Raw genomic sequence first — 72,089 nt, forward strand, 5'->3', positions numbered from 1 at the left:
ATCATGTAGCCACTGTAGCTACCTCCTGTGGTGGTTGAGCAGAATCAGAGACAAGCCATCCCTCCAAGGATCTTTTTCTCTGACCGAGATCTTCTCTTCCATTTTTGGTATGGAGAGGCCAAGATCTTTTCACAAAATCTTACCACAAGTGAATGAGAATCTTAGCCACAGCATACTTTTAGTTTTTTTTTTCTTGCCATCATTGTGATGGTCTTGTAGCGTGCATCTCCTTCTCTTCGGTGGCTAGCTTTAGCTTCCATGATTTGCTGTGTAATGACCGAAAAGATAAGAGAGTTGAGAGAGAAGATAGAGTTTGAAAGAAAAGCAATTAAATGAAATAAAACAAATTAATTAAAATGAGTTACTTTTTACTTCCCTCTATGCTGAGTAGCGTGTAGCATTAATGCAATCAATCATGTCAATCACACTTTCTCTCTCATGGTTCCCAATGTAAGTCAAATTCAAATTAATTGAATTTGAGATCCATCACTTAGTGAAAGGTGGGATCCGTTGGAAGCAAAACAATTTGCTTTCTTTCTCAATTAGATTCGGACCAAGCATAGGATCACTTAGCAAGGATTATAATTGGGCTTGTAGTAACACAATTCAATCTGGCCCAATTTCCTTTTGATTTCGGACCAACTTCAATGGTCTAGTAACAAGTATTTAAATTGGGCCTGTATCACAAATTCTGACCCAGATACCACAACAAATATTCAGCCATAGAATCAATTTAATTTTTGTATCAATGCTGAATATGTTTTCAATAGAATTGGACTTGCACCATTTTTCTTTTATTTTCGGCCCAAATATACCTGCATAGCAAAAATTAATTAATCAACATATATGAATTAATATTTTTGTAATTAATCAAATTAATAATGTTTAGTCATCACAAATATTAGCTTAGAGTTTTCCAAACTCATCACCATCTTTGGCAGAACCTTGCGGCAACCGTCGAGTTCCAAGAAACCACCACACCGGGAAATCGGATACCGGATATTAATCACGTTGTCATCAAGCTTAGAACCAACATACTTCACTACGCAATCCGTACAATATGAGTGGCTGCAATCGGTTATAGAGAAATTTTCTGCTTCGGTTTTAGTGTCAATGCAGATTTCGCATACGAACGAGGAAATCGAGGATGACTCGCCTCTTCCCTCCTCTTTGTTGATCTTCCTTTGTTTTGTGGCGATGTCGCTGTTTCTGTGATTCTTTACGTCGTTAGAATTCATGTGTGAGGGTGGTGATAGTGATAGTGACAGCTAAAGAGAGTAGTAGTGCCTCAAGAAAAACTCTTTGATCGTCCTCATGTTTTTCAAAAATTTCTAGGGTTTGAAGAATACCTAATTGAATTACTCCCTAAAAAACAGAGGAAGAACTTTTATTAATTGTTGATTGATTGAATTGAATTGAATTGTGAAGGTAAAACTAAATATATATAAAGCCTACGAAAGATAAAAGTAAAGATAAGATAAAATAAGAAGATAATATAAAGATAAGATAAGATAATAAACACTAAAATTGTAACTGAATTTGTGTATTCTGTTGGGTTGAATTTGTGAGGTACAAAACTTTTTTATTGTTGTCATGGGTTAAGGTAGAAGAATAGTTTAATATGGATCATTAAATAATTTAATATGTTTGACTAAATATATTTAATTAACTATTTAAAAATTTATAATGTCATCTTCATATAAAGATGTCATTATGTGAGTATTCCCTATTAATTAATTATTGTTGCTCTAAGCTATTCTTTAAGCTATTATAAATAGCTTAAGCTCACTTGTCGAAGGCCAGAGCAAAACCCAAACACAAATCAGTTTAAGAGGCAACCAATTAAGCATTCCAAACTCCAAAAGTTGTTGTAATTTGCAAGTGAGATTTCTTTTATAATTTTGAGTATCGTGGGTAACATACATTACAATTTGATTATATCTTCAGTACTAGAAATTATAATAGGAGAGTGTCTTATTATGATATATTATATTATAATGGAGTAAATATTTTTAAAAATATTAGCCCGTAGTTTTTTGTTCTCATTAATTTAAAGATTTTTCTACTTTAAAACTTTTTAAAAATTATAAATTTAAATTTGTCTCTTTGATTTTTATTTTTTACGAATTAAAAAAATAATGTTAAAACAATAAATCAAACCTGGCATTTTCTCTTTCAAAACATTAAAAATTCTCATAAATTAAAATTGGATCCTTCAATTTGTTAAATTTTGAATTAAAAAAAATTACTCTCCGTATTCTAAAAAAAAAAAACAAAAATAATACCAATATATTTGAAATAATGCATTCTAATCCCATATTAAAATTTTTTAGCTTAAAAAATTTGGTGTTGCCCATGATATATTTGAGGTAAAAATTCAGGTGCAGTCGACTTCACGTGAAGTTAATAGTTGAGAGCCGTTAGATAAAAAATTAGTCAAATCAGTCAAAGTGAAAAAATAATATGAAAATTAAAAAATAGGTGCCAATAAACTTATGATAGTGTATTTGTGCCACAAGGCAGCTTATGATTATTTATTTTCATAAAATTTTATCACTGCTTAATCAAGATATGAACGTACACAGAAAGGGGCGAGGAAAATAAGGAAATTGTTGCTGTCTTAATCATACTATATCAATAGGAAAGGCAGAGAGTATAGGAAGAAGTAAGAACCACATACTTGATAATGTTAGAAAGTTGAGTCTCGATTTACCAAAAGCCACTTATAATGCTTAGTTGACCATTATCTTAATATGTAGTTTATTCACTCTTAATGCTTGAAGCCTTGGTTTTCGTCATAAAATAATAATAAAAAAATATTTTTGTTTGAGAACTATATTTTGATCTAAATTTCTCTCAAATTTGTCGTAAAATTATTTAATTATTTAATAGTATATAAATCAAATTTTTAAATTAGAAAAAATGTTAATTCGATGTTAATAAAGAAATAGAATGAACAACCTTCTATGTAGATGAAATTAATGCACTCTATAAGGATCACAATACATTTGAATTATATTATGGTAACTAAAATTACAAAATAAATGAATGTTTTTCTAAGTCTAAAATAGTTATATTTTAATTAGATGATTAAAATATGATGAAATAAAATATTTGAAACAAAAATAAATATTTTAAATATTAGTGATAAAATTTAAAAAATCAGTCTAAATTTTAAAAATTATAAAATTATGAAGTATGGATTGCTTATGAAAATCACTCTTTACAACAAGTTCAGTATATATATATATTTGGGTTTTAATCAGTGACTAGATAAAGGTTTCAGTGAATAGGGTGGGGTGTGTATAGGAGGTGGAGGAGGAAAGAGGAGAAGGGGGAAATTAAAGAGCTTAACTGCTTAAGTAACTTTCAATCTTTCCATTCAGATTTCAGTGTTCACACCAAAGGTTAAAAATAAAATCTTGACCATTGACTTCAATGCATTGATTATTACTACACCTCATGCCACATTCATTACATAAAGAACAACGAATAATGCTAACTTTCGACCAAAAAAAAAAAAAACCGAATGATGCTATTATTAAATGAAATTCAGAAATTGGGGTGTGTGTATATATATATATGAGTATGGTACCAACGCAAGTTGGCACAGATGGACGAGGGTCTGTGTCCCTTAACCATCTCTCCTGTGGGTTCGATACTCACTGGAGGATGGGAATAGAGTTTGTTTGCTTGGGAGGGTCGCCCACTTTGTCTCTGCAGTACCCGAGGAATTAGTCATTGGGCTACCGGCCTGATGGATACTCTGGTGTAAACCAAATATATATATATATATATATATAATTAATGATTTTTTGAACCATTTTGTCATGACCTCTGAATTGAATATTTGAACCCTCGAAATAGTAATGTATTTATTTCCAAAGTTAACACAAACAAGGTTGGTTCCGTTAAATTGAAGGAAGGAGAATGAAATCTTTCCATTTTTTTCATCACTAAAACTTTGACTGAAATCTAAGAAGGCAACAATTGTCGTTTTATTACCATGAAAGAATATCAATCTATTCATGAATATCATCTTAAATTAGAGCTCATCATACCCAAGACCAAGAGAAGCATATTCTAGCCGAATCCATATGAAGAGAAAATAACTAAGGAAGTAAACAAATAAATTAAATAAAGAATAAACTTTGGATTTTGATTTTCTAGATTTTAAATTTTATTTTAAAAAATAAAATAAAATTTTTTATTATTTATTTTATAGATAAAATTAAAAAATATTAAAAAATATTAAAAATAAAATATTATATTTTATTCTCTCAAATAAAAATTCAAAGTTTAGAAAATTAAAAGTTAAAAGTTTTGCAGTATGCCGGAAGCACCTGACGCATGCTCCAAGCTCCAACATATGGTCTTCTACATCCATATGCTGACGTCATTTATCCGGTCATTGCATTGTTCCGAAATTAAACTATGGGCCTCCAGCCCAAAAACTTACGTGGGCCATTTATTACAGTCAGCTTGAAATTGATCCAATAATGGAAGAAAATCCTCTGGTCTTGTGTACCGAAAAAAAAACTCCTCTGGTCTTGTCATGAGTCCAAGACCCCGAAAACACTGTGGGTTGCAGGTTTTTCATGTTAATCAATAATCATGCACCGAAGTGATGGAACGGAGATCAATATCAATCCAAGATAAATAATGCTTCATGCAACTCCTCAATATTCTTTACCATGAAAACTCAAATAATGTATGTGATTACAGAGAGTTGACAGTTGAGAATTGTTAAATAATAATTTAATTAAATTTATTAGATTATTTAATAATTTTTAACTATTAATTTTACGTGAAAATAATTATATATAAAAAAATATAAAGAGACAATAATTTTAATGTATAATGTGTACAATAAAAATAAAAAAAAAAGTATATGAAACCAAAAGGTTATCAGCAAAAAATAAATAAAACTATATTAATTTTAAATTTTTTAAATTTAAAATTTAAAAAATTTAAATTTAATTAAGTAAACCTAATTAAAACCTATAAAAACCTTCATCTTCTCTCTCATATTAACCTACCCACCTCCAACAATCACATACACATACCTCTCTCTCACTGTCAGTCCCTCTCCACCTCCCCACCGCGACCCACTCCTCTTCTATCACCGACATCTGACAATACTGGTGATCGTTATTATGAGGATTGTAATTCGAAGAGATTAAGTGCAGATGAAGGGTGTAACAATGGTTTTCAAGTGGAAGCTGAAGGTTCTTGTAGATCTACAGAAGTTGCTTCTGAATAGTCTGGAATATGCACGACTGGAGGCTCTCCCTTGCAAATGGTGAGGGTTTGGCAAGGTCATGTTCACTGTATAGTCGGTCATTGGATGGCACAGGAAGTGATAAATTGGAGAATCTTTCGGTGGAAACTGGCCACAATTTTGAAAATGGTTTTTCTACCATTAATGTGTGTTCTCAGCCTCAAAATATCCTTCTACTCATGTCAAACTAGAATATGCAATTTCCAATGTTCCAAGGTCCTATAACAATGAGTTACTTCCATCAAAATCCAGTTTCATGGCCGGCAGCTCCTACAAATGGCTTGATGCCCTACCCACACCCGAATCATTATTTATATGCTGACCCTCTTGGATATGGTTTGAATGAGGATTAAAGAGACTCCAAACTACACAATTACAGAAATATAAAAAAAAAATATTCATTTAATATGAAAAAAATATCTTAATACTTAACAAAAGAAATATCCAGTTATATTTTAGTAAAAATAATTAAATATCTATAAAATTTAAAAAAAATATGAAATTCTTAAAGAAATAGAGACATTCATATTTGCAATACAAAAAAATTCAAAAAAGTATATAAAAGAACATCCATTTAGTATGAAAAAGAAACATTCTGATACTTAGCAGAAGAAACATCCATATATATTAACTCGTAGAGATTTTGAATTCACCCAAAAATATTTGGCTGGTTTTTGGCTAATACCCTTTTGGTTCCCTAGCATTGTTCAAATAAAAAAGAAATTAAGATGATATGATAATTAATTTAATTAATTTTTAATAATTATCCATTTTGAATTCGAATATTAGGATTAGTTTTTTTAACATTAACTCTAATTCTAATTCTCTCTCAACACCGTTCTCCTTCTTCTTTCCTCTCAGCGGCGGCGTCCCCTCTTCCTCCCTCGCGTTGCCATCCTCCACTGCACCAAGCCCCCCCCCCTCGCGTAGCCCTCCTTAATAGTGCCTCAACGGGCGCGTCCTCTCTCATGTCGCCCTCCACCATGCTGCTACGAGCGCGGCCGTTGAAACTCGCCACCCCATGCTGCCCGATGGCCTCCCCCTGCTCGCCACCGGGCTTGTTGCGATCCTGCTCTCCCCGACTGACGCCCACCAACATGGTAATCCCCTCTTTGTAGTGCTGTTTCAATTTTTATGTTTCTCGTGTCATTAATTTTTTATGTTTGAATAAAAGTGTGTTGGATATTTTGTGTTTTTTTTTTCTATGTTTTGGAGTTTCTTTTTTATGAGGTTGGATGTTTAGTTTACTCATATTGAATTTTTTTTCATGGATGAGACTTACAAAAACTATTATTTTGTGGCTTTCAGAAGACCAAAGCTTTGGGATGATATTGAAGAAGAGCCAAGGTCTTTGGGTCCTCTTGGTCTCCAACAGGTATCGAATCAGGATTGTTTGCTTATTTTGTGGATGAATATTCATTGACGAAGTGATTAACTAATCTAAAAATACCTATTGCAAACTAGACAAGAATTGATGTTTTATATAAAAATATGGTCGGTTGAGTTTTTTATGGCAATTCTTGTATAGTTGTATCACCTAATGATAAAGTTCTTGCCTTCTATTCTAAACTAGTGCTATCATCAGAAAAATATTTTTAACTACCATATTCTTTCATTGAACTAAACTACACTAGCCAATAGCAACTATGGAATATATCGAAATTAACCAAATTCAATGGTTGAAAATTAGCTGCAATAGAATGAGAACGATTCATTACTGCTCGTTATATGCCGCTTTTGTTTCAAGGCTATTTTATTGTCGTAAAGAATGTACATTGAGCTGTGCACTTATTTTCTGACATTGAACATCTGGCGTGTTTTAATTGTATTTACTTAAATCCAATCCAGTCAAATAAACATCCACTTAAGAATAGAAATAACCATTCGCATACCTACTGAATTGAACATCCGGCATATTTTAATTGTATCTACTTAAAATTCAATCCAATCAACTAAACATCCACTTAAAAATGAAAATAAGCATCCGTATACCTAGTAAAATAAACATCCAGCATATTATTGATTGATCACAATTTCTAATATGTACATTAAATTTCTCATTCAGAGACTCAGAATAATAGTGCCATATGTTTTCTCTGTAAACAGGAGCATTCCCATTTTAAGAACAATCACGAATAGAAGAGACATTGCAATAAGTAACAAATGTGTAGTTAATTCGTCATTGACCAAAATTATTCACTGACAAACTAAAATGCACTTGTCTCATTGAATTAATGAACAAGTATGGGATTAGGATCATGAACATGAAAAACACACTAGGTAGAAAGTATTGTCTAAACTTGTGGAATCTGGAATCTTTAATAACTTTTATAAAGTTGGCAAAGTAATCAACCAACATTTCTTGAGCTCCTTGTCAATTGTTGTTTAAGCTTTTAAATATGTATAAGTGTCTGATTTCTGTATCCTCTCTTGGAAACTATTTGTGGGATGATCTCCTCAGAAATTCTAAAACCAACTTTGAGAAAGATGAAGTATTGAGAAAGATGAAGTATTATTCTACAGCAACTGATCTGGTTCATCATACTCCGTGATTGTCCTTGTAAACATCATTACTGTTATGAGATATATGCTTTCCTAAGTTTGATTATCATTGATATTATGATCTCATATATTGAGGTGCATAATGAATGTTCATATACATACATGAAGAACCAAAACCAAGTCATTATCAATAAATGTAGGGATTCTATGTGCTACAGTAATCACTATGCATTCACTAGTTTCTTTTCTAATAGTCTTTTGAATAAAATTGTGCAAAATTTTCTGTGCTAAAATAAAATCCAATGCAGCCATCAACAACAACAACTTGTTCGATACGTTTCAATACATTCAAATAACACAGCAAGATTCATTGCATAAACATCTAGTTGCAAGTAAAATCGTTATTATCAACTAACCATATTATTCAACTAACCTATGGTAGCAGGTCAACAACAGCTGGTGGTGGTGCCGTAACAGCAAGGAGGTGACCTGTTCAGCTGTCATGGCTTCAATGGGATGGGAGGCTAGGGCAGCGGAGGCAGTACGCGACCCCTAGGCTAGGTACCGGCACGGAAGAGAGCGGTGACCCAGGCCCCAGCGACGTGCGACTGGAACGACAAAGAGGCATCTGGCGGATGTCACGAGAGACCCACGACGCAAAGCAGGCACCGTTTGAGCTGTTGGCTGCTGATGACAGGATAGACGCGCGCGCGAGAGGGGGTGCACTGCGGTTGAAGCTGGTGGACGGTTAGGGTATCTTCGGCGCTGCTGATGTAGGATGCTTAGTGAAGAATGTACCAGGGGGAAAACTATTTTCAATTAGGATTTGGATTGTTGTTTTGGTAAAATATCAGAATGGGGGGTTTTTAAAATTAGGATAATTTGTGGGGTAGTTTTAATTTTTTACTCCTATTTGACTAAATAATCAGCCTATTATACACATTATCAAGATTTCTCATTGTCTTCCTAGCGGAGTTGTACATATAATTATGTAAGTCTTCACCATTCTTCGCATGCACATACAATATTCAGTTCTATGCATACCGATTTACGTAGGCCTCAATACCTTATATAGCAAGAGCAAGAATGTTAGTAAAAATTAAATCAACTTGCACCATACTAAAATTATCATGAAATTAAAAACTTCAAGAATTACAAGTGATGAAACTAAAAGCTACAAGAATCACAAGTCAAACTTTATCTCCTAGTCAAAATTGGAGGCTACAAATCAAGTTGAAAGAATCATGAAGCATTTATATATATAACAAGTTTCACTCATCACCTCCATACAAGAAGAATCATGAATTGCATTGGAAGCTTCAAGTTGATGACTATGCTTGAAGAATTTTTAAGATGGTTATAGTAGTTGTACTAGAAATTACAAGATGTCAATTAATAAAGATGTAAAAGTTACTTATTTAAATAGTAAAAGTTAAAAGCAAAGTTGGATAATTATGTGTATCAGGAAGCTAGTAGAGTCATGAATTATTAGTATGAAGCATTGCCTATATAAAGGCATCTATGCCTTATATATTTTGTGTTTCAAACAATGAAAAATGTGTTATGAGAATTGAGAGGTGTTCATTGGTTTTTTATTTTATGAGTGTTAGTGAGTCTGAGAGATAAAAAATATAATAGCGTTATTTATGTGAGTGAGTGATTGTGGGGCCAATATAGTGTGGGTAACATACTTACATTTAGTATCAGAGCTGCTTAATCCAGCTCCTGGTGTTTGAGAGTTTGTGAGGTGTGGGAGAGTTCTCACATAGTTGTTTGTTCATAGAGTCAGTATGACAAATACTTTTAATATTGTGTAGTCCGGTCCCAAGTTAGATGAAAAACTTGATTATAGTTATTGGAAGACTTTGATGTCTACCCATTTGAAGGCCCAGAACCTGTGAAATTTCATTGAGCTGGGTTTGCAAGATGGAGCAGCTGCTGCCTAAAGGAGAGATTAATTTGCACTATCTCAAATTCATCAAGGTGTAGATTATACGATGTTTGCCAAAATAGCAAATGCCAAAAGTGCAAAACAAACATGGAACACGTTGAAACCGTCGTACAATGGTATAGATAAATTCCAGAAAGCAAAGTTGCAATCCTTGCGAAGAGATTATGAAAGGTACGAGATGTCTAGTTCAGAAACTGTTGAGAAATATTTTACTCGTGTTACAGATCTTGTTAAGATGAGAGTCTATGGAAAAAATATGCTTGATAGTAAAGTGGTGGAGAAAATTCTTCGCACCATGTCGATGAAGTATGACCATGTGGTGACTACAATACTAGAGTCCCACGATATGGATACCATGACAATTGCAGAGTTGCAAGGAATCATGAAATGCCACATCAGAAGAATATTGAAGAAGTCAGGAAAATCAACCGAAGAAGCTCTGAAGAGCCGGGTGAATTTAAACAATGTTACAGAATCAAGCCGTATATAAGAAGGACGAGGTCGTAGTTTCAATTTTCAAAGTAGAGCCAGATAAAGTTTCAGAGGAAGAGGTCGCAAAAATTACAACCAAGGAAGTTATAATAATTTTACACCACCTAATGTAATCAACGAAGAGGTGGAACAAATTTCAGACATGCCAATTGAGGAAGAGGTCGAGACAATTTTTATCAAGAAAGAACCAACTTCAAATTCAACTGTTTTTATTGTGGAAAGTATGGACACAAAGCAACAAATTGCAGATTCAAAATGGTGAATAACAATCAAGCACACATTGCAGAAAATTAACATCTAAGTACTGATGATAATCCGGATACTCAAACTTTATTTTTTACAAGTAATTCATGTGCTGAAGATGAAAATATATGGTACTTGGATAATGCCTGTAGTAATCATATGTCTGGTAGAAATGAGTTATTTTCTTCATTAGATGATTCGGTTAAACTATTATTGAAATTTGGTAATAGTACAAAGATTCCTATCAAAGAAAAATGGCACATACTAATTAGATTGAAGGACGGTTCTCTGAGTTATATTTCTGATATTTTCTGTACTCCTGAACTTTATTACAATTTATTGAGTATGGGATAGATATCTGAGAAGGGATATAAGATGATAACTTATCGTGGATATTGCACTGTGTTTGACAACAACGGAAGCTTCATAGATAAATTAAAGATGACTTTAAATAGAATGTTTCCATTAAAAATTCAACATGTCAATCCCTCTTGCATGAGTTCTATGATACTTGATGATAATTGGTTGTGGCATATACGGTTTGAGAATTTTCATTTTTCTGGCCTAAACTACCTGTCAAGAAAAGAACTTGTTTTTAGTCTACCATGGGTTCATATTTCCAATTGTGTTTGTGAGATTTGTTAACTAGGAAAGAAGCACAGAGATTTATTCCCTACAGGAAAGTCATAGAGAGCCAGAAGATAACTTGAAATTATGCATTCAGATCTCTGTTCTGTAGAAATTCCAAGCAACAATGGTAGCAGCTACTTTATTACTTTTATTGATGATTTTAGTAGATATACATGGGTATACTTTCTGAGGTAAAAATCACAAGCATGTGATGTCTTTAAGACATTGAGGCGTTTGTCGGAAAACAAAGTGGCTGTAAAATCAAAATCCTCAGAACAGACAGAGGAACATAATATCTTACATGTTCGGAATACTTTAAGCAACACGAAATTCAATACCAACTAACAACTAGATATACTTCTAAACAAAATGAAATTGCTGAAAGAAAAAATCGAACCATCATGGATATGGTTAGATGCATGCTTAAGTCAAAACTATTGAGTTTAGTGAATTAAACTATGATGATGACTAAATATTATTGGATCAATGTTAAATTGTTTGTGTGATCTATTTGGTTTAGGGTGCAGAGTTAATGAAATCACATTGGCCCATTAAGCATGAAAAACAAGCCGACACACGCACACGCGCGCACGCGCACACACGCGCGCGCACACACACGCGCGCGCGCACACATATTCAAGCCCGATACCAAGCTCAACCATATCAAATTCACTCCAAACTCAATCCAAAGTTTGAACAGCTGAACCTTGAGAAAGAAAGGAAAACTTATTGACCCAATATCTATAATAAGCCCAATCAGTGGACCAGCACCCAAATCCATTCATCTCACTAACTTGGTACCATCTCATTAAACTTCCATTCATTTTAATCCATTCTCACATCCACCAAATAAAAAAGAATTCTCTCTTTTCTCTCTTCTTTTTCTTTCTTACCACATCAATCTCTGTAATAAGAAGAAAGAAAGAGAAAAGTTCTAGAGTTAGGGCACGGTCAAAAACAAAAAGGTTGTTTCCAAATTTAAGCAAGAAGAGAAAGTAAATGGACTACAACAAGCGGGAAGATCTCATTTGAGCAGAAGATCACAAAAAGGTGATTTCTCCATTTGTGCTTCACCAAGAAATTGTGAAGAAATCCTGAGTCTCAAGTACCGTTTAAGAAACTATGAAGAGAGTGAAGTCAAGGATGCTCAGTGGTTCATCAACGGCCAAGAAACATACTTGGGGCCAAAGCAAAACTCAACGGCCCAGTTCAAGATTCTTGAAGAAAAAGGATGAGAGAGAAAGGTAAGGTTGCATGTCATTGCTTCTGCTCTCTCTCACCTCTGTGAACGTCGTTGCTGATTCTGATTGTTGGAGAAGAAGACAAACCAAGTGCTGAAGATGGTTTAAGTCTTGGAAGCTTCACTCCTCTATAATAAGGGTGAATGGCCAATGATTGAGCAAGAGAAAAAGAGCACTAGTTTCAGTCCTCATAGCTCCCTGGGCTGTTCTTGTTCTTCTCCTTCATGGGTTTCATGTTGTATTTTTTTTTCCAGTTTAGTTTGTCTGAGTTTTATTAGAAAAAGACAAACATGGTAAGGTTTGTAAGAAAAAGTCAACGAGTGAAAAAAGGCAAAGAACTAGACTTGGAAAAAAATTTCAAAAATCCTTTGTTAGCATTTTTGTTTTGTGTCATGATCCTGAGTGGATTTTCTTGCAAGTTGGGTTAGCACTTTGCAGTTAAAAGCTAGGGTGAGTCCTAGTCAAGTTTAGGTTGGGTTAAAATCTGGACTTGTCCCAGATAGGATTGGGGTATATCCTAGGAAAAGTTGGTGATTATAATATGTTGAAAAGATAGTGAAATTTTGTCACTGTTGTGATGGAGACTAGATGTAGGCTACATTGCACTAGGTAGTCGAACCAAGATACATCTGTGTATCATTTTCTACTCTCTTCTCTATTTTTGGTTCTGCAACATAGAAGACAAAAATAAAATATCTCCTGATTTTCTACTCAATAATGTTTCTCTATAATACTTACAAGTAACTTTGTTCTGGCTCGTACCATTTCAGGAGACAAAATCAAAGTATCTTCTGTGATCTCTCAACAGAAAGCAAAGTTACAAGCAAAACTAAAAGGAGGCCAAGATTTAACTCTCCTTCTCTTAGCCACTAATTACCATTAAAAACAAATGCCTAAAGGGTTTTGGGCAGAAGCAGTCACAACATCAGTTCATATTTTAAACTGGTGTCCAACAAAAAGTGTTCGTGATAAAACTACTGAGGAAGCTTGGAGTGGAAAGCAGCCTTCCATTCATCATTTTAGAGTCTTTGACTTATGCCCATGTACCAGATCAATTAAGGAAGAAGTTAGATGACAAAGGCAAGAAGTGTATCTTTATCGGCTATAGCACAAACTCAAAAGCATACAAGCTGTATAATCTAGAATCAAAGAAGGTAATCATCAGCAGAGACATGACATTTGATGAGAAAGGCATGTGGGACTGGGTCAAATACATGTGATGATGAAGAAGAAAGACAACCAGATACAACCGAACAACCAGAATCATCTAGAAGACCTCAAAGAGAGCGGAGACTACCTGTTAGATTAGCGGATTATGAAGTTAGCAATGACAACGATCCGTCCGATGAAGAAATCATAAATTTTGTTCTATTTTCAAATTATGAGCCGTTGAACTTTGAAGAAGCCTCTAGAGATAACAATTGGAAGAAAGCAATGGAAGAGGAGATTCATGCCATTAAAAAGAATGACACATGGGAGCTGACAGATTTACCAGCAGATAAAAAGCCGATTGGAGTAAAATGGGTTTACAAAACTAAGTACAGACCCAACGGTGAAGTTGATCGTTTCAAAGCAAGATTAGTTGCTAAGGGATACAAAAAAAAAATCAGGTATCGATTATTTTGAAGTATTTGCTCCTGTTGCTAGATTAGACACTATTCGTATGATTATTTCACTCTCTGCAGGATATGAAGTTCCTGGAGAAGAAGATAAAGTTTACAAGTTGAAGAAATATTTGTAAAGGTTAAAATAAGAACCAAGAGCGTGGTACAAGAAGATTGATTCTTATTTCACTCAGAATGGTTTCAAAAGATGTCTATTTTAGCATACACTTTATATCAAGTTCATTGAACCTGGAGATATCTTGATCGTGTGTCTTTATGTTAATGATTCAATTTTTATTGGCAACAATTTGAAGATAATTGCAGAATTTAGGGAGGATATGATAAAGCACTTTGAAATGATAGATATGGGCTAGATGTCTTACTTTCTTGGTATTGAAGTAGTTGAAAAAGATGTTTGGAATGATTAATTTTGCAAGTTTGATTTAAGAGAGGCAATGTTAGTAAAAACTAAATCAACTTACACCATACTAGAGCTATCATGAAATTAGAAGTTACAAGAATTATAAGTGAAGAAACTAGAAGTTAAAAGAATCACAAGTCACACTTTATCTTCTAGTCAAAATTAGAGGCTATAAATCAAGTTAGAAGAATCATAAAACATCTATATATATAACAAGTTGTACTAATCACCTCCATACTAGAAGAATCATGAATTGCATTGGAAGCTTCAAGTTGATGACTAAGCTTGAAGAATTTTTAAGATGTTTATAATAGTTGTGCTAGAAATTACAAGATGTCAACTAATAAAGATATGCAAAAGTTACTTCTTTGAATAGTCAAAGTTAAAAGTTAAATTAGATAAATGTCTATTAAAAAACTAGTAGAATCATGAATTATTAGTATAAAGCATTGTGTATATAAAGGCATATTTTTTGTGTTTCAAACAATGAAAAATGTGTTATGAAAATTGAAAGGTGTTCATTGGTTTTTTATTCTATGAGTGCTAGTAAATCTGAAAGATAAAAATATATAATAATATTATTTATATGGGCGAGTGATTTGAAACCAATATAGTGTGGGTATCATACTTACAAAGAAGAGCGTCCTTTAATTTGTTGAAACCTCACATGCATGCATGTGTGAGTAATTGGTTCATTCTCACATGTATTTTGTCCATTTAGGTGGAATAATAATAAATAAATCGTTATGCATGTTGGGTGCAGATCCGATATAGTGGTACGTGAAGTAACTGTAGTTGCTTTAAGCTATTTATAATAGCTTAAGCTCACTCGTTGCAGGAGGGCACAGCAAAACACAAACTCAAATCTGTATAAGAGGCAACCAAGTAAGTAATCCAAAGCTTCTTGTAATTTGTAAGTGACATTTCTCTCGTGAGTGATTTAATTAGAATTTGACTAAAATTTTGAGCGTCATGTGAGTGATATATATTAGCTTGTAACTTTTTTTTAGAACTTCTTCATGTTAAAATATTGGTGTTTTTCTTTTTATTTATTAACCTTTTTTGTTGATATATTAGTTATACTGGTAGGACTAATATAGCTGGAGCAACAACAAACCGGTTTATGTAGGCATCATATAGCTGGAGCAAAATAAGCGTTAATAATTTATTAAGGTGGATACACTCATGATGACATCTTCACATTAAGATAATATATTATGGACCTAATTTAATATGTTTGACTAAATATATTTAATTAACCATTTAAAGATTTACAATGTCATTTTCATATAAAGATGTCATCATGTCATTATGTGAGTATTCCCTATTAATTAATAGGAGCCACATAAATAAAGATGTTAAAAACGTCTTTTTTTAAAGATATTTTTTAAAAATTAAAATTTAACACATAAAATAAATTAAATTGTATTGTTTTTATTAAAATTAGACCGGACAAATCAATTTAGCAAAAAATTAATAAATTAAATTTTGAACTGGTATAAATTAATATTTTTTATAAAAAAATTACTACAATATTCCTATTATAAAACACAACTAAAATATTCCTATTATATATATATATATATATATATATATATTCATTTTGAAAACTTTAAATTTTAACCCTATAACGATAGAAAAAGAAAAGGGCTAGAATTTAGGATTCTCAAAATTAATATATATAATAAGAGTATTTTAATCATTTTATATAATAGAGATATTGTAGTCATTTTTTATAAAAAATAATATTAATTTAGACGAATTCAAAATTTGATTCACTATTTTTCGATAAAATTAATTTGTTTGACCTAATTTTGACAAAAATAATATAATTTAAGTGATTATATATGTTAAATTTTAATTATTAAAAAATATCTTAAAAAAAAATGTTTTCTACATGGAGCATCCCTTAATTAATTATTGTTGCTCTAAACTATTCTTTAAGCTATTATAAATAGCTTAAGCTCAGTTGTCGAAGGCCACAGCAAAACACAAACACAAATCAGTTTAAGAGGCACCAAATTAAGCATTCCAAACTCCAAAAGTTGTTGTAATTTGCAAGTGAGATTTCTTTTATAATTTTGAGTATCGTGGGTAATATACATTACAATTTGATTATATCTTCAGTACTAGAAATTATAATAGGAGAGTGTCTTATTATGATATATTATATTATAATGCAGTAAATATTTTTAAAAATATTAGCCCGTAGTTTTTTTGTTCTCGTTAATTTAAAGATTTTTCTACGTTAAAATATTAGTATTATTCTCTCTTTTCATTAACCTATTTTATTGGTATATTAATTTCAGATAAATCTTTTAGTTCGCTTATGATTCGACTCTAATTAATTCCTAACAACATCCTTTGATTTTTTTTTTTCCAGCAAAAGAGAAAGACTAAGGACAAATTTCAGATCTTGTAAATCACATTCTTCACTGTCACAGGCAAGTAAGGTTTTATGCTTTGAGTCATATATTTTCAGAAACACTTATATTTTCAGTATGTCTTTATGTTTTGAACAATAATAATATGATGATCAATTCACAATAAGATTATCAAAAATGCTAGATACATTAAAAAATCAGCTATTATATATTTATGTATAAATATATATTTTTAGTCTCTTTTTATTGAGTATTTTGTATTCGGTTAGACTATATGTATTGACTACCATTCTTTACCTTAGCATAAGAAGTTTTTGTGGAGACAGCGTAAAACGAAGAAGAAAAAATTGGCCAAATAAAGAAGGAAATAGAGTATAAATTTATGGTGATGACTAGAAATTCATTTTGCAAAAAATTTTAAAAATCATAATGTACAAACTGTACTCATTTAGTTCAATTTATAAAAATAAAAAATATATAATATTAAAATCAGATCCTTAGATTTTTATTCTCATAAATAAAAATTTTAAAAAATTATAAATTTAAATTTGTCTCTTTGATTTCTATTTTTTACGAATTAAAAAAATTTTAAAAACAGTAAATCAAACCTGGCATTTTCTTTTTCAAACTCATTAAAAATTCTCATAAATTAAAATTGTTGGATCTTTCAATTTGTTGAATTTTAAATTTAAAAAAAATTACTCTCCGTATCCTAAAAAAAAACACAAAATAATACCAATATATTTGAGATAATGCATTCTAATGCCATATTAAAATTTTGGTTTAATTATTTTGTTGGTTCCTATAGTTTCGTGAAATTTTCAATTAGATCCTTATACTTTTTTTTCTTTTTAATTGAGTCCCTACACTAATTTTTTTTCAATTAAGTTTTTCTTAATAGTAATTGGCTTAATTCTATAGGAACCCAACTAAAATAAAAAAAAATTGGTATAAGGACCTAAATAAAAGGAAAAAAAAGTGTAGGGACCCAATTAAAAAAAAATTGGTGCAAGGACTCAATTAAAAAGAAAAAAAAGTATAAGAATCTAATTGAAAATTTTGCAAAACTATAGGACCAACAAAGTAATTAAACCTAAAATTTTTTAGCTTAAAAAATTTGGTGTTGCCCATGATTTATTTGACAATACTGACATTGCATCTGAAAAATGCGACAATCGAAATATCAAATACGTGAAGTGTAGATGCAGTAGTTTTTATGGAGAAAATTAAAAGCGGTTAAAAGAGTTAAATTTGTACAAGAAAATAAATATAATAAATCGTGTTAATTATTTTTCTAGTTTCAAATTATCCCTGGTGGTACAGGAAAAAATTTCAGTCCAATCAAACCCAAGTGAAATGGGGAGTTTAGGAGCAACTCAAGAAGGAAATGGAGCAAAGGGTGTGGCCACAATCCTAGCAATTGGTACTGCAAATCCACCCAATATCATTCGCCAAGATGATTACCCTGACTTTTATTTCAGGGCCACCAAAAGCAATCACTTGCTCCACCTTAAACAAAAGTTCCAGCGTTTATGTAAGTTTATATATTTAATTAAGGTGCCTATTTATCTGGATATACGTTAATATGAAGTTCACAGTTTAAATATTAATACATATTAATTAAGTAACTTAGTAAAATATATTAAATCATATATTTAACAATTTTAAGTTATTATCTTCGTATAAAAATATTTTTACGTGATTAATTACTTATTTAACATTGGTAAAAACTCAGATCCAGTCCATTTTTCATGTGAAGAAGTTGATAGCTGAGAATCGTTAGATAAAAATTTAATTAAATCAGTCAAATCATCTAATTTCTCTCAATTATCAACTTTACGACTGCACCTGAGTTTTCACTTTTAACAATAGTTATGCAATGCAAATAAGACAACTTCATTGTAAATTTTGTACTAGTAATCCATCATAATTTAACCTATATATGATTTTAACATACATAAATTATACGTTCACATGGCAGGTAAAAACTCAATGATTGAGAAACGACATTTCCTATACAATGAAGATTTACTCATGGAGAATCCAAACATTGGTACTTATGGAGCTTCCTCACTAAATACTCGACAAAACATACTAATCAAAGAGGTCCCAAAACTTGGCAAGGAAGCAGCAATGAAGGCCATAAACGAATGGGGTCAACCATTGTCAGAAATCACACACCTCATTTTTTACACAACTTCATGCTTTGGAAACATGCCTGGTCCGGATTACCACCTTGCCAAGCTTCTTGGCCTCAAACCAACGGTTAACAGGCACATGATCTTCAATAACGGTTGCCACGCTGGCGGCGCAGTCCTACGTGTCGCGAAGGACATCGTTGAGAACAATGCTGAGTCACGTGTGCTTGTAGTGTGGGTAGAAACCATGGTAGTTTCATTTCATGGCCCTAACCCTAATCACATGGATGTTCTTGTAGGACAAGCCCTATTTGGAGATGGTGCAGCTGCCCTTATTATTGGGACAGACCCTAAACCTTGTATTGAATACCCATTATTTGAACTTGTCTTGGCCTCACAGACAACTATACCTAACACTGAGAGTTCAATCGATGGAAGGTTACAAGAAATGGGGTTGGTTTATTATTTAGGAAAAGAGATTCCCATTGCTATATCCGAAAACATTGACAAGTGTTTGATAAATGCGTTTAGTTTGGTTGGTGTGAATAGAGAGAGTAGTGTTGATTGGAATTCCTTGTTCTATGCTATTCATCCGGGTGGACCATCTATTCTGAATAGGATTGAAGAGAAGCTTGGATTGAAGAAAGAGAAATTAAGAGCAAGTAGGAAAGTGTTAAGCCAATATGGGAATATGTGGAGCCTTAGTGTGATTTTTGTGTTGGATGAGTTGAGGAACTGGTCTAAGATTGAAGGAAAGAGCACATGTGGTGAAGGAAAAGAATGGGGTGTGTTGGTAGGGTTTGGTCCAGGTTTATCTTTGGAGCTTGTGGTTCTACGAAGTATTTGTTTTGATGGCTAGTTAAACTTAATTAACTTCCATATTCATCAAATAAGTTCTAAGATTAAGTTGAATTCGGTGTTGTGTGTTGAGTGTTGAAGAGTGAGTATCTCTCAGTATTTATATATATTATGCAATTGAAATAACAAATAAGAGATGATTGTTGTTACTCTTAATTTTAGCATTTGTCTACTAAATGTCATATTAATAAATTAAAAGTGAAAACTCAGGTGCAGTCGACTTCACATGAAGTTGATAATTGAGAGCCGTTAAAGGATTTGACTGATTTGACTAAATTTTCATCTAACGACTCTCAACTATCAACTTCACGTAAAGTCAACTCTACTTGAGTTTTCACCTAAATTAAATTGTCTTTCACCGGCTCCAAGTATTAATTTGATTTAAACTTATATCATATATTGTCTTATACTAAAATGTCTTTTTAGTTAATTATGAAAAGATTAATTGTTTTATTGTATTAGAAATTAAAATTAAAATTTAATTTCGAAAAGTCTAACAGAGTTCATTATATTTTAAGATACTAAAATATATATTTAATATTATAATATCACACCACTCATAGAGTATAGAGATTTTCTTGGAATGAATTTGTGGTAGATCATGGTTATTTAACTTGAATATTTTAGTCTTTTTAAATTTTAAAATTAACCAAAAGGTTATTTTGTTTTAATCTTTTTAAAAACATATTAAATTTCTAATATAATTAAACAAAATTAATATGAAAAATATTTAAGGATTTTTTAAATTAATCATAAATATAACTTTTTAAATTAATTAAAGAGTATTTTAATCTTACCCAATCAATGAAATTTATACTTCTCATTTTTAATACAATTAACATTTTTTTTTATTTTTGTAATTGACATAGGTAGGGAAAGAAACCAGTAAATTAAACCACCCTATCTATGTGTATATTATTGTTAGGTGTATATTATATGCAACCTTTCAATAAACATCTTGTTCGATGGACCATATACACACCACGTACAAAATAGATAATAATGAAATGAAAATGTTTGATAAAAAAAATATTAGTAAAAAAAATAAAATTTATTTTATTTAGTGTTTATTTATTATTGTAATAATTAATGAATATTAAATAAAATAAATTTTAACTATTTTTTTACTTTTTTAATATAATCGATAATAAAATATATGGAATTAATTTGTAATTAAAATTAGTTAAAAGACTATGTAACAGTTGTTAAAAAGACTTTAAAATTACATGTTTTGTTATAGAACCATTTAATGGTCCAAACCTTCGAATTCGGTGCCAAATCAGTTGCATATTCATTTTTAAGAAATAATTTATACTTAGTTTACACGATGCACACGTCTCATCCAATCAGAACACATATATAAAACATTACAATACAACTAGATATTTTTTAAAAATTATTTTTTATTCAGTTTTTAAAATAAAAAAAAAGATTAATCTCTACATACAAGTATTTTGTATTTACAAACTTTACAAGTCTGGACGAAATTTATTCATTAAACGCGCTGTTTGTTACGTGCCTTTCTAACAGAATTTTAAATCAATTTAAATCAATTAACGCACAAATATATAACTTCCATTTTTCAAAAGATTTCGTTTCTTTTTTCGAGTTTCTTGTCAAATTTGTTGGATCTCCTTCATGCGTTCTCTCTTTGCTTTGTTTTTTTCGACTTTTATAGTTTCTGAAATCAAGCTTTGAAATCATTTTGAAGATAATAGAACTTCAGAAATACACCCAAACGATTACAGAAATACACCCAAACAGTTACAGAAATACACCCAAACGGTTACAGAAAGGATTACAGAAATACACCCAAACGGTTATAGAAATACACCCAAAGGATTACAGAAATACACCCAAACGATTTAAGAAATACACTCAAAACAGGGGGAGACAGTATATTTCTTCTTGAAATCTTTTAATATTTTGCTGGTTAAGGATGAGGCACATGGCAAAGACAATCTAAAAGAAAAACCTAGAAGAACAGTAAAACAGTACCTTGAATAATGTTTCTTCCTTTTTTCTGGTGATTTTTTATGGAGATTTGTATCTTTTCTTCTTGATTTCTTCTACTCTTCGTGAGGAATTGGAACATTTCTGCATAATCGTAGTAGTTTGTTTTGAATGTCCCTTGAATCTTGATGGTTTGCGTTTTGATTGAGGAAGAAGAGGAAGAGTGAACGTGTTGTGAAAGGGGCGCGTATTTTTTTCTTGATGGTTTGCGTTTTGATTGAGGAAGAAGACGAAGAGTGAACGTGTTGTTGAAGGAGCGCGTGTTTTTTTCTTGGACTTGGAGCAACTTGTATAACTTGTAAGCCAAAAAGGTTTGTATGTGTAGCAGGCCTCTAAAAAAAATAAGTAATTTTTCAAATTTTTTAAAAAATCAATATCGTAAAAATAAATATAAAAAATTAAAATAATATATTATTAAATTTAAAAATTAACCAAAAACTAAAATTTAAAGAAGTAGCATTTTTAAAAATATTATTACTCATGTTTAAATAAGGTGAGCAAAAGGTAAAATAGAAGGGATGGATATATGCAAATACAAATCTATTATTCTAGTTGAATAATAAATTAGGGCTATCTGAAATATTGATTATACTATGTATATATTAAAATATAAATTAAATCACATTATATTTATAAGTAAACATATTAATAATTGATTTTAGTAAAGAGGAGTGTTAGGGGACCAGCACTTTTGTTAAATTTTGGCCAGCACTTAACCATCAAAAGGAAATTGAATGATTCTACACCATTAGATACAATTTCACACCATTAAAAATATCATTGATGACTAATTGATAGTTAAAAACCACAAAATCTGCTGACTCCGTAGACTTTCTCTTTAGTAAATAATTTTGGCATATAAATAACTTATTTTCAGATCGATATACTACGAAGCACTATTATCTCCAATGATATCCCCGGACCAAAACCTGCCAAGACACCCCACTCTAACCCTTCACCGGTTGTACTCTTCCCTTCAATCTTAGACCTCTTCCTCATCTCATCCAATACGAAAATCACGCTAAGACTCATCATGTTTCCATATTGCCTCAACACCTTCCTTGACGCCCTTAATTTCTCCTCCTTCAATCCAAGCTTCTTTTCGATCCTATCTAAAACAGCCGGCCCACCTGGATGAATAACATGAAACAAGTTATTCCAATCCATTCTATCATTTCTCATCATGCCACTGGAATCAAACGCTTCAATTATACACTTCCCTATATTTTCAGACACAACGGAAGGAATCTCTTTCCCTAAATGATAAACCAAACCCATTTTTTGTGGACGCAAACGGAGTACACTCTCGGTGTTTGGTATGGTTGTTTGTGAAGCAAAGATAAGTTCAAAGAGAGGAACTTCAATGCAGTTAGGGTTATTATTATTATTATTAGGATCTGCACCAATGATGATAGCAGCTGCACCATCTCCAAATAAGCCCTGCCCTACAAGTACATCCATGTCATTGGAATTAGGACCGTGAAAATAAGCCAGAGCAACCTCTGCCCACACGACGAGCACTCGCGATCCGGCGTTGTTCTCCGCGATGTCCTTGGCAACGCGTAAGATGGTCCCGCCGCCATGGCAACCGGTGTTGAAAATCATGAGCCTGTTGACGGTTGGGGTGAGGCCAACAAGTTTGGCAAGATGGTAATCCGGACCGGGAGCGTTGCATAAACATGAAGTTGTGTAGAAGGTGAGGTGTGTGATTCTTGATAAGGGTTGGCCCCATTCTCTTATGGCATTCAATGTTGCTTCTTTGCCAAGTTTTGGTATCTCCTCCATAAGCATGTCTTGTCGTGCATCCAAAGAAGGAGTCCCATAAGTAGTGATGTTAGGGTTTTCCTTGAGAAAATTCTCAGTATACACAAAGTGTCGTTTCTCAATCATTGAGTTTTTACCTATATATATATATATATATATATATATATATATATATATATATATATATATATATATATATATATATATACAAATAAATTAAAAGTATCAAATAAAATGAGTATAGATTAATATAAATATTCAATGAGTTTAATTTTAATAAAATTTATATTCATGTAATTAGATGACTTTTTAAGCAATATTTTTGAAAATAATTCTGTTAAAATACTAATTAAAATATCAGTCAAAGGCAGCCAACTAATGTATAGACTATAAAAAAAAATCTAACAAAAAAAATTCTAAATCAAAAGTAATTCTAATCCCATTTTAACTCTCAATTACAGTAAAAAAAGACAACCACAAAATTATTCCTCCTCCTTATGTATGTATATCACTAACGTCAGTTCCCATCGTTAACGAGCATCCGCGTCTTCTCCACCATCAACAACATCACCTCCAATCACCAGGAGCGGCACGGCACATCTTCTTCCGCCACCAACAATCGGTCGCGTGTCCTCTTTCAACCGCGGGTCCTCCACCATCACAATGCATCACCTTCCGTCACCTGCAGCCGCGCGTGTCGTCACACAAACCTCTTTTCTCTTTTTCCGTTTTTTTTTTTATGTTTTAGATATTTTTCTTTTAGGCTTTGGACGATTTTTTTTAATAATTGTAGATGTTTCTTTTTTTAATTTTTGAAAAAAAAATTTTATATTTTAAAAAATAATATCTAAAACTTAATAGAAAAACATCTAAATTCATAAAAAAATATCCAAAACTTTATAAAAGAACGTTCAAATTTGTTAAAAAAAATTCTGAAATCTAATAAAAGTGATCTGAAAAAAAGGAGAAGAAATGTAAAGAGAAGTACACACGAAAAAAACGCGGAAGGAGAAGTGAAGAGAGTGAAAAAGCGCGTGTTTTTTAAACATAAAGGCAAGTTTTTTTAAATTTTAAAACTAGGATCTTTTGAAAAGTTATACTTGACTATATATAGAATTACTTTCATAAACTTTCTCTTTTAAAAATTAAATATTTTATTAATATAGTAATATATAATTAATAATTATTTATATAAAACTCTTTTACACTAACTGTATATAAAAATTAAATTCATATTTTATTTATAATAAATAATATATAATTATAAACAAACTAGTTATTTTACAAGCCTAAATTGAGTTTATCTAAACTCAAATTAAACTCGTCTCATGTAATATTCGAACTCAAACTAAATTGTTAATGAATTGTATTCGAATCCAAGTCGGCTAGGCTTATTTAATTTCTAACTTGACATTATTAATAATAATAACTTTTATAATTTTGTACATGCAAAAGAAGTCTACAATCTTAACTTTTTTTTTGGGGTGACTTCTACAATTTTAATTTGGTGCAATAATATGGCGTGCTTAATTATTTCACTCTTTTTTTAATCATTTTATACCTTTTTTACTTTACAACAAGTATCCTAAGAATATAAAAACAAAATTATTCTAGAATAAAGTGTTTTAAAAATTAATATCATTTTCAAAATTTCAAAATATTATATTTTGTATAAAAACCTTTCATTTACAAGTGTTATATTAGCAAATTCATATATATAAAAGTATGACAAAATTATTTGTTCTAAAAAGTATAATTAATAGATAAAAGTACATAAATTATTATATTTAATATGTTTTTGATATAAGAATTGAACTTTAGATTTTCTAATTATAAAAAATCTGAAATTATATCATGTAAGAACGAATGAAATACTGATTTAGTCTTAAATAAGATTTTTGCTTAAAATTAAAATTGAAGCCAGTAAAATTTATTGTTTTTAATCCGCAATTAATCAATAATATTTAAAAATATGAATTAAAAATATATTATTAGATATTAAATTAAAAAAATTAAATTATAATTAAAAATATTAATAAAAAATAATAAATTCTACTGATTTCAATTTTTCTTATTAAAGTTGTTTCTAAACACATTCTTATCATATCGACAAAATTTACTTCAACGAAAACAGTAAAAATGTCTCAAACCCAAATTATGGCACTTACATATGCGATTGAACTTTTGTTTCAAGTCTAGCATGTGGTCACTTTTGGTTGCCCTGAAGTAAAAATCAGGATGTTCAGATTGGAGGATGATATTGGGTGGATTTGCAGTACCAATGGCTAGGATTGTGGCTACACCCGTTGTTACACTTCCCATTTGATTCAGTCTATTGTATGAGGGTTAATGATAGTTATTTGATTGATAAGAAAAGTGAAAGTTTACGAAATGTTGTAAATAAGGTTTGAAACATGTAAATGGATTTTATAGCTGCGTGGTATACCGCTAGCATTAATTAAAGTGGGTATACCTGCTGTTGAATTAATTAAAGTTTGGCACTATATAAATGGTACAGCAAACACATTTTTTGAGCAAGTTAATATTCAATTTAATCAGAAATTTGTATACGAGTGTTAATTTAATTTTTTAAATTTTAATTATCTTTATTTAGTCTTTAAATTTTATAAACGTAATTTATATTAGTTTTTAATATAATTTTTAGCACACAAATATTAATGAAGTGTTAATATTAACAATTAAATATTATGTTGAAATTTGTAAAATAATACAATTAAATTTTGGTGTTTAAATAACTCAAAAATAACGTCATATCACTTATTTAAAAAAAATTTAATAAATACTATTCACTACAAGAGAGGTTGAAGATAGCGGCAACAAATTGCCAGCTGTTTCTTCATCTGCTGCAATTTTTTATGATAGCTGCGATTGGCATTCGATCTTTTCATTGTGACGTAGAATCAACTTGGATTAGCATCGATTCCATGAAGTGCTGCGCTAACCCCAACCCAATATAGTGATTTCACCCTAAATCAGTTTAGATTACCCAAAATCAGAAAGAAGAGAAACCTGCGAAAGGAGAGTGGAAGCGTGCGAACCCCTGTGCTCAAACACACCATGCTCCGCTGTGTCACTATGGAGTTGGTGGCTGCTGACCCAACCTCCTTTCACCATCCTCGACCATTCCCTTCTACTCTACAGTACGTGAAACCCCTAATCCCTCATCCTTGGTGTGCGTAACCCACCCCTGTTCTCGCATCCACCGTGCGAGTCTGTGCCGTCTCTGAGTTGCATGGCTGCCAGACGTCCTCCTCTCATCGTCGACAACTGTTCCCCTCTCCTCCACCGTGCGCGAATCTGAATTATTGCACCCTCTCCCTTGTCATGGTTCGTATTTTCACATTGCTCTTTCTTGTTTTCATTCTTGATCACTTACAAAATTCGAATCCTATTTTCCTCAAAATTTGTAAATATGTTCTTGGTTCAGATTATTCTTTCAGGTTATTTTCATTCAGATTTTGTCTATATATTTGATTAATTCAGTTTAATCGTGGCTGTTTAGAGTTAAGAATTTTGATTCATATTTTGCCTATATATTTGATTAATATTGATTTAGAGTATGCCTCATGTTTAATTGGGTTAAGAAAAAACCTAAAAAAAATGTTAAATAAAAGCAAATAAATTTATTTGAAACCTTGTTTTTGATTTCTGATTATTCTCATCCACTGCCTAATGTAGCTAGGAAACACATGAGCTTTGGATCCTTAATATATTCTAGGACCCTAAAAAATCTCTCGTTTCATTCTAGGATTTTAGGAATTTGGTTTTGTTGTTATTATTATTTTATGTGGAATTTTGTTTTGTTTTTATAATGATATGAGTTGTGTATTGAAAATTAAAATGAAAGATCATACTATCAGAACTGCTTGCTGAAAAACCATGCTATTTTTAAACATAGAAACACAGTGTGCTAGAGTGGATGGGTATTTTAACCATCCTATTTCATCTATGAAAGTAATTAAACTGACTTAGTTTGTGATTCACCGGTATGCATTAGTTGATATTTTATTAGAGTGGAACAAATTTTTTAAAGCTCTGGATTTTTCGTGTGAAGTATATATGTAGTGTACCAAGAATTTGTTTTATTGGAGCTAATGTCTAATTGTTACTTTGATTTTTGGTGTTTCTTTGATCATCAACCTGCTAATTGATAATTTATTTGAAATTTCTTATAACCAATGCAGTTACACTAAGTCTTCCTACTACACAATTATTATATGGTGAAACGCGAAAGTTACCAAATAACTGGTGGTAATTGGCAATGTATAACTAAAGTTTATTTGTGAAATTAGACATGCTTTTGTGTTGTCGAGCTTGCAACTAGCCACTTCTACTGATGGTAGAGAGGTGAAATTAGGATTGATATATCCTTCTTTTTTAGCTTCAAGGATGCTAAGAAGCACCATATTTCCTTGTCTTACAAGTGGTCCATTGTCACTTAGTACTGATGACTGCCTAGTATATGCATATGTTGTATTGGCTTTTCTCTTATCTATTGTGGCTTATGACTATCAGGTACAATACTTTTATCTTTATTATATGACATGATTTTGTTAAAATTTTTGGACTGGAAGTCTGGATTCTGACTCTCATACTTTATCATATGCAGGAAATTGGATTTCTGGTGACAATATTTATCATGTTTTATGCTTGTGTCGGGTTTAATCATGTGCAGGAAATTGGATTTCTGGTGACAGTATTTACCATGTAAACTCATCAACAAGGCTTGTACTATAAATCTGCTTAATCGTGGATCTAACGGTTCTAATAATCTTGTCTGTAGGTATGTGCCTAATGAATTGTATGGAGGAATGATAGGCCTTTCTATTACTCCTGCAAATGCAGCAATTCTCTTTCTATGGTACAGGTGTGTATTCATGAAGTTATGTGAAATCATAAGAAAATTGTTTAACCAACCAAGCACTAATAACATGATGTAATATGAAATTATGTACCATGTAATGAAAGTAACATGTGAATACTAGGTTTTGAATTTAGAATACTATGATTATGAAAGGTGGTGGCTTAAGATATTGCTCTTAACTTAAGAATCCAGACAGCTCTGTTGATCTTCATGGTTTGAATAGTCTTCCCTTATACTAGCAGAAACAAGTCCAGGTCCTGGTCTAATGTCACCTGCCAACCAGTCTCAAATATGATTGTTTTCTATTAGATAATTATTCAAGCTAGCTGCTGGCATGCTTTAATGTAACTTTTTGAATTTGCATTGTACTTGTTAAAAGTATCAATTTGTCCATGTAGTTGGTTAACCATCTGTGGTGACGTTACATCACTTTCATAATCATATAACAGATGGGGAATGGTTAACTTTAAGATTATGACTTTTATGTGCAATATGTTGTTAATTTTTATTTCCTGAAGGGTTTTGGATGGAAAATCTGAAACTTAATTGATTACATCAATAAGTTCCAAAATTTTAACACTAATGCCTTTCTTTATTATTAGCTCGCCCCTAAAAAGGTTTTAAGTTACTGACTTGATGTCTTTTTTATTGTTGGACTGTGGCTTCATGAATGAATTTCAAGATAATCATACAATGATATTGCTTATCAATACTTATTATTATCTATAGATAAATATAATTAGAGATGAAGAGCTGAACGAGAACTTTTTTCAAGGCCCTTTCTCATATCTAAGAATTCACGCTAACTGCAAAGTGTTGCTTAGGACACATCATCAGATAATCTTCTTGTTCTATCTTTATCCTTCTTATCCTAATTTCACTCTTGTCGATTCAGCAATCCACATATGCTGGCTGAAGTCTAAATAATTATGCATATAAGATTATGAGTTTAATTAGAAAATTTTATTCTCAGGACCAAAAATATAAAAAAGGAAATACTTTGTCCTTGACATGGTATAAGTATTACTAGGTGGTTGTTAGAGCAAATTTAGAAATATTTATTTGTTTATTTTTTTTCTTTTAAGGATGACATACCTCCATCTCCTTGTTACATAGTTTAACTTCTAGCATTAGTCTTATACTCTCATATTTATCATGAACCTAAACAATTTGAATTATTATATTATTATTTAATAAAAGAAGAATTTCATTAAGATGAGAAAAATGATAACATAAAATAGAGGATAGGAGTTGGATCAAGGCTTATCGTAATGGCAATCTTGTTATTGTGTTGCGTTGAGCTATCTTTGTGCATTATGTAATGTATCTTCTCATTGTATATATTGACTAATATGAAGTACTTTTCATTGCAGTGTGTTGGTTTGGAGCATATGAAGAAGGAGCTTATTTATTGATTTGTCGAAGTGATTAATACATCAATACAAGATTATTTTATTGTTAATTTAAAGGTGAATATTACTATGACCTCAAATGGAATCATTTTGTACTCAAACATTGTAACTAGATTTTATGATCAGTTATTGATTATTATGTTTATCTTCTTATATTAGTTAAGTTTATCGCATGTATATTAATAATATTAAGTGTATTTTCTAATGTAAATATCTTAAATTTGATCAATCATTATGTAAAAGGAAATAGGAGTATGACAAGAAAATGGGTCAAAAGCATGTAATTTTACTAATTTTTTAATTTTACAGTAGATTGCGACGGTTTAAATCGCTTATTTTTTTAACCCCTGTACTAAATTGCGGCGGTTCTAAACCGCCAGGAATGTATATTTTAAAGTTGTTTTTATCAAATTGTGGCGGATAAAAAATCGCCGCAAATAAATTTCACAAAATGCTGAAAATCACGCTTGTCACATAGCGATAGTTTGAAATCGCCGTTATTTCAACCGACACAAAATTTATGAATTACGGCGGTTATGCAAGCGGTTGCTGGAAACCGCCGCAAAATACCATCCCCGCGCCCTTGAAGAAAGCGGTTCTTGATCCGCTGACGTTCTATTTTGCAGCAATTTTCAAAAAAACTGCTGCCATCATCCGTTCCTTGTAGTGATTTATAATATTTTTGGACTATTTGCCAAAATCTCATTCGTTCTTTGTTGATATGGTGGGGTTTGGAAGTGGGTGGGACAATTGGATTTTAGGTAGGGTTGTTGGGGAATTTTAAGACAAAAATAAAAATAGATTAAACAAATAATATTATTTAAGTATTATATATAATTGGAGAAAATGTTTGATAAACCTAATTGAAAATAAGAAATGTGCAATTTATAAGAGACGTTAAAAGGACATGTTGAATGTTGGAAGGTGAAAACTCAGGTGCAGTCGACTTCACGTGAAGTTGATAACTGAGAGTCGTTAGATGATTTGACTGATTTGATTAAATTTTCATCTAACGGCTCTCAACTATCAATTTCACGTGAAGTCGAATGCACCTAAGTTTCTAACATGTTGGAATTATATTATTACGGGCGAATTCTTAAACTGGATCCAACGTTATAGTTAATCTAAGAATGTCTCTCCTAGAAGTATATTGATTCATAGAGAACATAATTTGGATTATATATATCCACACAAAATTCCTATATATTTCGCACAGATCTCTATCCGAATCTTTTTAGATATTCTTTCTAAACACTATACATAAAAGGCTTAACAAACATCTAAAATATATTATCTATTTCTAATTATTGCTATATCTTTTAGACTATACTAATTTGAGTGTTGGAATATTTTTCAGATATACTTTTATCTTTGTAGAGATATCAACAAGAAAATTTACCAAAATCTCATGTTTTGATTCTACAAATTCATGTTCGACTACTATAAAAAAAAAAGTCTAATTTTAAGTTTAAAACGCATATAATTGACTTTAGTTTCACTAGAGAACCAACTAAAAAAGTAGTCAACTAGAGTTAACTAGTTGAAAAATAAAAGATCTATTATAAAAAAAAATAACCTTCTACTATTCTAATTTTTTAAATTTTAAAATAAAAAATATAAAAAATTAGCTTGAGTTAGTTTATGTTATAATTAGTTCTTTAGATTTTTTTCAATTGGCTTTACACACCTTTAGAATAACAGAAGAAGTCGTAAGTCGTAACAGTTGCATAATCATTTTTAAGAAATAATTTATTCTAGCTTGCACACGCTCATTCACTTAAAATACTTATTACAAACTGAAGACATACATAAACATTACTTATGCATAGAATAAAGTGACGTAAAGATAAAATGCAAGGGATGGACACATGCAATTACAAGCAAATCTATTAGGTGAAAACTCAGGTGGAGTCGACTTTATGTGAAGTTGATATTTGAGAGCTGTTAGATGAAAATTTAGTCAAATCAGTCAAATCATCTAACGGCTCTCAGGTATTAACTTCACGTGAAGTCAACTGCACCTGAGTTTCCACCAATCTATTATTATTCTAGTTGAATAATTAACTAGGGCTTTGGACAGATATACTACGAAGCACTACTACCTCCAAAGATACCCCTGGACCAAAACCTGCCAAGACACCCCACTCTAACCCTTCACCGCTTGTGCTCTTCCCTTCAATCTTAGACCTCTTCCTCATCTCATCCAATATGAAAATCACGCTAAGACTCAACATGTTTCCATATTGGCTCAACACCTTCCTTGACGCCCTTAGTTTCTCTTCCTTCAATCCAAGCTTATTTTCGATCCTATCTAAAATAGCCGGCCCACCTGGATGAATAACATAGAACAAGTTATTCCAATCCATTACATCATTGCTCATCATGCCAATGGAATCAAACGCTTCAATTATACACTTCCCTATGTTTTCAGACACAAGCGAAGGAACCTCTTTTCCTATATAATAAACCAAACCCATTTCTTCTGGACGTGCACGGAGTACGCTCTCGGTGTTTGGTATGGTTGTTTGTGAAGCAAAGGTAAGTTCAAAAAGAGGAACTTCAGTGCAGTTAGGGTTATTATTATTATTAGGATCTGCACCAATGATGATAGCAGCTGCACCATCTCCAAATAAGCCCTGCCCTACAAGTACATCCATGTCATTAGAATTAGGACCGTGAAAAGAAGCCAGTGTAATCTCTGACCACACGACGAGCACTCGCGATCCGGCGTTGTTCTCTGCGATGTCCTTGGCAACGCGTAAGATGGTCCCGCCGCCATGGCAACCGGTGTTGAAAATCATGAACCTGTTGACGGTTGGGCTGAGGCCAACAAGTTTGGCAAGATGGTAATCCGGACCGGGAGTGTTGCATAAGCATGAAGTTGTGTAGAAGATGAGGTGTGTGATTCTTGATAAGGGTTGCCCCCATTCTCTTATGGCATTCAGTGTTGCTTCTTTCCCAAGTTTTGGTATCTCCTCCATAAGCATGTCTTGTCGTGTATCCAAAGAAGGAGCTCCATAAGTAGTGATGTTAGGGTTTTCCATGAGAAAATTCTCAGTATAGAGAAAGTGTCTTTTCTCAATCATTGATTTTTTACCTATATATACATACAAACAAAATTAAACTATTAATATTTTATTTTAAAAATATAAAATAATTAATTTTTAAATATCTAAAATTTACTATAAAAATTATGTTAGATAAAAATTAGACACCAAATAATAGATATTATACACTATAAAATTGGCAAAAATTAAATGAGTATATATAATAAAAGATATGAAAGTAATATATACACAGACAAAATCAGTAAATATGTATTTATGTATTTTGTATTTTAATATGTTTAATTTTTTTAATATATATTTTATATTTTATACTAATAATTATTTAAAATATATGTCAGAATAAAGTATCGTTTTGATCCTTAATATTTAAGTTAAATACTAATTTAATTTCCAACGTTTCAAATATTCTATTTTTGTCTTAAAAGTTTCTACGAATTTAATGTTTTTTTATCATTAAATTTTACACAAATAATTAATAGAATATCTGACTTGGATATTATTATTAAGTTATATCTTCTTTCCTATGTTAAAAAAAAAATAAAAAAAAACTTCTTATAACTCTTCTTTTTGTTGGTCTCCTTCTTGTAATAAAGAAATCTCAAATCTTATCAATCAATCATCAACTCTCTAAAAGAAAAATAAACAATTTTACGTTGGTGATCGTTGGTAAAACAATTTTACTTATATACCGAAATCAAACGTTATTGACTTTTCAATATACTAATTATTCATGTCAAATTTAATTATAGGACAACATTAAACACGTTTAAAATTTTTGAGACTAAAATAAAAAATTTAAAAAATTTTAAAACTAAAATAAGACTTTTGAAACGTTAAATACTAAATTAGGACTTAATCCAAATATTGGGAGTTAAACTAATACTTTTTCATATATATAATTATAAACAAACTAGTTTATGATCCTGAGCTGAATTTATCCCATTTCAAATTTACATTCATCTTATATAATATATGAATTAAAATTCAGCTTATCAAGTTGTTATTAATGAACTGGTTTAGAGTCCAAGTCTGCTAGATTCACTTCTATCTAAGATTAAAAATAACATTCATAATTTTATAAAAAAAAAAAGTTTACAATTTTAATTTGCATTGGTGCAATAATATGGTGTGGTTGTGTCATTCTTTTTTATTTTTATCATTTTATTAAGAATATAAAAACAAAATTATTCTAGAATTTGTCAACCAATTCATAAGTTATTTTTATCTTGCACTTTTATTCCTTTTTCATTTTTCCTTCAACCAAATAAACGTACTTTTATATAAAGCTACTTATTTACAAAATTTCCGTGAACAAAAACAGAAAAAATGACTCAAACTCAAATGGCACTTACATATGCGATTGAACTTTTGTTACAAGTCTAGCATGTGATCACTTTTGGTATTTAGTTTGGAGGATGATATTGGGTGGATTTGCAGTACCAATGGCTAGGATTGTGGCCACACCCCTTGCTACACTCCCCATTTGATTCATTATAGTATGATGGTTGATGATAGTTATTTGATTAACAAGAAAGATGGAAGTTTATGACATATTGTATCTAAAGTTTGAAACATGTAAATGGCTTTTATAGCGGTGTGATATATTCTGGTAAGATTAATTAAAGTTGGCATGCCTGTGCATCACTATTTGTACATGGACAAGTATAGATAAATAATAAAAATACTGAACAATGTAAACAATAGATATATCGAATGTTTATTTCAATAAGTGTGTGGATGGTTATTCCATTTCAAATGATATTTATTATCAAAAAAAGGAGCCCCATAATTAGTGATGTTAGGGTTTTCCTTGACAAAATTCTCAGTATAGACAAAGTGTCTTTTCTCAATCATTGAGTTTTTACCTATATATACATACAAACAAATTAAAGCTATAAAATATAAAGGATTATTATGGAATTTAGAAAGTGGTGTTTAATTTGTTAAAAAAAATAAAAATTAATATTTAAAATTTATTATAAGAGTTATGTTAGATAAAAATTGGACACTAAATAATAGATACTATATACATTATAGAATTGGCCTAAATAAAATGAGTATATATAAAAAAATATAAAAATAATATATGTATATAAAAAATCAATCAATATGTGTTTGTTTATTTTGTATTTTAACATATTTAATTTATTTTTAATATATATTTTATATTTTAATGTGTATTTTATTTTAATAATTAATTTAGTAGTTGATTTTTAATATACAAATTAAATAATATAGTTGTTTAAATATATATTAGGATAAAGTATTATTTTGATCTTGAATGTTTGAGCCAATGGAATTCTAATTTGGTCCCTAATCTTTTAAACGTTCTATTTTTATCTTAAAAATTTTAAACAGATTCAATGTTTTTTATCATTAAATTTAACACAAATAATTAATAAAAAAGTATAAGTAAACAAAACGTAGCACTTAACCGACAAAAAAAAATGAGTAATTTCATACTATTAGATAAAATCTTATACCATTAAAAATACTGATAATGACTAATTAATAACTACATATTACAAAACTTGCTGTCCTACCACTCCTTTTTGAATTTATCCAATTTCAAATTTAAATTCGTCTTATATAATATATACATTAAAATTCAGCTTATCAAGATGTTATTAATGAACTGGATTAATGTCCAAATCTGCTAGATTCATTTCTACCTAAGATTAAAAATAACATTCATAATTGTATACAAGAGAAAAGAAGTTGACAATTTTAATTTGCATTGGTGCAATAATATGGTGTGATTATGTCATTCTTTTTTTTTTTATCATTTTATACTCTTCTTTTTCTTTTATTTTACCAACAACTATCATTAAGAGCATAAAAACAAAATTATATCTGAAAAAAAATTTATTGTAAATGATCAAATTTTTTTAAATAAAAATAATTTAAAAATTATATTTTGTTTTGAATTTTTTTATACTTTTTAAATATTTATTCACAAAAATTTAGATCAAATAAATAAGTTGTTTATTAAATACAAATTTTTTTTGTTATTTATAAAGGATAAAATATTTATTGTTTTTTTTGTATTTTCAAATTATTAAGAGACTGTTTTATCGATAATATTTTTTAAGGATTTTTTGTCAATGACTAAATCTTTCTAGTTTGAATTGGTAGTTAATTTTTATTTCATATGAACACTTATTTTAAACATTTTAAGCCGATAAGTAGAAAATTATTGTATCTAACTAAAATTCAAATTAAAATCACCCAACGTATATAAATTCAACAACTTCAAATGAAGTCATCCAAGAATATGTATGTAGACAGAACATAAGGTTTGCCATTATTAAATTGATATCAATAAGTGTTTAATTAAACTAACAAACTAACAATATTAAATTTCTTAGGTTTATTTAATTCAGAGGCCCCATAATTTTTTTAAATTTACAAAGGAAAAGTATAGGGTACCAACATATTATCTGTCAACTTATTGTCAATAATAATTAATCATTATATTTTAAACAATATATAAAGAGACACATCCAAAAAATATATCTATAAAGACACTTCTATTAAGCACAGCCATAAAAAAGATATTTTTATTAGACATATCTGTAAAGACACTTCCATTAAACACAATTATAAATAAGAGTTGTCAGAAATTGACAGAAATGCTGTTAGTAACGTAGCGGGATTGATTTACAAATAGATACTTACATTTCACAGATATATAATTGGACCATTATATTTAAAAAAATTAACTTATTACAAATTATCTAACTTAGATGACCGTGTGCTATAAAACTCTTTAAGACTATCAGTTAATCAAAATGAAGTTCATAACATAATTATATATAAAAAAAAAAAAAAGTATGTTTTCAATCAAATAACATAATTTTCTTACATTACACTTTAATTTCTTCCTTTTTCATTTTTCCTTCAACCAAATAAACGTAATTTTATATAAAGCTACTTATTTACAAAATTTCCGTTAACGAAAACAGGAAAAATGACTCAAACTCAAATGGTACGTATACTTACATATGCGATCGAATTTTTGTTTCAAGTCTAGCATGTGATCACTTTTGGTTATCCTGAAATAAAAATCGGGATATTCAGATTGGAGGATGATATTGGGTGGATTTGCAGTACCAATGGCTAGGATCGCAGCCACACTACTCCTTGCTACACTCCCCATTTGATTCGTTAATTATTTGATTAACAAGAAAGGTGGAAGTTTATGAAATATTGTATCTAAGGTTTGAAACATGTAAATGGCTTTTATAGCCGCGTGGTATCAGGGGCGGAGCCAGATAAAATATTAGAGAGGCCAAAAATATTTACACAATAAAATAAGACTAAAATAAAATTTTAAGGGAGGGGCTAAACTGAAATTTACATATAATTTACATGTAAAAAATTAAAATTAGGGGGGTCATCGCCCCCCTTTCTATGTATATAGCTCCGCCTCTGCGTGGTATAATCTGCTACGATTAATTAAAGTTGATATGCCTAGGCATCACTATTTCTTCAGGAGTGGATCCTCTCTAATAAAAAAAAAATTGGATAGTGTTAATTGTGACTTTTCATCTTTTATTATTCTTTTTCTCATATTTAATTTTGGTCTCATTTTTTAAATTAATGGTAAAAAATCATACTTTATTTTTTCAAGTGTTAAAAAAATTGGAGAGAATATTTCTTTATTTCTACAATTATTGAAAGTTTGACCGAAGGAAAAAAAAGTTGAAACGTTATTATGTGGAAAAACGGAAAAGTGATTTTTTTTTTTTAGAAAATTAGATACAAAACGTGTTTTTGCTGGTGCATAGTGTAACTGAGTTACGGTATAAAAGTTGAAAACACATTAAGAATAAAGATTTTTTAAATAATATACAGTGAATGTTATTGTGCAATATTTGAAAAATAAAATAAATCCCGCCTATAAATAACACGAGAATTTTGTTAAATTTTTCATATCCATCATCAGTGAGAGATAGAAGCATCTAAATAAATTATTGTGAGAGAATTTTTTCTTTATAATTCACACATACTCTACACAAGGTATGAGGACTCAAAAAATTCATCCACTATAAAATAAATAAAAAAGAAACACAAAAAAAAAAAAACACACACACACCACAAACCATCTTAAAATAGAACTTGCACTACCACGGTATGAAAAAGCAGTATTTATAATAAAAAAAATTATTACAAAAAATCTAAATTTTAAAATGAAAGGAATTTGTAATAATAATAAAAAAGAAATGTTGCTGTATGTTTTATTACAAAAAAAATTATAATAAAAAATAAAATTGTTACAATATAAAGTAAAATTTTATAATAAATTTTTTTATAAAAAACTAAAATTTATTACAAAAGTAGTAATAATTTTTTATTTTTAAAATATTTTTTTAATAATATAATTTTTTCTATCACAAAATTTTGTTACAAAATATAACTTGATTTTGTAATATTTTTCATTCCTTTAATTACAAAAGAACAACATTTATTTTGTAACAATTTTTTTAATATAAATTACACACATAATTTGTTAAATTATTTTATTTTTAATTAATTGATATATTTAAAGTAGTAAACTCGTAATTTTTACCTTGACTCGCTAAACTAGTTCATAAGCATAATTCATTGAATCGTAAGACGGAATGTAGACGTAACTCGTAAAATATAAAAATTATGAAAATTTAGATAGCAAAAATTAATTTCACAAATAATGAAATGAATCTCAAGTAAACCAAATTATCTATAGGATTATAAATAATATATATCATAACAAGTCAAAAGTCACCACTCATAACACAAATTCACAACTCAACTCAAATTAAAATACAAATTCACAAGTCACAAATTTATACGATACTAAAATAAATTCAAGTAGCAAATAAACTAACTAAACTATTATAATGAACAACTAGTTAACTAAAGTCTAAACAAGTTATTTAATAATCATTCTATTCTTTATCAATCATAAAATCTTCACAAGTTTTGCAAAATTTCGTATTACCATCTTCATTATGAAGAGCAGGAGGAGGAAGTCCTTGAAAAAATTCTTCAAAATCATCATCATCAAGATAAGAAATTGTCAAAGTATAAGAACAAAAATTCAACAATTGAACTCAATGCAATAATAAAAATTCATCACTGTAGTTCATGATTAATAAAATATATAAGGATTAATTTCAATAATCACCATTCGTCAAAGCAATATTCATGTAAACAATAAAATTATCGTCTCATGCACAGCAGCAACAGGCCAACAGCAAATACACTAACCTTTTTTTTTCTTTTAGTTCCTTGTTTTTCTTTTTAATCGAATGAATATTCAACAACAACAAAAAATGTCAACAACAATAAAAATTTTATCATTCATTTTAATCAATTCAAAATAAGATACAAAATAAACAAAATTCAACTAAAAAATTTAATAAATAAATTCAGTTTAATATAGCAAAAAATATTCAATCATACAAAAATTTAATACAAAATAAGTATCACAGATTGAATTTATAAATCAATCTTAGCAAAATCATGGATAATACATCACAAACATATTCAGAACAAAACAAAAAAATAATATAGTACAAATACAAGATATTAAACATTAAAATGAAGAGGATAAAGAGGAGGTCCTTACTTGAACTGGTAGCGAAGGGGAAGAGAGGAGCAGAAATGAGCCAGAGAGACCAGAGAATGAGGGGAGAGGATAATGGGGGAGAGAGAAGAGTGTTCTTAAAAGTGAGGGGAGATGATAATCGCGCATTTTGAATTTAGATCAGGTTTACCGTCGATTTTTTTGCCAAATAAATCCGACGGCAATGCATTGCGTATGATCAAAATGCAGCGTTCCATTAATTGAGCTTTAGATCCGCCGGTAATTTTGACGGTAATTTTTGTGTCAATTTTTCTTTTTTTTTCCTTCAAATATTACCAGCGGATTTACAGTAAAAAAAAAATCTAATCTGATGGCAACTTTTTTACCCGACGAATTTATTGCCATATTTGTCGATAAATCCGCCGATCAACCTACTGCTAATGTTAGACACTAATTGTAAGAACCGGCAAAATCGTTTTAATAAAATAATAATTTTTAAGTACCCGAAGTAGATTCAAAATTTAGAAGTTTTAATTTGAAAATTTAAAGTTGAAATTTTAGTTCAATGAATTTTTCTGAGTTGAAAAGTGTATCTTTTGCAAAAAAAATGCGTACCAGTGCTTAAGTTGGCAGTACTGGCTCTAGTCTGTCCGATACCGCGTATTTTGAAAAATAAGATTTTGAAAATTGAATTTATTGTTTTGAAAAGATAAAAATAATTTATAATTAAAAACCGGTGCTTATGTTTGATGTTGAAGGGGATGATATAGAGTGTTAGAGTGTGTGATATATGAAATATGATGAATATATGATGAATATTGATGTTGAACATGATTATGATAAGTGGTGATAAACAATGATGATGATATTGAATTTCGAATATTGTTGTTGGTGAATGGCGTTGATTGTTGAAATTGAGTTTTAATAATGATAATTATGATATAATGATTGTGACACTATGGGAGTGATGTGATGATGTTGTAATTGAGGAAGGGTGTATACGAGGAATTAGATTGTGTAAATTGTTGGTATAAAATATTGATTTTGAAATTATAGATTTGTGTTGGTTTATGGAGGAATGGCTGAGTAAATTATGTGTGAAAGTGATGGAAGTACGATGGAATGGTAAAGTATAGTGGGTGGTAGTGTTTTATGATGGATCGGGTATGTTTTGGTTTGGTTTGATTGTGAATTTTGGAAGTTTGATAACCTAGTTAATTTTTTGTAAAAATCAGTTTTTGGTGAACTTTGACAGATCATAACTTGAGCCTCAAGTTTTAAAATTTGTTGAAATTTATTTTAAATTAAATTTCAGTCAAAGATCTTTAAATTGATATAAAGTTTAATGAAAATGGAGTTTTGTAGAAGAAGTTATGAACGTTTAAAGTTTGGTGTTTAAAACTGATTTCTGCAACTTTACAAAATTTTCTAAGTCTGGGAGTGCATGCGCACGCATACCCCCCATACGCATACATGCCATTCTGTTTGGCACCTATGCGTATGCATACACATGTATGTGTACGCGAAATGGGCCAAATTGTATGCATGCGTACACATATATAATGCATGTGTACGCATACACCCTGTTTTGCTGAAAAATAGTTTTTCTTCACTTTTCAAGGGTTCTCTAACTTTCTAAACTTCCTTATCTATGGTTTAAGATTGCTAACTAGTAATTAGGCCTTAATAATATTAAAGATGAGTTAGAAACTTAAATAGATAATTTTCTGTATGAGTTTAGAAGACGAAGACTTAGGTTCTGGATTGTTGTGAACCAAATTAGTGTATGTTGAGTTGTAAAGTATGTCTTAGAGAAAATTTGGGAAAGGAGAATGATTTTGATGAAAATGAAAAGTTGATCATGGTTGTGACAAGTTGAGGACTTGGAAAGGAATGATGAAATTATTGAGTTATATGGGATGTGCGGAGCCTATTTCTCCAGCGTGGCAGAATGTTTTCTGTTGCATGAGTGTGCGGAATCTATATCTCCGGCGTGGCAAATTTTCTGCTGCAAGAGTGTGCCCAACACTATATATTTGGAATGAGTTATGATGAGATAGTTGTTGTTGTTTCCTTCCTTGCTGCATGAGTGTGCAGAGCCTATATCTCTGGCGTAGCAGACTTCCTGCTGCATGAATGTGCAGAGCCTATATCTCCGGACGTGGCAGGATGTTTTCTGCTGCATGAGTGTGCAGAGCTTATATCTCTGGGCATGGCAAAAAGGCTACATCCGAAATGATGTGTCGGGTTGGCATTTACAGACTGACAAGTGATATCACGAGCCAATAGGACAGGCATTCATCATATGCATCTCTTATATGCTTGTTTGCTTTGATTACTTGAGTTTGCCTAATTGTATAATATGTCTACTTGCTTCTTGAATTACTTGTGATATATAAATACTACCTGTGTTTTACTTGATTGCATTATATGTGATTGTCTGGTGCTGAGGGGGTTAGGTAGGCGGTGACGATGGGATCGCACGAAGGGTAGGTTGGTGAAGGCTGTGGAACAGCGGTAACTAGTTTTAGTTAAAAATTTCCTAAGTTTAGATAACTTTTTTATGGTTTATGGTTTAAGTTATTTCTTTTATTTTAAGCTTGAATATCTCTATCGATGTGAAGTTCTAGGATTGCCTTTGGCATCCAGGAACCTTATTACATCTTACATATTGTGCACTGTTACCATATTGAGAACCTCCGGTTCTCATATCATATGTTGTTGTTGTTTTTCAAATACAGGTCGTAACTTACCTCGATGAGTTGCGGGATGGTGATAAAGCGGAGGACCTTTTGTTATCTTTTCGGTATTTTTGATTATTTTGCTGTAGTACTTTCTCTCACCTTTCTGTTTTAGACTTTATGGCCTTAGATGCTTGATTTGAGAGATAAGTTGTATAAGCTGATTTAAACTTCAAAAACTCTTTGTATTTGAGTTTGACTAGTCGGCCTAAACTCCATGCTGTGACTAGTTCTCTTTTTGGTATATATATATATACGTGAACGCGTCGCGTTTTGTATTTCCGCTTTACGCGACTTTGAGCTCTATTCCTTCATCGGGCTTCTAGTTATATATATTTTTAGACATATATTGTATATTATAAGCTTTAGAACTGTCGTGGCACTTTTTATCCTTTACTTTACGACTAGAGGTAAAGTTTAGGGTAATGGGGCGTTACACTAATTCCGACAGTATTTAATGTTTTTTTTGTAGTGTATAAAATTTAATTTGTCTTATTTTTATCTATCAAGAGTAAAAAAATTAAATCTTAATTAGTTTTCACAAATAGTCATTTCACCTCTATCTATTTTTATATTATTAAAATTTAACAAATTAAATTAAATTTTAAAATTTATATAACTATAATTATGTATATAACTTAAATTAAACTAAAAATATAAAAATGATACGATATCAAACATTTTATTAATCATTTTAATTTATTATATATAATATAAAAATGGATAAAAACAGATATTCTGTAACCGGACTCTACTCAAAATCTCGTCCTATACCAAATCGAATAATTATGTGTTCCAACTAAATAGAAGTGAATTAAATACCTACAAATTTAAATAGGGTTATCACTCCTAAATTCTTTGTCGAAATTATAAGATTAAAATTTCTCAAAAACATATACCTAAATTGCAGTAGTGATTTTAATTTTGTAAATAAATGTCACTCCTGAAATTCTAATTGCATGTTTTGAGCCGTTTGTCTTGTCACATAAGCGAAAAAATAATGAAATATCTCACATATATGGTATTTTCTAAGACATCTATTTAAATAAAAATATTAAAAATATTTTTTTATAAAGAGTCTTAAATTAAAAATATGTTTTATTTGTTATTTTAAAAATAATAATATTTTTATAATATATTAAAATTAAATTTTATAATTTATTATTTAATAATAAAAAAATATATTTTTACATAAAAATAATTATAAAATTTTTAGGATAGTATTTATTCTTTCTTGAAATTTGGCCGTATTTTTTTAAAGTTAATTTTATGGTTCTTTTTGTTTGGTGTCTAACTTCTATCTAAATTACTTTTTATAATAACTTTAAAATATTTAAAATTTTTTAATTTTTATACTTTTAAATTTAAAATTAATTATTTTACCTATTTTAATAATTAAGCAATATTTTTTAGACATCATAACAAACACTTTTTTTTTAATATTAGATAATAATGTAATGCGGGCCAATAGGTCCCATGTTGTCGTTTTTTTCCGATGTCGCAAGCTTGCTGATATCAGCCAAATTCCCTTTCTTTCTGTGACCCTTACGTTGGCTCTCATTGCATTCTTTTACTCTTTTTGTCGTTGGTTAAAATGTTGATAGATCAATTACGGAAGTGATTTACTACTACTCTATATGGGCATGATGTTTTTACAAAATGTACTGCTTTTAGTTGGTTTCCTCTGAATAGTAGTTAGTATATATGTAAACGGTTCCACTACGTTACCAACAGCATATTTGTCAACTTTTGCAACTCTTATTTATAATTGTGTTTCATGGAAGTGTCTTCGTGAATGTGTCTAATAAAAATGTCTTTTTTATAGCTGTGTTTAATAAAAGTGTCTTTATAGATATATTTTTTTGATGTGTTTTTTTATATATGTATTTAAAATATATTAATTATTAAACACATCCACGAACACACTTCCATAAAATACAATTATAAATAAGAGTTGGCAGAAGTTGACAGATAATATATTGGTACCTTATATTTTTTCATATGTAAATGCATGCATGTTACTTAAAATAAGGGATCCATTATTAATTAATAATTATTGTACGACAGTACACTTGTTGAAAAATGATACTAAGTTACTAACTAGTAATTACGCATAAAAAAAATAAAAAAAAACTTAGTAATTACATTTAATAATGTGAGATACATGGTGGATGTTACAATCCTTTGATATTTTGAATTTTAAAACTCCATATAATTTTAACAAAAAAAAAACCACTATTAAAATTTAAAACTCAATTCACCTTACAGTTAATTTAGGTTAACATTAAATGCATATTAATAAAATCAATAAACAATGAATACATTTTTTTGAAAAACTGCAAACATATTAATTACAATTTATAAAATATATTTTAAATAAATGATAATTATAATTACTATAAGAAATCTAATATGCTTTATTAGTATATAAGTTATTAAATTAGTTAATAAAACCTAATTAATTAATAATTTTATATTTCATTTATTTTAATTATTTATTTAAAATTATAATTTATTTCATAAAATTGATTTAATATACTATCTTCTTTTGTTTATTAAAAATAATGAGTTCATCCACAAACAAACTTATTCCTATTTCTATACAATTTGAATCGTATTCGTATATTTTTATTTTTTTATTAATCTAATTTTATTCACATATTTAAATCTTAAATTTTTTTTTAAATTTTTTATTTAAATTTAGATAGATATAATTTAAATTAATAATTTAATTTAATAAAAATAAACGTATCCGTATTATTTTTATTATCTTAAGCAAAAAATATCTCTAAATATATTTTTTTAGATAAGATTTATTAATCTTTTCAGATATTATGTATTTATATATACACTCTAATATTATTAATTTAAATGATTATACATATCTATCTCTTTTGTTGAGATATTTAAAGACCATGTCTAACCGCTTTAAAAAAATAATAAAAAATATTTATTTAAAATAAGATGAATATATTTATTTAAAATTTATAAATTTTAAATAAATTTATTCGTATTAATTTTAAAATAATAAGAGTATTATGTCTTTTTAATTCTTTTAAATTTTTATTTTTGTCATAATTTTATAATAATTTAATACCAATCTAAAAATAAAATAAATTTAAATTAAAACAAAAAATTTAGCCCAAATAAAATTTAGTGCTGATTCTTTTCTCTCTTCTTAGTAATTAAATGATGATTCTTCTTTCTCATTTTAATTAAAAAGCACTAAAATTCTATATAAATTTTCTCTCTTACTTTTAATTAAAGGACACTACAACTCCAAACAACTTTGGAGCATCAAATCCCGTCCCAATGATTGATTGTTTGTCGTTTTTATACAAAAGATAAGGCTCCACTCACACAAGAGTAGTAAGTAACTACTACTTTTCTTCTTCTTTTTAATTGTATTATTGTGACTTGTGAGCTTTGAAGCAATCAAGCATGAGCGACACCATCATAATCTACTATGAATCACTGAAAATTAGCACAAGACTAATAAAATGAATCTACATTAGAAACAAGAAATCAAGAAAAGCTCAATGTCAAATTGGAATAAACAAATCGCTCCAAATACTCTCATCGAGTGAAGCTCCAAAATAATTATTTAGAACCACAATATATATACGTTAAAATAATTTGTGAAATCCCAATTATATCTTTAAGTAAAAAAAGTGTATTATTTTAGTTCCTTCATTCCTTTTTATCAAGCGACTCAAATTTTTAGTCAAATGATTTATCATGTTGCTAAAGACTATAATGTGATGTATTTTGTTAATTTCAAATAAATAATTGATGTAATTAAGACTTATAAAACTGCTTTAATGCACACAGGCAGTCTTAAAGACCAATTTAAAACTTACTTCTACTCTTAAGTCTTATCTTCTTTTAAGCATGTGGATCATATGCCTTGTCAAAAGTTGAATGTTATTAACTTTTAAGCATGTGGATCATATGCCTTGTCAAAAGTTGTATGTTATTAACTATGAGGAGCCAGTAAATTTTGTAATTTGTAGTTATATATTATTAATATTTTTAAGGAAAAGTATAGGGTACCAATATATTATCTGCCAACTTCTACCAACTCTTATTTATAATTGTGTTTCATGAAAGTGTGTTCGTGGATATGTCTAATAATTAATATATTTTAAATACATATATAAAGAGACACATCCAGAAAATATATCTATAAAGACACTTCTATTAAACACAGCTATAAAAAAGACATTTTTATTAGACACATCTACGAACACATTTCCATGAAACACAATTATAAATAAGAGTTGGCAGAAGTTGGCAGATATGCTGTTGGTAACGTAGCGAAACCGTATTTTTAATAGTATAAAATTATATCTAATGATGTGAGATTACTCATTTTTTTTATTAGTTAAATATTAGTCAAATTTTAATAAAAATATTGACCCTAAACTTTTTCATTAATAATTTCTTCTAGAAGTTAGCATTGCTCCCGCAATAGTCTGAATTACACATGGATGATCCAATTTTTGTTTTATGATACATTTTTAATGTCATAGAATTTATTTTATTTTTTAAAATTATATCAACTAATCTTTTGAAATTATTTTTTATTTTTTATTTTTAAATTCATTTTTAAAAAAAAAATGAGAGTTAAGAGAAATAATTTTATAAAAAAAATATTACTTAAAAACTAATTTTATATATATAATAAAATGCCTTCTACCTAAACCTCTCTATCATAACTATAGAGACTTGTCGGCTTTTATCCAAATACAACAAATTTTGGTACTTCACCATCTCTAGATTTATCACATGCGATCTTATAATTAGGATATATTTGGTTTGGTTTGTGTTTTTATTTTTTATTTTTATTTTTAATATTTTTTATTATTTTTATTTTTTTATAAAATTTAAAAAATAAAAATATTAAAAATTAAATATAAAAAATAAAAATATAGACTAAATGCACTCTTAAATTTTTGATACAATGATTCTTGCCAAGTGGTGTACGTGGTACCTCTTAATTAAGTTTCTTAGATTTGTATTGCCAGCAAGAAAGTTAACAGCACAAAATTTATTACCACTAAAATTTATTACTTGAGGTAGCAATAAGTTGAGATAGGATATTTAAATATTTAGATTTAATTAATTTGTGCCTTAAATTTAAAGATGCATTTTAAAAATATAATAATAAATTTTTTAATATTTTTAATATATTAAAAATAGAAAAAAAATTAATTTTTATAAAATAATTTTTTATAATATATTTAATTTATGTCTTTAAAACATAACACAGCAAAATTCTAAATATTTATAACTTTATATATGTCCTAAATATTTACATATTGTCTTAGCTTTTGTCTTTTTATTTATGGATATCTAAATATTTTGTCCTATATCAAGTAAATGATAAAAAGGTCTCTAAAAGATTACGCAATTTTCAGTTAGGTCTCTGAATTTTTTTTTTAATCAAATTTATCTTTAAAAAATTTTCAGTTAGTTACGTTGGTCCTTTCGTTACTTTTCTCGCTAACGCCGTTAACAAAAGCTGACGTGGCATGTTAGGATCCATATCAGCACACCCCATCCATCCCAGTTGTCTGCCAACACAACTATTTTACAAAATTTCATCAAATTAATTCCTAACTAATAAATCCTAATCCCATGATAGTGTATATATATCCCTTTATGTTGGAGTTAAGTTGCAGAGGTTGAGAGACCAATATTGGAGGTCGCTGGCATGATGGGTGGTGAAAACGGAAATCGTCGTAGATGGGTCTTTTGTCACTCACTTGATAGCTATGGGTCTAGTTCGTTTATGCGAAGAAAGAGGAAGAATGAAGACCTTATATGTCATTGTGGGTCGAAGATATTGATTAAAAAATCTGAAACTTCAGAAAATTCAGCTAAATTGTTCCACACATATCTAAGATATTGAGTGAGTTGTTCTCATGAATTCTTTTATCTTCAATATTCTTACTAGTTGTGGAGATTTTTAATCATAATATTCCTTAAATTTCTGCATAAAGGAAGTCATTGCAACTTCTTCAAGTGAGTTGATGAAGATGAATATGATAGAGAGCAATCATGATGAATGGAAAGTAAACATTACATGGAGAATGGAAAGTTTGGAAGCAGAAGCCAGATTTGCAAGAATGCAAATGGCCTTTATGTTCATTGGATTGATAATTGTGATTTTAGTTGTATGATTAATTTGTATATTTTGTATTTTTAAGTAGTAGTACTATAAAGATTTTAACTCTATTTAGATACTTAATGTTATGAACAAAGAACAAATTGATATGTCTTATTGTATTCAATTTAGCAATGAATTGAGCAACTTATTTGATATAGTTTATGCTTGTTAGAAACAAGAGACTAAACTAGAGAAAGGATTTGTATATTATTGAGTGTATTCGAGTTGTTTAGAATGATATAATATAGAAGGATATTTATAGGTGCTAAGAGAATCGTAATAATAAAGACGTAATATTCTATAATAAATATTCAGATATACTAAATAATTCTAATTGATCCTAATTGATCCTAATTATATTCTAACATCCCCCTTCAAACTCAAGTGACAACTTGAGTTTGAAACTTATTGAAAACAACGAATAGAACAGGTGCGGACGGAACTGCCTCAAGAAAACACAGACGAAACGCAGACGAAACTGCCACGAGAGAATGCAGACAAAACTGCCACGAAAGAACGCAGACGGAACTGCCACGAGAGAACGCGGATGGAACTACCACGAGAGAACGCAGACAGAATTGCCGAAAGAGAGCGAAAGCTATATGATTTTTTCATGAGAATAGGTAAGCAGCGAATGACAATGGTGTTTGATCATTCAACTCGAAAAAACACAAGACAGAGATAACAGACTAGTCGGTGAGGTGAAAAAGTATAAAAAAAGTGACAAAAGGTAAGGAAAAATGACATAGAAAAAAAAGGTGCAAAAACTACGGTGATTTCACAACAAGAAAAACAACATATCCTCTTCAAGGAGGATACCATGTTAGAAACAAGAGACTAAACTGGAGAAAGGATTGTATATTATTGAGTGTATTCGAATTGTCTAGAATGATACAATATAAAAAGGTATTTATAGGTACTAAGAGAATCATAATAATAAAAACGTAATATTTTATAATAAATATTCAGATATACTAAATAATTTTAATTGATCATAATTATATTCTAACAATGCTGATATTTTTAGCGAAATGGATGTGATGTTTTTGTGATTTTGTATAGATAAGCAATTATTGATATTTATTTGCTGAAAGTTTTGTTTTCATTATTTGATATTTTGATTATTATCTGTGGTTGTTCTGACCTGCTTGCTTCATGTGTTTGCTGAAATGGTCTTTGCTTATTCACATTAGGGCACAAACAAATTAAGGTTTGCGAAATCGAAAATTTCTGCTTTCCTTTGGAGCTTATTTTGGATTACATTATTTATTTGCCATTTCATATATTTTTTGTTTTTAAAAAGTTTATCCTGTTGTACTGTTGTATATTTGGATCTTCTAAAGTAAAGAGATTTAGAAAGTGAGAAAATTAAAGGAATTTAAATCCGAAACACAAAAAAAAAAGTAATCTAAAGATGATTAATTCTTCACTTTCTCACCTTATAAATCTCATCAGTTTAGAGGAGCCATGAGATCAGTTTGAAAATTTTAATGGCTTGAAAATTTTACATGAAATTTTCATTCCCTAGTTTCTTTAATGGCTTTGTTTTTCGGCTTTTGGTGTGGCATGGGCAAAATGAGTGTATTGCATGAAAATTGCTTCACTCGCAATTAGACATTGGATCAATAATTCATATTTGGCAACTACTCCCATGAAGATGGCAAAAACATCTTCTCATGATGATCCTTGTTCAAAAAGTGTAACTTATTTATTTAGCAACATTTTAAATAAAAGTAACACTTTTACTTCAAATCAAATCAAGCCCTACAATCTATCATCCAATGGTCAAAATGATGTATCTTCACATGATGATAATCATTAAATCTTCATTGGAGTAGCCACCTTCATATTTTTATATCTGAATGAAGACTGAACCCGGCTCATTATTTTTAGGAAACACAACGTGATTCCTTCCAAAAAGACACTTTGGCCCTTGATTCTATTCTCCGTGAGAGAATGTGGCCCTTCCATTATTCCACTGTCAAACACTTATTTAAAGTTTAATAATACTAATCTAACGGGGATGGAAATGTAGGTTAATTTGATGTACATAGAAAATAAATATGCATGTAACTTACCACATATATATGATTAAATGGATAACATTGTTTTCTTTTTTTGGTTTTCCACGAAAGGCTAAAAACTAATTCGTCGCAAATCTGTAATTAAATCTGTAATTTACTGATTAAAAATATACGGATCAATAGACATAAAGTTGTTAATTTACAATATTATAAAGTGTGGATCAGATAAACATCTACAGTTAGATGCGATGTTGTGGATCGGAGTTTCATTTAAAAATTTGTTGCTGGTCAATGAATTACTACATGCATAAGATGGGATTTGAATTTTCGATATTTACTTACATTGACTAGTAAGCAAATTATTAGAACAATCCAATTTGATTTAAGTGTATTAAGGCTCAGTTTGGGTAACCAACTTAATTAAGCTTCTTTTGATAAAATAACTTAAACAATAAATGACTCTGTTAAAAGTAACTTATAAATAAGTCATTTTGTGTTTGAATTTTTAACTCTAAAAGTGCTTATTTTATAGAAATGTGATGAAAAGTAGAAGTATTATGAGAGAAGTTATTTTTTTTAACTTCTCTATAAGTTCCTAAATAGCTTCTTAAAAAATTACAATTTGGTATTGAAAATTGCACCAGACATTAATACTACTACTTTTCATAAGTCAAAAGTAAAAAAAAGTTACTTCTAAGAGTATTATCTTTTTAGGTTGGGCCAAATGAAGTTGGTCTAAGCAGAAATGGCCCTTATACGTTCTGGGCTTTTCTTTTTAAGATGTTATTATGTTTTAATTCTACGATTGCCATTGATATTTTGTAAAACAAAAATTCTCATTGATGAAGAAACCCAATGACAACAATAAAAGAAAGAAAGAAAAAAAAGATCGTGCATGTAGAAAATACGAAAAAAAACAAAAACAAAAAAGAAACAATTTATAATGTTAATTATTGCTTGGATCAATTTCAACGGGTCTGAACAAAAAAAAACTCTTCATTAACACTTAATTCACACTCTAATTTTAAGTTTGTTGTCCGCGTTAGTCAGCTCTGAGAAAGGCAGAAAAATGACAATAATAAATGTCATTAAGAAAAATAGCTCAGACATGATTCATAGCTGTAGATATTTCTTTTTTGAATTCCAATCCACACCCTATAATTTTTCATTGAATATAAGGTAGTATTTGTTTTGAACTAGATTTGGATTCAATATTATGTTTGTTAAGCTAAGACTAGAAGTAAAATTTTAATTTTGGGACTGAAAATTTCAATCTCTCTTAAAGTAAGTGATGTCACCAATTATTAATGCAAATGAATTGAAAGTCGAAGAAGTGATAACCTATTACAAAATAAATAAATAAAAAAAATAAATATAAAAGAGAGAACTATAAGTAAAAAATTCTAATATTAATATTTTTTAATATAAATATCTCTATATAACTGAGATAATACACAAGTTAATATTACATTCACTCTTTCATATATTATGTAAGTAAAAGTGTACGTGACTTTTATTGTATTTTTCTTGTACTTTGCCTCATGTTATGTTATTTTATTTAGACACGTAGAAATGTTTTCTTTTCTTAATTTTACTAATGTTGAGTCCAACTTTAAAAATTTTGTACCGTCTACCATTAAAAATTTGAATCACCTAAATGATTTTGATAAGTCATAAATGTTTAATTGATGGACATCCAGGTTGCAACACAACCGAAGTTAAAATCTATCTAATCTAATAAGTGTAAAAAAAAATAAATAAAGGAGCTTTGTTATGAATTATGAAAATCTTTTTTTGGCACGTGGAGCTTTTCAACATTTTGAAAATTCGTCAATACCGTCTAAGAATTGAGCCATCATCTCTATTTAGGTAGAAACTCAGGTGCAGTCGACTTTACGTGAAAGTCGACTGCACCTGAGTTTCCATCCTCTATTTATCTTAATTTGCTTATTTATTTATTTCTTCTTATGGATAATATAGCTGCCTAGCTAGCCGGGCTCCTCCACCACCACCAACTCCTTCCGGCGTCGCCATCACGGGGGGCTGCCATCATGCTAGATGTCATCTCTTGTAGCAATTCGAGCAGCCACCAAATGGGTGGAGTGTGGAGGCTGGAGGGCCAAGACTAGTTGCAATTGGGCGGCAAATTATTGAAAGAGAAACAATGAAAACAACGTATAACAGTTTATGAAGCAACTTTTTAATGAAACCATTTCTATAAAAAAAAAATGTTTGGAAAATAACAGAAAGTCCAAATTGCTTTATTTTTCATTCTTTAATTATAGTTTATCTTATTTTGTATTTCTTCAATAATTAAGTAATATTATATATAAATAATATAATAAACATATAAATTTGATGTTATATACATAAAATTATAGAAACTAAATTACTATAATAATGCAAGAGAGATAATAACTCAGTTATTATATTTAATTTAATATTTACAATTATATATATATATAATATTTATAATTATATATTTATATTATATAATTATTATAATAATAATTAATAAATAAAATAACTTTAAATTAATTTAAATTATTTTTTATTATTTTTTAAATATTTTTATTAAATTAAAATAAGATCATTTTAAACTATCGTATCTCTAATATTATTATTTCTATATATGTTGTATAAGAGTCCTCCTTTAAATGAAGTAAAACAAAAACACGTAGGTAATTACATTAATTAGTATATGAACCCGTGCTCAATACAAAAAAATTTATAAAAGTAAAAAAAAAAATTTATATATTTAAATATTTAAAAAAAATATAAAATAATTATTATTTTAAAAAATTTATAAAATTATTATCAAAATTAAAGTTTAACTTAAAAAAAATGAGTCATAATCATTTTATACTTTTTTTTAAGTAAAATAATTATACATTGATACAAAATTTAAAATAAAATTAAAATATTTACATTAGAATCCTATTTTTTTAAAGATTTCTCTATAAACAACATTGATGATTAAATTTGCAGACATTTTTACGTGATTCATAAGTAAAATTTTTAAACCTCTCTTACTCTTAACTCTTGAAAGTGCCACATATAGTTGGCCATGTGTAAAAACTGATTTGGACAAATACAATCCAACATGAGATAAAGTTTGTTCTTGAGACTTATTAATTGTCATGGCAAACGATACTATTTTGGAAAATTGTCTTCGTTGGAATCTAACTGTGATGGTTTCATTTGTTGGTACCATATTCATTCTTGGAATCAAAGCAATATGACCAATATTGTTACCCGTTAAGACTTCACATTCTATGACATGATTTCCAAGTTTCCTAACTTGTAGCATTGTACTATTACAAATACCACTGGATTGGTCAATATTCCTCAGTAACATCACCGGAACACCAACCTTGAGTATTAATTTATGTGGAGGCAAACCAGAGCAATTTATGCTATTCAGTAATTCAGGACCATAGAGGTCTAGTTGACTCTCCATATTCCCTTCATCCATACAAATCAAATCCGAACTAAGATATAATTTTTTCCTCCAGGAATGATAGTCTTGTTGACCTCTTTAACGATGTCCAGCGTGGGAGCCAATATAGTTCTTACTTTGAAAAAGTTCTTTGAGGACATGTTATCCAAAATATTTGGATAAGAAAAATGAACCAACTCATCAAATGCCTGGTCCGAAGAAGGAATAACAATATTTCTTGGAAGATATGTATCAGATTCACCATCCATATTGTCACCTATTAGACCATCACCAACTTTCAATAATCACTCATTAAATTGCTCTGTCTCATCTTGATCTGAAGCAGTCGTCTCTACAGAGAGTTTCATGTCTTTTGTTAGAGCACCTGACAAAATTTTCAAAGGTAAGACGAATTCATGATTGAATGAACGATATCTTGTCTTGATCCTCGTGGAATGACAGGAAGAATTTGTCTAAAGTCTCCACCTAGTACAACCACTTTTCCTCCAAAGAAAAAATCTTTGTTATATGTTGGAGAAAATCTCATGATATCTCACCCAAGCATTTATCAAGCGCTTCATAGCAATACCTACTACCCATTGGAGCCTCATCCCAAATTATAAGTTTGGCTTTCAATAGCAGCATTGCTTGAAGGGAACCAGGTTTGATGTTACATACAGAATCCTCAGTTATATTGAGCGATATTTTGAACCTTGAGTGTGCCGTTCTTCCATTGGGAAGAAGTAAAGATGCAATACCACTTGAAGCAACGTTTAACACAATATCACCCCTTGAGCGAATCTTAGCAGACATAAGGTTTCAGAGAAATATTTTTTCAGTACTCCCATGACCATACACAAAGAAAAAACCTCCTTCATCACAATACATAGATGTAACAATTTTATCGAATGCATATTTTTGCTCAGGTATTGCGATGGCTAACATGTTTGAGGCATTTTTCTTTAAATCATCCCTGTTAAAGTTTAGCTCTTCCCTGATAACCCTTTCGGTTACAAAGAACTATCAACTTTAGTTGCTAAAGGCATAGGAGGATAGTCTTTCAAGGTTTTCCCAAAGAAATGTAAGATCTTGTCTATATCCATTAAGCACAACTGCTTAATCTCATCATCTGATATGATTAACTCTACATATTATATGATACTGTAAAAATTTAATCAAACTAAAAATGATCAATAATGAACTTTTATAATTGTAATTAATAAAAACTCACCCCTCATGTTCATCACGGCTCTCTATCGATACAAAATATCATCTGAGAGTTCATGCCAACATCTATCCCAAACATGTTCTGGTCTTGAGATATTGTTAGATGTTAATAGAATGACAAATAACCTCCTAACATATGATCATGAGGCCCACAAGCTTGCTTCCTTAATTGCATCCATGAATTCTCTGTCATCTTGCAAGAGTCCAAGGGCGAAGCATGCATCTCTATACGTAGCATAAATTGTTCCTCCTACTGCTCTTATATCTCGAAAATTCATTCATCCTCTTTGAGTATTTAAGAGAAGTCGTTGGTAATATTCTCCGGTATTTACTGCAAAAAAACTTGGTTAAAATCCCACTTTTAAGTTGCTAAATGGATTAGGCTACGCGATTTCAATTATTATGTAGCTACATCCGCATAAGATTAATTTCTCTAAAAAATATAGAACAATTCTAAAATTGTATAATCTACAGATTATAACTGCTGAAAGTTATTTGAACATTTATTTTTTAGTGTAGATAAATCGAATAAAATGGACGTGGGGTACATGCTGTTAAGATTTTAAATTTAAATCATCAAATATATAAGATCAAAATTGAATATAAACTCGTCATTACCTTTAGGTATATGAGTCAACCTTCCAATTGTGAAGCCTTGCTTTTGAGGAAACTACTTTGAAGTATCGTCCTTCTAAACAAACTTGGTTGGAAACTCAGCATAAGTCAGACTTTGACCATAGGGATATGACATGTTCGCCGCCATCCATCCCAAAAACATGGACTTATGAGATATTATTCTTTCGACGATATCATTCACATTAGAAGTTTTACTATAAACCACAGGTTGCTCATCCTCCAAATGGAATGAAAGTCTAATCACAAATGATTTTTTCTCTTGAATTTCATATCCAAATAAACGCCAGACTGACTCACATGCCGAAATGTACCTACAATCGTAGTAATTCCTAATTTCGTCAACAACTTATGTGGCTTCTGACGGATCACCAGCGTTGTATAGGGTAGCTGTTACGCGGTCATTACCCTTGTGTATATACTTAAATAGATGCTTAATAGAACCTGTTTGGCATGTGTATTCCACATTTATGTGGCATCCAAACTTAAGCAACAATTCTGGATTATACGGAACAATGAACTTACTTTCTAGTACACATTCCTTTTTCTTCACTGTTCGACCGTTATCAGTACGCCTATATTTGGGAAATCCAGCTTCATCAATGAGTGTTCGTTGTCTAAAATCTTTGGGATAAAACTTTGAACAGGATCCATTCTTCATGCAAGGTGAATTCTTGTTGTACAGACCACATGGACCATATACCATGTAATTTTGAACAGCTCCATGTAGATTTGGCCTTTCATTTTCATCAGGAATCTCAGCTATTATATGTTTGTCTATGTCATCTGGTGTTTGTGGCTTGAACTCATTACTCATGAATAAAAGAATATGTTCATGTGGAAGGCCGGAAGCCCTCTTTTTTGAAACTCTATAGTGCAAATATCTGAAAATTGAAAAAGACAAATGAGCAAAACATTACAACACAAGATTTTAATAAGGTGTTGCATAAACACAGACTTACATCCCAAAATTTTGCCAATGATTTTTTCCTCTTTTAGATCATCAATCAAACCTTCAAGCTTGATCTTGAAAATTCGACACAATATATCAGGACGGTCTTCTGCCTTCAATCCAATGGGAGTCACTTCTCTTTTTATCTCATCACATTCAGGGTTACAGGTCATAGTGATAAAATAGTTAGAATATCCTACATATCTGTAAATTACAAATTACAAATGCATCTTTACAATTATTCATCATGTACCTAGGTCCACCGGTAAAAGTACTGGGAAAAATGATTTTTTTTGCCAAGCCTTGCAGCATCTACATCCCCGTTTATAAGACTTTCATCCAAACATTTATATTTATCAACCCTAAACTATGGTTGTTTACACCTAAAGAATTTTAACCTCTCTGATTTCACTATTGTGTAGGCATCTACCAGAAACTGTTGGAATAATCTCTTTGATCTCAGAATTAACAGAGATTCACCCGTCTTTTTCTGTAGTCAAAAAGCAAAGAATTATCGCAACGTGATTGTTTTGTTTTTCTTTGCAGGCCTAGCAGAGATAGAATCTGATGTTGCAATACCCAAACGAAATCCATCCTCCCCATACAGAAACAACAATGGATATTGCAAGGCTAAATAAGATGGGTGAAAAACATCAATCTGTTGGAGCTTTCTAGTTTGAATCTCTATAATAATATCTCTATCTTTGCTTAGTTGTTCGACATCGCCAACCATTAATGCAGCCACTTCAGATGCAGATGGTAAGTTGTAGGTCCTGCCATCTGTAGTCCTTTTACTAATCAACTTAAACTTTATGTTTGTGCAATTTTCCTGTTGGTACCTATCTCTTGCATAGCGAAAACTCTTTGCCAAACTATTATATTTGTCTAGCATATTTCTTAATATTACCACAATTTTCCTATCCCGCTCATTTATAGCTTCATTGGAACTGCACAAAAAAAATAAAATTTATATTATTTTCTCTCACAAATAAAAAATAACTAAAATGTTTGACTGGTTGCATAAAAATTACTGAAGTGTCCCCTATCCGATTATCAATCTAATTTTCTGTGTCATAGATATATAGCTGGGCAAATATTGGTCGCAGACTATTTGGAGGAAGTAAGCTACCAATGCTATGGTAGTTTTGACCTTCAAGCTTAAAAATTGGAGGAGCAGTCCCATTGTTCACTCCACGGTCAATTTTTTTGACCATTGATGTAAAACAAAATATTGAATTAAATGTACTTGTATTTTTTAGAAAATGAATACTTCTTTGATCTCTTCCAGTATGAAGCTGAATGAGCTCATCAGGAGGCATAGAAAGTAGAGGAAGCTTGATCTTTCCTTCCATAAACATAATGTAAACTTTGGTTGGGGCGACTGTTTGGATTTAGCAAGCCTTTCTTTAGACCACATCTATGCTTTACAGTGTTGACATTGATAAATAAGATTTCCTATATCCCACACATCTTCCGAATGAACTCTCTTTAGATATTCAGTTGTCATACCGATGCAACTTAGTCAATGATATACACAAAGATGCAAATATATATACAGATAAAATTTTTACATACCGTCTAAAATTTCTGAAGATGATATAAAATTATCTTCCATATCCACATCCAACATTGAATCATCATAACCATTCAAAACTACAATCAATAAAAATTATAAAAGAACAAATGTGATGACAATCATGCATGAACATTACGTGTGATGTAGAAGAGGGTTAAGATTAATGAGAATCATGCATATGCATTAGTCATGCCCTTATTATTTTTTTCTTTTTTTCCTTCCATATGCATCTTTGTTTAATGTGATTGATTTAGTCTAGAATTTTGAATGTTAAAATAGTGGAGGCTATACTGCTTGGTTCCCAACAGTCAATACTACCTGGGGATGCTTGGCACAAACTTTTCTAATACAAACTTCTCTTGTTAGTTGTCACCCATACAGGAGGAGAAAATTTAAGTCTTCAAGATGAGAATAATAAACAAAGAAGTAAGGAATAATCTGATTCTGAATTTTATTGTGATGTGCTTATTATTTCTTATCAAAGATATACATTATGCTTTTTGTAGAATGTTAAAGCAAGAGTGACTCAAACTTTGTTATTTTTTGTCGGCATAAACTCTTATATCCAATCTGCATTATTTAGTGATTATGTATCTTGGCATTAGTGCATGTCTTTGCAAGCTAAAATTTATAATTTTATATAACTGTCTATAAAAATCTTGCTAAAAGCCCCCCAATCTCTCTCTTTATTGGCCGAATACAACATGAGCTATATATTAAATCTATTTTTTATTGCAAAATCTTTTTTTATGATGAAAAGTTTATGTTTTCTTGCAGGAAAACACAGAACTGGAATTGTTCTTGTTCGATTTTTAAATGAATAATCCCAAGAAAAGCAGAAACTGCTAAGGTTGAAATTATGATAATTATGAGGGTGAGATCATACAAACGTGGGACTAAGTGTATGAAAACAGAGAAATAATTGTGTGTATGAATAAAATTAGAAGTACCTGCTCATCCATCAACATCATTTCAATGGAGCTAATGGATTTGGGCTCTTTAAACCTCGGTAAAGACCGAAGTCTGATTACTCTGACATGAATCTTCCAACATTCTTTTGGCAGTGCAATCATCTCCAACAAATCATATTGCCTAACCATTTTTTCTCTAGTAAAAAAATAAGAGCAAACGTAAATTCTAGCACACCTCTTAGGCTTTTATAGCAACTAAGAAAAGGTATATTTTTTGGTAAATCATTTTAAAATTAGAGTGCATCAAAAATCACATATCCTCCATAATCCAAAAGAAGAAAAAATCTGTCTTAATAATTTAAAAAACGAAGAAAGATTTGAGTTGAAAATAAAACACTTATTCTACATCATAAATACTAGCAAATCAAAATATACTAAATAAAAAAGGGTATGAAAATAAGATCTGAATCTATGCCCTTTTACGATTACAAAACCTATGACCATAAATATTTTTTAAAGTCCAGAAAATTGGAAGAGGAGTGCTAGGAGGCCAGCAACTTTTGTGTTTTGTAACCATCAATTGGCCATCAATAGTGTTTTTAATGATGTGAGATTAAATCCAATGGTGTGGAATCATTCAATTTTTTTTTATGGTTAAATGCTGGCCAACTTTTTAAAAAATTGATGGCCCCGAGACTTTTCCTTATTTTAATTCAATAACACTCTTTAATTTGAAGTAAATTGTATTTGACTACTTGTTTATATAATTAATGATAATTATTCTATGAAAAAGTAAATAACAATTATATACATGAAAATTGAAAAGGAATAAAATAATATAATGAAATAAGAACTATTCTCAGAAGTGGATAGTAACTAACTAATTGCACATATGCCTGTAAAAGCATGATATAACTATGCAGGCAATTCAACAATTAATTTGAATGAAAAAAGTATGAGGGTAGTATAAAGGTTCAACAACTAGAGAAATGAACCAATTCACATGGCAGATAACAGAATTGAGAGGTAGAGTTGAGAAAGGGAGAGCTTCCTGCAGCAGAGAAAAAGGGAGAATTGGTCAGAATAGCCAAGAGTAAGAATTAGCAAGAGAAGGGTAATTTCAGAAGGAGAGAGGGTCAGAGCTTACAACTTTCATGCCATTCCCTTGGTGCCTTTCTTCCTATATATTTGTTGTCATTCCAGGGGCGTTCATTGCTTCCATTTTGCTAGTTGAGTTGTTATGCCAGCTGCCCCATTTCTCTTTCCTTCTATCAACAGTCTCCCCATTCAAATTGACCTTGCCCTCAAGGTCGAAGTTGGGATGCATCTGCTTCATATCTTCATAAAATTTCCAAGTGGCATCCTCCACAGGCAAAGCTTGCCACTTGATCAGTACCTTTTCATGCCAGCAGTTATCCTTCTTGACCATACGGTATCCTAAGACTAGTTGAGGCTGCAATTCGAGGCCCTGGCCATCCAGCAACAACGGTGAAGGGATGCTGGATTCTGGGGGTCTGCCGGTACACTTCTTAAGCAATGACACATGGAAGACTGGGTGGATTTTAGCAGTTGCCGGGAGCTGCAACTTGTATGCAACTTTTCCGATTTTTGTGGTTATTGGAAATGGGCCAAAATAGCGCATGCTAAGTTTTTTATTCCTGCGCAACACCACCGATTGTTGTCGATACGGTTGGAGATTTACATAAACCAAATCACCGACTTGAAACTCCAATTCGCTGCGCTTCTTATCAGCGTTCAGTTTCATGCGAGCTTGTACTCGTTGTAAATGGCTCCGAAGGGCTGTCAGCACATGGTCACGCTGCTGGAGGAGTTCTTCTACCGCTGGTGGGTCCGTGGCCTCAACATTGTAATGAATAAGAGGAGGGAGATCTCTCCCGAATAGGGCCTTGTATGGAGATATACCTGTAGCTGAGTGGACTGCGGTATTATAACTAAATGCCGCCCAAGGCAGTAAATTGCACCAAGCCTTTGGGTTCTGCTGAGTATAGCAGCGTAGATACATCTCGAGGCATTTATTGAGGACCTCGGTCTGACCATCAGTTTGCGGATGCCAAGCAGAGCTTTGAGCCAACTTGATGCCATGTGCATTGCACAAGTGTTCCCAGAATTTGCAAGTAAATACCTTGTCTCGGTCGGAGACGATGGACTGAGGAACCCCATGGATGCTAATGATGTGCTTGATGAAAGCATCATCGACCTTAGAAGCTAAGAAGTCTGATGGAAGGAGAATAAAATAAGCAAATTTAGAGAGACGATCGACCACCACCATGATTGTCGCAAAGCCATGAGAAGGGGGAAGACCGGTAATAAAGTCCATGGAGATATCTTGCCACACATGGGAAGGAATGGGGAGAGGCACTAAGAGGCCTGGGGTTAGGCGGGTGGAGTACTTTGCCTGTTGGCAAATGGAACAAGATGAGATGTATTCCTTGATAGAAGTTGCCATGTGTTTCCAAAAGAATTGACTTGCAATTCTAGCCAAGGTTTTCTGAATACCCGCATGTCCACCTAACGGTGAATCGTGGAAGTGCCGCATAATGTATTTCACCAATGGAGAATTGGCTGGGATGATAATGCGGTTGTCCCAATACCAGAGCCATTGCCTGTTGCACAGCCGGTCTGAGGATACCGCTGACTCAGATAATTCTGATTTGGGGTCAAAATCCCTTAGGCCCTGTCGGATTTGAGCCATCAACTCACTCTCCATAGTAGTCAAAGACATAAAGGCATGAGATAAACCATCTGCACCCTGATTCTTGGACCCTTTCTTATATTCTATTGAAAAATTATAGCCCAATAGCTTTGACATCCACCGTTGTTGCTCTGGAGTTTGAATGGTCTGTTGTTGCAGCTCCCGCAAGCTTTTATGATCTGTTCGAATAATAAACCTATTGCCGAGAAGGTAGTGGTGGAACTTGGCCACAGCCAAAATGATGGCATGCATCTCCCGACCGTAAGCTGACCAGTTTTGGTTGGAAGTAGGGAGTTTTCGGGAGAAATATGCAATAGGGTAGTTGGCTTGGCTGAGGATAGCACCAATTCCGGTCCCCGAAGTATTAGTTTCCAACACAAAGGGTTTCGAGAAATTCCGTAGTGCCAGCACTAGCGCTGTTGTCAGTGCATATTTAAGGTTGATGAAGGCGTCGTTGGTGGCCGCAGACCAAGTGAAGGCGTCCTTCTTTAGTAAATCTGTGAGTGGCGTAGCCAAGGTTGCAAATTGGCGGATGAACTTTCTATAGTAACTAGCAAGGCCCAAGAATGCACGAAGTTGCTTCACTGAGGATGGCACAGGCCATTCCCTGATAGCTGTGACCTTTGAACCGTCCACCTGGACCCCATTTCTGGATACTACATGTCCCAAGTAATCAATGCTCTACTGCCCAAACGAACACTTTGACAACTTAGCGAAGAGGGTGTTCTCCTGAAGAATGGACAAGACATGCTTCAAGTGTTGCAAATGAGAATCCCAATCAGGACTATAGACGAGTATATCGTCGAAGAAGACTAGCACAAACTTCCTTAAGACCGCCGCAAAAATGGAATTCATGAGGCTTTGGAAGGTCGCCGGTGAATTAGATAACCTGAATGGCATTACCAGCCATTCGTATAATCCCTGGTGCGTCTGGAAAGTTGTCTTATGACGATCATCTTCGCGGACCCTGATTTGGTGATAGCCCGATCGGAGGTCCAATTTGGAGAAGAATTGCGCTCCAAAGAGCTCGTCCAATAACTCGTCGATGGTTGGCATAGCAAAGGAGTCTTTTATGGTCACAGCGTTGAGAGCCCGATGGTCCATACAAAAATGCCATGTCCCGTCTTTCTTCTTAACTAACAAGACTGGGGACGAAAAAGGGCTGGTGCTATGCTACACCACGCCTTCTGACACCAACTCCGCCACAATACGCTCAATCTCGGGTTTCTGGCTATGTGGATACCGGTATGGGCGCACTTTGACCGGGGAGGAGTTGGGAAATAGGGTGATACTATGGTCATGGGTACGCGGTGGCGGGAGGCCGTGAGGGATCTGAAACACTGCAGCAAAGTCGGTTAGAAGTGAGGCCAGTTCAGGCGGCATGGTGGAGGGAAAATCCAATGGAGAAGGAACAGGGGTCTTGGGCGGCTGGGCTTGAAGAGTGTATAATTCAGCAATAACAGACACAGAGAGGAGACGCCCGAATTGGCTAAAGTAAGCCTGGGTTGGACCTTGCCACTTCTCACCTTGTAGGGTGACTAACCGATCCCCAGCCAAGAATGTGATGAATTTATCTTTGTAGTTGACCAAGTGAGTATCTAGTGTCTCCAACCAATTGTCACCCAAAACTAACTCCTTTGAAGCAATTGGCAGCACAAAAGCTGAGATATAGAGAGTGTGACCCTGGATAGTGACTGGAATATTGCGCACTTCACCTTCACAGTGTAGTAAGGCACCGTTGCCGACCTCCACTGTAAATTTTGGGGCCGCAAAGATGGGGAGAGCAAGCATAGTTGAGAGGTCAGGGTGGATGAAGTTGTCAGAACTGCCGCCATCCATGAGAATCCGAAGTTGTTTCCCTGCAATAGAGCCAGTGAACCGAATCAACTTCCTAGAGGGTACTCCTGACAGAGCATTAAAGGATAAGTGGTGAGGTTCCTCCACAGTGGAATCCTGGTCAGGGGTGGAAACGGGTGGGCTAAGGGGCTCCTCTGGCGAGTCTTGGTCCGGTGGGAGTTCCTCCACTGACTGGATGATGAAGTAGTGTTTGGAAGAGCATTTGTGGGAGGGAGAGAATTTTTCGTCGCAAGTAAAGCACAAACCCTTGTCACGGCGAAATTAAATCTCGACGGGGGAGAGTTTACGGAGGGGATTTGATTTGGCCAGGGTTGGGAGGAGCGGGGGTGCTGAAGGCGTGCGTGGGGTTGGGGTTGGGGTTGGGGTGTCCGCGTGGGCTTTGCTCGCCGAAGTGAAAGGGGGTTTCTGGGAGTGGGTGAGGAAAGGCGTGGCTGGGGTTCGAGATCTGGATAAGGCTGGCAAGAACTTCTCGTCGAATAACTTGGCCAGGGCGACCGCCTGTAACAATGAATTCGGTGAACGCGATCTGACTTCGCGTTTCAGATCTGGGTGTAACCCACTGACAAAGCAGTCAAGAAGAAGAGCATCATCCATACCGTATGCCCTTGCGGCAAGATCAGTGAAGGTGTCGAAGTATGTGGTGAATGTGGAGGATTGTTTCAACTTCAGCAAATCCTCGCGGGGGTTGTCGAATTGGGACGGGCCGAACTGGATCTGCATCACGGTGGATAAGGTGAACCAATCTTGGATCGGGCTTGTTCTTTCGAGCAATTGAAACCAGGACAGAGCCATGCCTTCTAGGCTCACGGTAGCGAGGTCAACCTTTTGGTCCTCCGGGATGTCGTGGATCTTGAAGAAATGGTCTGCTCGATAGATCCACTGGAGAACATCATCGCCGCCGGAGAAACGGGGAAACTTAAGCTTCACGTGTCGTGGGGGCGAAGATCGAGTGCAGCTGATTTGCCGACACCAATGCCTCCGCACGTTGAGCGGCATGGGCCTGGAGTGAAGCCAGGGATTGATTGATGGCAGCAAGTTGTTCCTGGTGGGCCTCGGAGCGTTCAGATAGTTTGTTGATAGCGGCTTGCATTGTTTGTAGCCAAGTATTGTCGGCCATGAAAATCTCAATGAGTGCACCAGTTGATATAACTATGCAGGCAATTCAGCAATTAATTTGAATGAAGAAAGTATGAGGGTAGTATAAAGGTTCAACAACTAGAGAAATGAACCAATTCACATGACAGATAATAGAATTGAAAGGTAGAGTTGAGAAAGGGAGAGCTTTCTGCAGCAGAGAAGAAGGGAGAATTGGTCAGAATGGCTAAGAGTACGAATTAGCAAGAGAAGGACAATTTCAGAAGGAAAGAGGGTCAAAACTTACAACTTCCATGCCATTTCCTTGGTGCCTTTCTTCCTATATATTTGTTGTCATTCCAGGGGCGTTAATTGCTTCCATTTTGCTAGTTGAGTTGTTATACCAGCTGCCCCATTTCTCTTTCTTTCTATCAAAGCACTTCTCATAGTCATAATAATTGATGTGTCTCTAATAAATAGAATGATTATTTTTTTGTTATAAACAATCTTCATTTTTCGGAATAAATGAAGAAGCTGTTGCCATTGAGAAGCAAATAAAATCATTTTATGGAGGGTCAACATTCTCTTAAATGAATAAGATAAACACTTAAAAGAAAGTAATATGATGAACATAATTAATCATTCATAATACAAAGTAAATATGGATAGTCACCTAAAAAATAGATAAGATTTAATCTGTGACTGCTATTTTACAAAATTACGATTTTCGTAATATGATAAGTGTAATTTGCAAGATTATTATATTTATAAATCATGATTATTGCATTCAAATAAGATATTATCATATTCAACAATACATTTTATCAAACACGTAATGTGCAAGGAAAAAAAAGTAAAATAATTCAACAATTATTGTAGTATGTTGAACCAGTAAGCTCCACTATCGAACTTTCATAATACAAAGTAATTCATCAAACATGTAATGTGCAAGAAAATATTGCTAAAAAAAATTTAATGAATTTATAATATCCAGAAATTCATGAAAGATGTAATATACATGTAAAAAAAATGAAGCAATTCATCAATTTTTTGCTTGAATATTAGCACAGAATTATAAACAAATCTACTCTCTAATCATAGGAGCAAGGTAAAAAAAAATGAGCAGTAGTTGCTTACAGGAAATTGAAAGAGCTGATGCAATAGTAAGCCAGTGAAACATCAATAGTGGCAGAGAGCAAAGGGTTAAGCAACTTCGTTAATGGTAGAGGGTATGGCTTCGATGAAAATCGAAAAAGGAAATGCGTGAAATGACCTGGAGACTGCATTTTTTTTATTATTTGCGTAAGTAAAGCTTCAAGCAGAATTACAGAGCAAAAAACACCATAAATAATATGTATAATAATGGTTAGATTGCTTTGCTTTCGACCAGACACAGGGAGAAGACCAGTTAAAATTGGATGAAGAATGTTGTTAAGCAAATGGATTTGCAATTGAAAAAATACTGGGAACATTTCTAATTTAAGAGAAATTAGAAGATGCCACGTGACAATTTTTGGTTGTATAATCAGGAGATACTAATCTTCTCGTCTTCGCCGTTCTGAAGTTGCCAGTGCCAAGCCGTCGTTCTTTATTGTTGGCGTATATGCTTGCTTGATGAGAGAGAGAAGACCCAAAAAGACTAAAAGAAGACTTTGGGTACGGGTTGAAATTAATTGTATGAGATCCGGACAGGTTTTTTATCTGCCCAGCTTGGAATTGGGATTAGTCTCCGTAGGTCCATATTTTGTTAAAATACAATGGAGGCAAGCAAGCCAACATGATGTGGGCCCTACTTTTTTATTCCCTTTTATCACAATTCACAAGTTCTATATTTTGTTTGATTGTTGTATAAATCATGGATCTATATTGATCGCCTAGAAAATTAATTTATTTTGCTTACGTTTTAGAATGAGTTTAATTAATAATTTGTTATATAAAATTATTTTATAGTTTTAATAAATCAAATCTAGTGATATTAGTTAATAATACATAGAATAATTCTGTTTAGAATGAAGAAAGTTTTGCCTTATATTACTTTACTTACGGGAATATAAAACTTAAAACTTAACAATCTACAGAATATAAAAAAGACTAAGAAAATAAGGTAATTTATAAATTATCTTTAATTTATATATAATATAATTAAATTTAATAAATTCAATTAGAATAAACAACAAATTATTTATTTTATTTTAGACTTTATAAATGAATAAACCAATTAATTAATATAAGGAATTACACTGAATGTAGTAAAATTGATCAAGTATTATATACTATAATAAATTACATGAATATTTAAATATCTAATCAAATCAATTAGCTAATATAATTAAGTCATACCAAAACACTTAAAAATGCACCATTCTTAATTAAATATTATCTATACTATATAAACCACATTTAAATCCAGTTTTACGTGCGTATATAATTTAAAGTAATTAACAATTTATTTGATTGAATATTATAATATAAAATAATTTATAAATTAACGTTAATTCATATATAATATATAATTAAATTTAATGAATTTAATTAGAATAAACAATAAATTATTTATTTTATTTTAAACTTTATAAATGAAAAAATCAATTCACTAATATAACGAATTACAATTAATGTAGTATAATTAATTAAGTAACATAAATTATAATAAATTATATTGATATTTAAATATCTAATTAAATCAATTAGTTGATATAATTAAGTCATTTCAATAAATTGTATTGAATAAGTTAAAATAATTAAATCGAGAAACACTCTCCAGAACATGCTACGTCAGCTCTATCATTAAATACAGAAATCTAATTTTTATATAATAAAATAGATAGAATAAATTCCTACTGAAATCACTACAGCTATCCGATTAATCACGATTCAAATATTTATACACGTACAAATAAAAAATTATATAAATTTTAAAATTTTATTTTATTTGTTAAATTTTAATAATAAGGTATAGATTTTTACTACCCGTAAATAAAGACGAGATGAGTTTTATGCAAACTATTTAACAAGCAGTTAGACTGTGTTTGAAAAAAAGACCTAAAACTAAGAGACCATGTGATTTATTTGAATCTGAGTCTTTCTTGTACTGAATGCTCCCCTTATTACTAAGCTGTGTTATTCTTTGTTATTTTATATGCTAAATATTAATTATATAATAAAATCGTACAATAACTTTTTTAGATATTATTTTAATTTTATATTCACTTATATTTAAATTAATTATATTTTTTATTATTCATAATTATTAAAATAAATATTATTAAATATATAAAAATAAAAATATCAAATATTTTTATTAATTATAATATAATTTTTTATGATTATATAATATTTATTAATATTATTTTTCAATAAATACATATAGTACATAACAATATAATAAATATAAAAATACTCTAATATAAAAATAAAATTAAAAAATATATATCATGAAAAATATTAAAATTTTATATATTTATTTAATAATAATCATATTATAACTTGTTGATTATAATTTATTGAAACTTAATTATTTTTAAAATATTAGTTAAAATATGTATTTTAAATTTTAATTTTAGGTTTTTAATTATTTTATATTTTTTATATATATAGGACTGATTTTGCCGATTCAACTAATAACTTATCGATTAAACTAATGAATTAGTGAACTAATAATCTAATCGATTAGATCATCGATTCGGTTTTTATAACTATGAGATTTTCATAGTCAATTGTTTAGCTTTTAAGGGTGTGTTTGGTATATAATGGAATTAGACTTAATTTAATTTTAAATTTAAATTATTTGCTTTGAATCAATAAAAAATAGTTAAATACGTGGCTCAAATATTCTTTTTAAAATTTGATTAGAATTAAAATGATTTGGTCATTTGGCATATGTGTTAAATACATAAAAAGTTAATTTTACCATTAAAGGTATTAATATAAAAAAGAAGAGTTTGGAGGTCGTTCATGATGATTAGTGGTGGTGGTAGAAGTATGTGTGATAATTGATAAATAAAAATAAAAGGTAAATTTATATTATTATTATATTAATTTATAAATCAAATCAATTTATATTTTAAATAATTGATTCTAAACACAATTCATAATTTATTATAAATTCAATTAAATTAATTTAAAAAATATTTTATTTTAAATATACTCTAACTAAATTAAAGGTCTAAATAGTAAAAGAATTACCCATGATGAAAAAAGAAATACCTTTGCCTAATTACAATGTCTAGAGATATTTCTCCTTCTTTTTACCTCCTCATGCGTATATATTATAGGAAAAATTTAAGTGTAATGGGACATCGATGTTTCAATTATTTTAATCGTTAATTTTAATTAATATATTATATATATTTTTTATAATTTAAATCAATAGTTAAAACAACTGACCGGTATTTTCGGTCTATTTAAAACTCTTCCTATACTATATACTAGATGAAATTGTGAAGACGACTTGAGTTATTATCAACGAGTCTTGGTCAACGAATAGTATGATTCATTAATTTTGAAATTAGTCATTTTAATAGTGCTTAAGACTTATATCCAGATAAGACTTCTCTTTTAATAAAAATAAATATTATTTCAATCTTATTATTTTCATGTCTCTGTTACTATTACGGCCGTACTCATTGAGGTTTAGGTCCTAATGTAGATTGGACCTATTTTTTTTTTTTTAAATTATCTCAAGTAAGAACGTGTGCCATGTTACGACTAATTAGACAATTTAATAAAACTCAAATAAATGCCTTACCTAATGAAAAAGTATAAAAGAACAACGTGTTTTTTTTTTAATAACGTAAATAATAAATTAAAAATTTTAATTTTAATTTTAATATTTAAATTTTAAATTAATTAAATTTATTTATATTTAGTGAATTTAAAATATAATTTATTATTCACATTATTCATCATCTGTATTATCTATATAACGAAATTGCTTATTTAATAATTTTTTTTTAACCAAAGATATAAGATTCGAACCCGCAACTTCTTAATTGAGTATGGAGAAACTATGTCATTTGAGCTATTATTCATTGACTTTTTTTTACCGAAAATATAAAAACTCTAACTCGCAACCTCTTAATTGAGTATGGAGAGATTTAAATAAATTGCTTACCTAATAATTACATGCAAATAATAATTTTTTGGTGACTACATGCAAATAATAATTAAGTTGCATACATAGCATCCATCTATGAGTTATATATGTTAATTATATCTCTTTAGCCAACTATGCTGACACATTAGATAGAAAGGAATTTAAACATTTGACAAGTGGCTTCAAGAAAATATATAATAGAGTTGAGTTATGAAAACAAACAAGATATAAAAAATAGAGATATAAAAATTAATATTTTTATATTTTATTTAATAATAAATAAAATAAATTATAAAAATTTAATTTATTTTATTTTTTATTTAAAAAATTTAAAAAAATATATAATTATAAAAAATAAATTATTTTTTTTATTAATATTTTTTTTGTCAAAATAAATATAATATATTAATTCAGTGTTTTAGATATAATATTTTTATATAAATTTTATTTGTTAAATATAATTTTATATTTTTATAGCTCTATAGATAATGTGGATTCCAAGATTACACACGGATTATTTATGTTTGATGGGCTTAGCTTAATGATGTAGCAGGAGGTTTTCAAAGTAAATAATGTCATTAATCAAAGAATGAATTTCCTCAGAAACTACCATCGTGACCCATATATCTGTCTACGGTAATGTACGACTTTATTTGAAAAAAAAATAAGACTAAATGAACTTGACATTTTCTGTTTATTTTCCAAACCATATAATATTTGCCACGTTAACAGCACACCGCCCATGGATTTAGAAAAATCTTTGATTATTAGAAGTTTTAGAAGTCTCTTTTTACGGGGGTATTTAGTATTTACACTAAATTTATTGTGGGGTCTTTGAAAACGAATATGATGTTTGTAATTTTTTTTTAAATATATTTTTTATTTCTGATGTTTATAATTTAATTTTAAAAAATATTTTTAATATTTAATTTCATTCCATTTTATTTGTGAAGTTTAATTACATCCATAGAGAAGCATTTGCAATAAAAACTAGGAAACACTATGAAACTCCAACTCTATATATGAAGGAAGAAAATAAAATGGTTACAAATGTTACAGATTTTCACATATACAGCAAAAAGATTTTACAAAAATATTGATTTTAAGGAAAATTCATGAATAATGTACCACCATAACACACTCTTCTTTGAAAAAAAGTTAAGAAAAAAAGAAATTCTTTATGGCGTTTAGCATTTAAAGAAAAATCCATTTTATGTAACTTGGCACACTGAACATTTTATGGTTTTAGTACACAGAAAAATCTTCTACTACTTCATTATTTAGATAAGAGGATTGAAGTACATTGTTTTGATTAAAGGATTACATACACTATTTCATTTAGCCATATATACAGAACTGCATACTTATAATACACTCCTAATAAGACCACATTTAGTTACATAGCTTATTAACAAGTAAAAACCAATTAATTAATAACTTATAAATAAGTCATTGAGATTAGTCAAGTGGTTAGTTCACCTATATATTTAAATAAATGTCAAAAATTTAAATCTTGCTTTATATATGTAATAATCTATGAAGTACGGACACTTCGTTGAGTTGCCGTGTCCGCATGTCAGACACATTTTGAGCACGACACTCACCGACACTCGTTCAACACGCGTGTCTGTTGTGTCCAAACCGTGTCTTAATAAAAAAAATTCTTCACTGGACACGCTTGGATACACCTAAATACCATCACGTGTCAGCGTGTCCAATCTTATTCTTAATATATATTTTTGAAATAAATTTAGATATAGTATATATTATTATTTATTAAAAAAAATATTTTAAATAGTTGATATAATTAAAATAAGATATTAAAAATAATTAAAAAATTAATTTATATTTTAGTATCAATAAAATATCAAAATACCATTATGATTTATCTAAAAAATACTTTATATTTTATATGTATGCATGTTCCCGTGTCTTATAAGATTTTAAAATTCGCGTGTCGGCGTGTTCTGTGTCGTGTCGTGTCCCATGTCAGTGTCAATGTTTATGTATGACAGGTAATAATCCATTGTCCAACGATAATCTTTAAGTGAAACTCGAAGATAGATTATTTCTTAACCTATCGAGTTTCGAGAGACATTGAAAAGTAAAATAAAATAAACTAATAACTAATAAATAATCAATACATATAGGCTAGTATTATCTGATCCTCATAATGGGACAATAATGTACACATTATTTATGATTATTAAATATATA

General features: G+C 30.5%; 5 protein-coding genes across 5 annotated transcripts; 1 reads left to right on the plus strand and 4 right to left on the minus strand.

Annotated features, from left to right (window-relative positions):
* Positions 1–18,078: 18,078 nt before the first annotated feature.
* On the plus strand, positions 18,079–19,901 carry LOC112767268 (chalcone synthase-like). The gene is made up of 2 exons (XM_025813146.2): positions 18,079–18,283; positions 18,731–19,901. Exons 1-2 carry the CDS (start codon positions 18,106–18,108, stop codon positions 19,744–19,746), a joined length of 1,194 nt encoding a protein of 397 aa, XP_025668931.1. The 5' UTR covers positions 18,079–18,105; the 3' UTR covers positions 19,747–19,901.
* A 2,730-nt stretch (positions 19,902–22,631) lies between these two features.
* Positions 22,632–25,844, minus strand: LOC112763868 (chalcone synthase-like). The gene is made up of 2 exons (XM_025809420.1): positions 25,691–25,844; positions 22,632–23,659 (listed from the first exon to the last, which is right to left on the minus strand). The coding sequence occupies exons 1-2, from the start codon at positions 25,842–25,844 to the stop codon at positions 22,632–22,634; spliced, it is 1,182 nt and encodes a 393-aa protein (XP_025665205.1).
* A 5,685-nt stretch (positions 25,845–31,529) lies between these two features.
* Positions 31,530–37,087, minus strand: LOC112763869 (chalcone synthase-like). The gene is made up of 2 exons (XM_025809421.3): positions 36,890–37,087; positions 31,530–32,916 (listed from the first exon to the last, which is right to left on the minus strand). The coding sequence occupies exons 1-2, from the start codon at positions 37,044–37,046 to the stop codon at positions 31,880–31,882; spliced, it is 1,194 nt and encodes a 397-aa protein (XP_025665206.1). The 5' UTR covers positions 37,047–37,087; the 3' UTR covers positions 31,530–31,879.
* Positions 37,088–52,449: 15,362 nt separating this feature from the next.
* On the minus strand, positions 52,450–53,855 carry LOC140180742 (uncharacterized). The gene is made up of 2 exons (XM_072222032.1): positions 53,429–53,855; positions 52,450–52,520 (listed from the first exon to the last, which is right to left on the minus strand). Exons 1-2 carry the CDS (start codon positions 53,853–53,855, stop codon positions 52,450–52,452), a joined length of 498 nt encoding a protein of 165 aa, XP_072078133.1.
* A 2,188-nt stretch (positions 53,856–56,043) lies between these two features.
* LOC140180743 (uncharacterized) lies at positions 56,044–56,819 on the minus strand. The gene is made up of 2 exons (XM_072222033.1): positions 56,653–56,819; positions 56,044–56,578 (listed from the first exon to the last, which is right to left on the minus strand). The coding sequence occupies exons 1-2, from the start codon at positions 56,817–56,819 to the stop codon at positions 56,044–56,046; spliced, it is 702 nt and encodes a 233-aa protein (XP_072078134.1).
* Positions 56,820–72,089: the final 15,270 nt, after the last annotated feature.

This window comes from Arachis hypogaea, chromosome 17 (genome assembly GCF_003086295.3).
Source record: "Arachis hypogaea cultivar Tifrunner chromosome 17, arahy.Tifrunner.gnm2.J5K5, whole genome shotgun sequence".
Lineage (NCBI taxonomy): Eukaryota > Viridiplantae > Streptophyta > Magnoliopsida > Fabales > Fabaceae > Arachis > Arachis hypogaea.

Excerpts from the sequence above, each read along its gene's own strand:
- LOC112763868 (XM_025809420.1), bottom strand. The coding sequence starts at position 25,844 with ATGGGAAGTGTAACAACGGGTGTAGCCACAATCCTAGCCATTGGTACT. Across the intron at positions 23,660-25,690 it reads ACAAAAGTTCAATCGCATAT|GTAAAAACTCAATGATTGAG; the intron begins GTAAGTGCCATA and ends ATATATATATAG.
- LOC140180742 (XM_072222032.1), bottom strand. The coding sequence starts at position 53,855 with ATGGAGAGTCAACTAGACCTCTATGGTCCTGAATTACTGAATAGCATA. Across the intron at positions 52,521-53,428 it reads GGCACTTTCAAGAGTTAAGA|TCTTGGCCCTCCAGCCTCCA; the intron begins GTAAGAGAGGTT and ends AATTGCAACTAG.
- LOC112767268 (XM_025813146.2), top strand. The coding sequence starts at position 18,106 with ATGGGGAGTTTAGGAGCAACTCAAGAAGGAAATGGAGCAAAGGGTGTG. Across the intron at positions 18,284-18,730 it reads ACAAAAGTTCCAGCGTTTAT|GTAAAAACTCAATGATTGAG; the intron begins GTAAGTTTATAT and ends TTCACATGGCAG.
- LOC140180743 (XM_072222033.1), bottom strand. The coding sequence starts at position 56,819 with ATGACCTGTAACCCTGAATGTGATGAGATAAAAAGAGAAGTGACTCCC. Across the intron at positions 56,579-56,652 it reads GGCAAAATTTTGGGATGTAA|ATATTTGCACTATAGAGTTT; the intron begins GTCTGTGTTTAT and ends TTCAATTTTCAG.
- LOC112763869 (XM_025809421.3), bottom strand. The coding sequence starts at position 37,046 with ATGGGGAGTGTAGCAAGGAGTAGTGTGGCTGCGATCCTAGCCATTGGT. Across the intron at positions 32,917-36,889 it reads ACAAAAATTCGATCGCATAT|GTAAAAAATCAATGATTGAG; the intron begins GTAAGTATACGT and ends ATGTATATATAG.